The sequence below is a fragment of the Xenopus laevis genome, chromosome 9_10L, assembly GCF_017654675.1.
Source record: "Xenopus laevis strain J_2021 chromosome 9_10L, Xenopus_laevis_v10.1, whole genome shotgun sequence".
Classification (NCBI taxonomy): Eukaryota; Metazoa; Chordata; class Amphibia; order Anura; family Pipidae; genus Xenopus; species Xenopus laevis.
The window spans coordinates 110,358,139-110,411,977 of NC_054387.1; the positions used below are offsets into that span (position 1 = coordinate 110,358,139).

The following is a 53,839-nucleotide window of genomic DNA, read 5'->3' on the forward strand; positions in this document are numbered from 1 at the left end:
GTCCAGCGGAGTTCACGGCAGCCATCTTCTTCTCTTCGTTGATCTTCGGAATGAGACCAGCGTAGTGGCGCATGCGTAGTTGAAGCAATTTTCTGTTTCGTGACAACTGCGCATTCCAAGGATTACCGAAGTTGGTGCCTGCAAACTCTGCTGGACAGAATCTGCACAGAGGGGCAAATAAAGAATATGGGGCATTTGCCCCTAAATTGTTACATTTAGTTTATACATTTGTTATCTTTGTCCCTGCTGAGAAGAATCTCTGAGTTTCATTACAGGCAGCTGTTAGGATTGATACAATAGTTGCTAATACTCCAGAGATGCTGCTGAGAAATCTACAACTAATGGAGCAAATTGTAACAGCACAGAATCTGCACCTGAATTACTGAGCTGCCAGACTGAAACACCTGAATCAGGAACATTAAAGAGGTTGTTCACGTTTGAGCTAACTTGTATTATGATGTAGAGAGTGATATTCTGAGACAATTTGCAATTGGTTTAATTGTTTTTATTATCTGTGGTTTTTTGAGTTATTTGGCTTTTTATTCAGCAGCTTTCCAGTTTGTAGTTTCAGTAATCTAGTTGCTAGGATCCAAATTTCCAGAGAATCCATGCATTATTTTGAATAAGAGACTGAAATATGAATAGGAAAGGCCTGAGTAGAAAGATGAGTAATAAAAAGTAACAATAACAATACACTTGTAGCCTTACAGAGCATTTGTTTTATATGGGGTCAGTGACCCCCAATGAAAGCTGGAAAGAGTCAGAAAAAGGCAAATAATTCAAAAACTATACAAAATAAATAGTGAAGACCAAGTGAAAAGTAACTTCGAATTGGCCAATCTATAACATACTAAACGTTAAACCACTCCTTTAATAGAGTGGCATCCTATCCTCTTTTTTGGGTACATTTTCTTATGAAAAGTGTCTCCCAGTCACTGCTGATTCCTCATTCTTGTACCTAAGCTGAATTATTCTATGTGAAGGCAAGCCAAACCTTCCCTGTGGCTGAAGCGCCACACAATCCACTGTTTTTAAGGTGATCACCTTTAATCAATTACTTGCCATACATTTTATGTCTCCGGTTTCTTCTTTGAAGTATACTGTTTCACGTGTTGCCTGGCACCACACACAGTGCGGCATTATAAAGGGGCCTTTGGGGGTAAAGTGTTGATTTTCTTTTATAAAAAGCCACAAATGGTGAAGAAAACAGATTTCCAATAGACTTCCATGGTCTGCTGTAAAGATAACTAGAACTGTAGCCATAAAGCGTAATTGTCCTATCACAACACATTATCTATTCAATTACTTTCAGAAAACTGAACAAAGAGGCAGTGGGAGGGTTAAGACAAGTTTGGCTTAACTGTATTAGAACTTGAGTTGGTTTCAGGGGCATTTTCAGTTGAAAAGGTTGCCTCGGGCAAAGAGGCACCCATAGGGCGGAAGATTTTATGCGATTGAATTTTCTTAAAGTGGTGGTTCACCTTTAAGTTAACTTTTGGTATGTTATAGAATGGCCAATTCTAAGCAATTTTTCAGTTGGTCTTCATTATTTATTATACTTTTTGAATTATTTGCCTTTCACTTTTGACTCTTTCCAGCTTTCAAATGGGGGTAACTGCCCCATCTAAAAAAAACTGTAAGGCTACAAATGTAATTTACTACTTTTTATTACTCATATTTCTTTTCAGGCCCTTTCCTAGTTATATTACAGTCTCTTATTCAAATCAATGCATGGTTTGCTATGGTAATTTGGACCCTAGAAACCAGATTACTGAAATAACAAAATGGAGAGCTGCTAAAAAAAAAGTTAAATAAGACACAAACCGCATTTAATAAAAAATGAGAACCAATTGCACATTTTCTCAGAAACTACATCATACTAAAGTTAACTCAAAGGTGAACAACACCTTTAAGCTGGAAATTCAGCTCTACCAGTGCACACAGTTTATTTACCACCCCTCGGCTCACTTTGACGCTGAAAATTTAAGTGTGGGGGGGAGGTATCATCGATTCGGCCATTGCACAACAACAGAGGAGGCTGAAACACAGTGGCATAACTACCAGGGGAGCAGGGGGTGCAATTGGACCCCCTGGCAGATAGAACTCCATTGTAGCCACTGCAGCAGTGAAGAAAATCTGCATGGAGGGGGGTTGGGCTCTACAGCCTATGGGGCGCTTCGCCAATGAGGCGAGTTGAGGCTGTCGCCTCAGGCAATTTAACGCCAGCGTTTTGTTGCAGCGCGTCGGATCACACTGAAAACGTTCAAGTAGTGTAGTCCTACCCTAAATGAGAAAAACATTAAAATTATGAAACAGTGCCCTGAGTACAGTGTCGGACTGGGACACCAGGGGCCCACCCAAAAACTTTTAGTCCAGGGGCCCACTCTAAGATTATTTTCTTCCTCTCCTCACTCAACCTCTATTCACCTGGTCTTTTCTTTACATACTATAACCTATTATTCCACCTATTTAGCCTCTTTATTCTCATAGAAATAGGAAATCGCCTTGAAATAAGCCAAATGTTTAGAAGCGGGAGGGCCCACTGACACCTGGGCCCACCGGGAGTTTTCCTGGTATCCCAGTGGGCCAGTCCGACACTGCCTGCGCATGCCCCTCACCAGATGAGTAACAGCAACCTGATAAAAAGTGGGAATACATAACAGAATACATAACATACACACACACAAAATGTGGTTATTCAAACAGCCCTCACTATTAAATGCAAGTGCCTCTGTACAGCTCTTGCCATTCATAAAGCAGAATATTCATACATGATTGTTGCCTATGCCAACAGGTAGGGGATCCTATGCAGGATACTGAGTTCATGACAGGTACCCCACAAGTCAATCAGAATTAACCCCTTCCTGCTTCTCATTCCTAGACCAAGAACCTGAATATCTGACCCTGCTGTTTGCTCAGCACTACAGTTCATTTATTGAAGCAGCCTCCCTCCCCCACCCTCCAGAACACCCGGCTCTATGGCCAGCGTCAGTGACTGAGAATCTGTGAGTGACATCGCACTGTGAAAGCTGATTGGCTCTTGCCTGCCATGAGGCCACATACCCTCAATAGCAAACATGCATGGAGGAGAAGTAATGGAATGGAGTCTGACTGGACTGGGGGCTGATGAGAGCTACATTTGCACATAGAACCTGATCTTTATTTAAACCTTTTAATACCAAAATTCTGGCTGGGGTGAGGGGCCCCAGGGGGATGTGGGTGGCCCCTGAGGTGGGGAGCTGAACCCTGAAGCTACAACCTGATCAGGAGGTTCTCTATAGGTGCAAGTTAACTGCGCTCAATTCAGAATGGGAAGTAGGGTTGCCACCTTTTCTGGAAATAAATACCGGCCATCATGTATTTTTATGGTTTTTCCCTATTAATAACATTGTCACCAAGCAGCATTTTTACTGGCCAGGCCGGTAAAACACGGGCCAGATGGCAACCCTAGAAGCAGGAAGGACTAAGTGGCACCGAACACAACGATATGAAGGAATGTATTTTGACGCAATTACCTTTAATTAAAGGGGTTTACACACAACAGACTGGGAGGAATTTTGTGCGAACTGCGGTATTGGATGTAAATGAGCCTCTATATCTCTAGCCTAAGCAGAATTCTGATTGGTAGGTCTATATGCATGTAGAGCTACAGCTACAAATCATTAAACACAAAAGCTGAACTGGATGCCCTAAAGCTGTTGTAGTACTACAACTCCCACCATCACCTACAAGTCAGCATGTACATCTGCGCCAAATTACTCTCAGGCTGCTGCTCGGGAAAGAAAAAAGAGATCTTTCTCATAAATAGCCATGAAATAAAGTGATGTTTGTTTGTTACTCGAGAGCCACAAAGTGTCCGGCAATGAAAGAGTGCATTGAGTTGGTTTCAGCAGACGTTTGTTTTCCAGGTTTTCTATCAGACTGGAGAGGTGGAGGGGGGCGGAACTGTAGATGTCAGTAAGGGAGGCTTGGTTACTCCTACTTGTCTCTGCTCAGAAAACAAGCAGGCTGGCAGCACTGTGCCAAGTTAAGCAGCTTGCCATTGGTCATCGTTCTTCTGTCAGCCACTAGGAAGTGACCCAGTACTGGTAGGACCCACCCTGTGACTGCTGGGGAAGGAGGTGTTAGAGACATGGCAATGTCTACAGTCTGTGCATCCCTATCAGCATAATGCTTGTCACCGGCTCACCTGTCCTGTCCTGGAAACGACTGTAACCCCGCAAGGTAAGGCTCCTCTCTGTGGAGTTTAACCCATACACTAGACTTCCTTACCCACCACCTCATTTAGCTTCAAGCTGCCACTAAGTGGCTTTAATTAAGTACTAGAATAAATACTCTCCCTAATAAAGGCAGACCTGATGCCATGAGCTAAAAAAAATGGCTTACTGGAGAATGGGTGATGTTAAAGAGTCTCCATCATTCTGCCTAATGAAAGAAAATATTCGTAGCAATTTTTCAATATTCATTCATCAAAACTTTTCAGCGATTTTAAAGTAATTTGTAAATGTAACTGCTATCGAAAGCAGCCTCCGTCTGGTTGTTTATACAGTATCTTCTGCTCTGCTGGTTCTGACTCCTGAAACACTGTAGCAGGAGCCAGATTTTATAAAAGATACCTGGAAGAGAACTGAATAATGCTATGTTGCAGGACCAGAAGCCAAAACACTTCTTTCAATAGCAATTCCATTTACAAATAACCTTTAAAGCTGCTGAATTGAGGGTTTTTTTTTAAAAAAAAGTCAGCCTTTTCTTTTGCACTTTGCACACTCTTTGGTAAATGACCCCCTAATACGTGGTAAGATAAAAATAACACGGTCCATTAGCTGTATACATGAAAGTATAATAAATGGCTACTGAGCTATTAGTTGCACCGTCACATTCATAATTTATTAACAGGCCTGATTAAATAATGTATGATTTGTGTGTAATATATGGATATATCATGGCAGGAATAGTCTGAATACAGAATGCATGGACGCTATGTTTTATATAAGAAGCACTCTTGTGAAAAATGTATTTGTTTTCCACCAAAGGGTATGGCTAACACTGTGTGCACAACTCACCTATTTGGGGTGGGGTGTACTTGGGGAAACTGGAGGTGCAACTGGCTATGGTTGCGTAAATTTGGGCCGTGGTCAATATTCACCCAAAAAAGAGAGAGAAACTTTTGACGGCTCTGCAGGTATTCGATCTGTGATATTGCGAAACTTGTTAACCAGAAGGCTACAAAATGTTATTCAAGGTTCACACCCCTTTAAATATAATTATTGAGCAAATGTAAAATTGCCAGCCTTGGTCTGATCCTCCTTGTGTAACATTTTTTTTAAATATATGTTCAGAATGTATTTGCTTGATTTAAGCAGGACAGGCTTAGTTTGTTAGGATCTCCATATGTAGGGTTGCCACCTGGCCGGTATTTTATCGGCCTGGCCGGTAAAAATGGTCGCTGATCCCAATGTTATTAATAGGTAAAAAAGATAAATATATAGGAAGGTCGGTATTTTTTTCCAGAAAAGGTGGCAACCCTATCCATAACTGAAATTGCCTGCTTCTATGATTACCTTTCTGTCTTAGGTGGCCATATCCGCGTTTAGGTGGGCGATATCGTGCTGATTTGATCGTGGGCCCTAAGGCCTAATGATTGGATTAGAATGGAGGGACAGCATCAACAAACAGATGCGGCCGCAATCCGACGAGATTTTTTACCCTGGCCGACTTTCGGGCAGATATCAATCGGGGACGCCCGTTGGATGGCCCCACACACGGGCCAATAAGCTGCCGACTCAGTTGGTCGGCAGCTTTTATCGGCTCGTGTATGGGGGGCTTTAGGCTAATGCCAGATGAAGTGGATCTCACCCTGCAGAGAAACGTAGGCCAAGAATCTGCTCCTCTGCTGCTCGATGTGCTTGCGGCCAGATACATTGCCTCGGTTCAGGTGCGGGCAGATGTGGCAGATTTCAGTACCAAAACCCAAGAATTTGCATTTTCAGTGTCAAAATCCACTGTGTCTGCCTGTACCTGAGCCATGGTAATGTATCCGGGTTCAGGAACATCAGCAACGGAGGAACGGGTTCTCGGCCTGTGTTTATCTGCAAGCCGAGAACCACTACATCTGGCACTAACCTTAAAGGGGTTGTTCTCCGTGAAGTTACATAGTTGCATAGTTAGTTAAATCGGGTTGAAAAAAGACAAAGTCCATCAAGTCCAACCCCTCCAAATGAGAACCCAGAATCCATACACACACCCCTCCCTACTTTCACATAAATTCTATATACCCATACCTATATTAACTATAGAGCTTAGTATCACAATAGCCTTTGATATTATGTCTGTCCAAAAAATCATCCAAGCCATTCTTAAAGGCATTAACTGAATCAGCATCACAACATCACCCGGCAGTGCATTCCACAGCCTCACTGTCCTCAGTGTGAAGAACCCCCTACGTTGCTTCAAATGAAAGTTAACTTTTAGTATGTTATAGAATGGCTAATTCTAAGCAACTTCTCAATTGGCCTTCGTTTTTTTTTTATATCGTTTTTGAAATATTCTCCTCCTTCTTCTGGCTCTTTTCAGCTTTTACATTGGGGTCACAGACCCCATCTAAAAAACAAATGCTCTGTAAGGCTACACATTTTTGTTATTGTTACTTTTTATTACTCATCTTTCTATGCAGGCCTCTCCTATTCATATTCCAGTTTCCTATTCATATTCCAGTCTCCTATTCAAATCAACTCATGGTTTCTAGTGTACTCTGGACCCTAGCAACCAGATTGCTGAAACGGCAAACTGGAGAAAAAAAAAACAAATAATAAAAGATGAAAACCAATTGCGAATTGTCTCAGAAGTCAGTCCCTATATCATACTAAAAGTTCATTAAAAGGCGAAAAATCCCTCTACGCTGAGCATATATGTAAAGGTCCGCTTGTTTGATAAGATCACATATCAGATCTTTCCTGGTCATGTGGATGATGTGTTTGGTCCCCAGGCCAATGACCAGCTCATGGAGACCTTAGAAGTCCCATTGAGAAAGGATGGCACTGGACTATCCAACAGATTATTCTTACCTAATTCACAGCATGGTGTGCAATTTATGATTGTCTTATAAATATTTAGCCAATTTTCTATCGGGCAGGCTGTTAATTTGACCCCATATTATCATTAAGAGGGCTCAAGTCTTTAGCCCGTGGATGGACTAAAAGTGTGGACTGTGCAGTGCATCTTACCTTGGAGGATATAATGACCCTACATTCCAAAATAACTTTTTTTCCGTGTTGCAATGCATGGTAACATAAAACAGGTCATTATAAGGCCCAGACTGGATCATTAGCTCCCTCATTACCTGGAGTCAAAAAAAAAAATCCCTACAGTGCTTCCAACCATGTTGAGTAGTGTTTGTATATGAATGGACTCTTTGTGACCGAGCAGTGACTTTAATTAAAGGATAGTCTTGTTCCTTGTATCCTTGGAAGTACTGTGGAATCTACGTACGACTATTATGTATGATATCATATTTTTTGAATTCTTTTAAAATAAAATCAGTATGGAGATGGGAAAAAACACCATTAATAGATTAAAAAATAATTGTCAAAAATACCCATACAAAGATTTTGTGCCAAGACTGGAAGGATGAGGTCCCTGCCCACAAAGCTTACAATCTAAGTGGGTAGATAACTTACAGACACCAATTGGAAGAGCAATAATTGAATTAATTACAATTGTTGGGTCGTACTGTGATAATGCTCCAAGAGGGGATTTGAATGTAGTTTTATAGAGGCTGTGAGAAAGTTCCCAAGGAAGCAGCGGTAAAGAGATTTTGGGGTAATGGTCCCAAGACAGGAGATGTGGAAGTGGGGGAATGGTGGAGACACTACAGGAACATATTAAACTCAAGTGCAAAGATGTAATGAGGAGTGCATGTGTAAAGGGCTTTGGAAACTACCAGAAGAATATTGTAATTTACCCTTTACTTTATTGGGAGCCATTATAAAGATTGTTTACATTGGAACACAACTTCTTTCTTACTTTGACGCCCTTACCATTTCCAGTTCATTTACAAGCATTAACCGTCTGACCTACAAGTGGCGGGAAAAGAGAAAGTGGATGGGTGGAAGTTTTAATAAAGGTGTAGGACCTGTTATCCAGAATGCTCGGGATCTGGGGTTTCCTGGATAATAAGTCTTTTCAAAATTTGGATCGCCATACGTTAAATCTGCTACAAATTATTTAAACATTAGCTAAACCCAATAGGATTGTTTTGCCTCCAATAAGGATTAATTATATCTTAGCTGGGATCAAGTACAAGGTATAGATATGGGGTCTGTTATCCAGAATGCTTGGGACCTGGGGTATTACGGATACATTAAATGGATTGTTCACCTAACAAACACTTTTTCAGTGGAATTGTTTTCAGATTGTTCATCAGAAATAAATACTTTTTTCAATTACTTTACATCTTTTATTTTTTACCAGTTTTCCAAAGTCTAAGTTTAAAGTTGAATGTCCCTGTCTCTGGTGTTTGAGTCTGGCAGCTCAGTAATTCAGGCGCAGACTCTAAACTGTTAAAGATTTTTCAACATTTAGTTGATACATTTCTCAGCAGCATCTCTGGAGTATTAGTAACTATTGTATCAAGTCTAACAGCTGCCTGTAATGAAATTCAGGGATTCTACTCAGCAGGAACAAAGATAACAAATGTATCAACTAAATGTATAAATTTAGAACAGTTTACAGGGTCAGCGACCCCCCCTCCCATTTTACACTTCAATATTAGAATAACAGTCACAATCAATAATTAGAAAGTAATCAGGAGAAGTCTTTATTTTTGGTGAACTATCTGAAACCAACTGAACTGAAACAAGTGTTGGAAGTTGAACAATCACTTTAAGTCAAGTTAAATCAAGAAATATCCAGGAGGATGCAGCTAGGAGGCACTTAAAAATCTGAATCTACAATTCAGCTTTTCATTGGTTTCTGAATATAAATGAATCTGAATACAAACGAAAACAGTCGTTACCTGACTTGCTTACCTAACACTCGTGTGACTGTGTAAGAGCTACTGGAAAACTTTCTGAGTTGTATTTACTTACCCCCAGTGCATATGTAGAAAGTAGAAAACACACCCAAAGTTAAACAATGATACATGCAGTGAGAACAATACAGTAGCACAAATAACCATGTGACCCATTCCGGAACCTAAAGGCGGTGTGAATAACGGCCTGAGTACATAAAGGGCATTGTGGGAATTGGAGTCCTGGCAGGAGAAAAGCCGACTGCTGCTACATAGTTTAAATGGTACCTGTAGTCAGGACCAGTGGTGAAGAGATTGTTCTCTCTTATGAGCAGGGCCCTGTTATCCCATTTTTATTCAAAACCCTTGTTTATTAAATTATTTAACAATTTGTTGTTTATTAAATTATTGCTGGCACTGTATAAATATCCTTGGTGATGACAATGAAAAGAATAGAAAGGGACAGGCAGGTAACTGTTCTGTTTTTTAGTAGCAAGAACACTTGCTACTAAACTTTAAAATACATGAAGTATTACTTTTATATTGGAAATGAATGTCGATTTTTATTTCAGGTACAGGACCTGTTATCCAGAATGCTCAGGGCCTGAGGTTTTCCGGTTAAAGGAACTTCTGTAAGGATCTTCATACTAGAAAATCATATAAAATTAAATAAACCCAATAGGCTGGTTTTGCTTCCAATAAGGATTCATTATCACTTAATTTGGATCACTTACAAGGTATTGTTTTATTATTACAGAGAATAAGGAAATCATTAATCTGGGTTATTTGAATATAATAGAGTGTATGGGAGACAGCTTTTCTGTAACTCAAATTTTTCTGAAATCAGCTTTCTGGATTCCAGATCCCCATACCTTTATTATATTTTATTATCTATGTTCTAATGGACACTGTCCTGATTGTCTTTTAGGCCGACCATGGTAACCAAATAGCAGTTTCTATGTTAGGCCGGAGAACTAACAAAATGTAATAAAACAAGCTGCAAATTGGTTTAACATCTGGGGACCTGAAGTCAAAGAGCAGGTTGGGTCAGATATAAAGGCCAACAAGCTGGCAGCACTTATCGGTTCATGTATTGGAAGCAAAACCAGTCTATTTGGTTTATTTATTGGGGATTTTCTAGTAGACTTAAGGTATGAAGATCCAAATTATGGAAAGATCCCTTATTCCCCAGGTCCCGGGCATTTTAGATAACCGGTTCCATACCTGTAGTGTTAAAAGCCAGTCCAGGAGAAGGCTGGTGCTGGGGGTGTAGCCTTGGATTGATAATAAGAGGAGAGTGTCCTTAGCAGTGAGTGTGCCAGTGGTTGCTGGTGTTGACTGGGTAAACAGGAGCTCCTTGAAATGATTAGTACTGTAAGTGAATAAAAAATCAAATTTGTGAGGTTTTTTCTACCTTGATGTCTGGTAATTTATGAAAAAACCTAAATGTAAAAAACTCAAATACTTGAATTGATCAAGATATATGCTAAAAAACCTTGAATACCTCATAGTGATCGAGTTTTGAGCGAAACCCACCGAAAAAAACCCCCTCAAAAGTCATGAAGGCAAAAAACATCTTCAAATGGTTCAAATGGACCTCTGCCATAGACTTCTACATGACCTCGACAGGTTTTAGATGGTGTATTTTTGGATTCGATGTTTTAGCAGCTTGGGGCATAATAAATCTCGAAAAATGTTAGTTTTTTTTTTATTGCAAAAAATCGAGTTTTTAGTGAAACTACCCTCTAAAACTCAAATTTGTCGTGAAAACAAACTTCACAACACAAGATTCGTGGCTTTTGTCTCCCTTAATTGATCTGAAGCCCCAATATTATCTTCATACATAAATAAATAAATAGATAAATATATATAATACACAAGAGCCATGAATATCCTGTAAATTATATCCTTGTAAACGGTGCTTAGTGATGTCATCAGAGCTTAGTGATGTCATTTGTCACTCGACTCCCTGAAACTTGTGTATTATAATAAATAAAGTACACCCTGTTGCAAAATATAAGGATATTAGAAGTCACATGAACTGTTTATGGTGATATTACTCCTCAATAACTTATAATATCCTGATATTTTAGAGGGGGTACTTTATTCACTATATAAAAACATCTTGTTTACAGTCTGCTATACAAATTGACATTTAGCTTCACTATAAATTTAACTTCACTTTGAATGTGTTTTGTATAGGGGAATACTAACAGTGTTAAACGTCTGTTTCTGTACACAGTACAAAAATACCTAAAGAGTTACACCCGCTGTAGCGTTCCATTTATTTTTAAATGAAAATATTATTTCTATAATTTTTTGCATTTTTGAGGATGATGTAAAAATAACATTTGGGCCAGGTCTAGCAACCCACAACAACCTATCAGAAAAAGTTGTTCAGTAAATGCTACTTGCTGATTGGTTGGTAGGGGTAACGACACATCTATTCTGCTACCACTTTAATATGTTCTGGTGAATAGCATTGCTCATGATGTTGGCTCAATGCAATAAATTTTATTACATACAGGTATGAGATCTCAAATTAGGAACATTTGTAGTAGGTCACAAACACTTAAATATGCACAAATGTGCCAAACATTGGAAAACATTTCCCAGCGTGTGTCTGTTTCCGTTAGCCTCAATTGCAGATTGGTTGCTATTGACAATTGCACATTTACAACTTAGCAGCTTTGTTTGTAAATCGGCCCTGAAAGTCTGAATTTTTAAACGCAGCCCCTGGGAGGGCCATAGTCTTACTGATGGTGACGCAGAAACACTGGGAAAGTTTCCCTCATACCAACCAATCAGCAGTTGTAGCTTGTGTAGCAAGAATTATGGAAGCAAACATTTGTTTTCTCTGCTATGGACTGTTGCACTTTTCTTGGCTGCATCATTTCCAGGGTCCACATTTCAACTGGTGCAGTGAGTTCTATTGGGAGGCAGGTATCCATTGCATTTTAAGACTTTATGGGGCAGATTTATTAAAGTTGGAATTGTGTTTTCCACGAAAAATCCGAGTTTTCAATGTTATTTTGGAGTCAAAAATTTTTGGGTTAAAAAAACGTAAATGCCTCAAGATTTTTTATACCCCGTCCCTGGAAATAGCTCTGTAACGCTAATCTGGGCTAACTAGTCCACAGATAGTTAGGGGCAGATTTATCAAGGGTCGAATTTCGAAGTGTAAAATACTTTGAAATTCGACCATTGAATTAAAATACTTTGAATTCAAATATCGAAGTCGAAGTATTTTTCACCGAATTTGGCCATCAAACGATCGAAGTAAAATCGTTTGATCGAACGATTTTAGCGTACGATCGAACGATTTTACTTCGAAGTGTGAAGACTTAGAAAGTGGTTGTAGAAGGTCCCCATAGGCTAACATAGCACTTCAGCAGGTTTAATTTGGCAAAGTATTGAAGTCGAAGTTTTTTTAAAGAGACAGTACTTTGATTATCGAATGCTCGAATATTCAAACTATTTTACTTCGACTCGAATTCAAAGTTGTAGTATCCTATTCGATGGTCAAAGTATCCAAAAAATTACTTCGAATTTCAAATTTTTTTACTTCGAAAATTCCCTCAAATTCACTTCGACCCTTGATAAATCTGCCCCTTAATGTCCAGCAAAGATAGGAGCATGGGTAACATTTGGACTCTCTCTGCAGGATCCGGGCCTCGCTAAGTGGAAGGTATCCCTTTAAGGTGTAGTGCAACTACAACACCCAGACTACTGTGCATACAAAAATGATTGGGCGCCAGGAGGTTCTTATGATGCAAACAAAGAACTGTTTATTAGTCATAGACAATGTCCCCAGGTTTACTCACATCCAGTGGTTAGAGGAAAAAGACACAGGCACATCACATGCAGCTTTAAACAGGCTGACACTCCCTTAGGACAGACTTGGCAGGTACCCCACTTCACCTCTGCAACATATTCCAGTACAGGTCTCTGGATCAACCTCAGGGCAATCATCTCTCCTAATTCCCTCTCCGCTGGGATCCCTATACTACAGGCAATATGACCTGGGAGAGATACCTTCAATCTATCACTCCTATGTTGGAGCTCAGAACTGCTCTTATTTTAGCTCAACCCTGACTATATTACAACCTCTTGGCCAATAACACAGAGCAAAGGGTGGGGCCTTAAAGCCATAGGGGCAGATTAACCCCCTATGGGCCCCTACAGCTCGAACCCAAAAATACACCATCTAAAACCTGTCGAGGTCATGTAGGAGTCATGTAGAGGTCCCTTGAACCAATTTGAAGATGTTAATAGCCTTCATGATGTTCTAGTTTTTCTGAGGGTTTTTCTCAAAAAAATCAATCAATTCGAGCGATTCCAGTTTCGTTTCACCGAATACTCAAGATTAATTTGAGTTTCAATGTTGTTAACCCCAAACTCACTGATTCAGGTTTTTTTCCATTCAAGTTTTTAATTAAATAAGAAACCATTTGAGTTGTGACTTCATTCGAGGTCTAAAAAAGCTCACCTAGCTCTAAAATTCGACCTTTGATAAATAATCCCCTAGGTATGATGTAGACAGCAGTATTCCAAGACAATTTGCAATTTGTCTTCATTTTTCTCTCTGAGGCTTGGCATGTTAACAACAATCTTGTTGCCCACTCAGCCCTAGCAACCAGGTAGTGGTTTTTCAGATAGGAAGATGAATAGAAGAAATATAAGCAATACATATTAACAATGTCAATAAAATCGTTACTTCACAGTGGAACAGTTTTTTTGATTGCTGGGATCGATAAACCCCGACCACCAATCAGCACGGTGAACTGCAAGCTGGAAACTATTAATGCAAAGTAGTAAAAAATTAAAAAACCCATAAAAAATGATGGTAAAATGGTTTTGAAGAATGGCATATACTAAAAGATTACTTCCCCTCTGGCTAGAATCTCCAAGGAGTCACAATACAGACACAGACAGACAGTGACTTTATAGGGGCATATTTATCAACACTGGGCAAATTTGCCCACGGGCAGTTACCTATAGCAACCAATCAGTGATCAGCTTTTTAAAGCCAGTTGCAAATACAACAATCTGATTGGTTGCCATCAGTTACTGCCCATGGGCAAATTTGCCCAGTGTTGATAAATGACCCCCACTGTTTGGTACCATAGAAAGCAGCCTCTAGGGGGAACCGGGAATTAATTGTATTTTTGTTTTAACCACTCCCCGTCATTTTCTTTCCAGACCCTAGGATGCCAAGCACCGTGCTGTGGGCAACAGATATTTTCGGAAAAGTATACGCTTTGTCGACAGATGGGCAGCAATGGGTACCCTGCAAGAACGGGAATGTAGAATTCAAGAGAGTATCTGCAGTACAGTCGTGTTGCTGGGGGGTCGGCTGCAACCATCAGATCTATGTTTATGTCCATGCCAGTGACCTGCCCATCCGATATCAAGAAGAAACCTATGAGAATCAGGTATGCGCATTCACTAAACACATTTGTTGTGTTGATGGGATAGTGGCAGGATTTCATCACTGCCATCCTCATATTCATCCTAGTGATGGCACCTTTTTATTTTTTACCAATTGATTAACATTTAGGGTACACCAGCCCGAAAATAATAGTCGACAGCCTACCTGAGTGTGGATAATATGTTCCCAAGGCCTGAAATACCTTTATAATGAGCAGAGTTCCCTGCCATGGGTGACCCACTAACAAATAAATGGCATTTATTGCTAAGGGCTACAATACTTGGAGCAAAGTTTATGCCTGTTGTTAAGGGGCAGATTTATCAATGGTCGAAGTGAATTCGAGGGAATTTTCGAAGTTAAAAAAATTCGAAGTAATTTTTTTGGATACTTCGACCATCGAAGAGGATACTACGACTTTGAATTCGATTCGACGTAAAATCGCTCGAATATTCAACCATTCGATAATCGAAGTACTGTCTCTTTAAAAAAACTTGGACTTCAATACTTCGCCAAATTAAACCTGCCGAAGTGCTATGTTAGCCTATGGGGACCTTCTAGAGCATTTTTCTAAGTAAAGTCGTTCGATCGATCGCTGAAATCCTTCGAATCATTCGACCGCAGGATACCCAGATTCGATGAAAAAAAAAACTTCGACTTCGATATTCGAAGTTGAAGTATTTCAATTTGATGGTCGAATTTGGAAGTATTTTTAACTTCGAAATTCGACCCTTGATAAATCTGCCCCTACATGATCCTCTTGGCATCAATGCTGACTATAAAGCCTCAATAATGTACATCTTCACCTTACGTTATTACAGCGTTGGAATCCAGTGGATGGCTACTGTGAGAAACTTATGCCCAGCGACCGTTGGCAGTGGAGCGATGTCACAGGGTTACGGCACCAGCAACTGGACAGCTTTGTGCTCCCATCTCCTCACTGGGATTGGGAGTCCGATTGGTATGTGGATGAGAATATTGGTGGAGAGCCCACAGAAAAGGGGGTAAGTGGACTGCTGCAAAAAGGGCAGGGGTTCCTGGTAAAGGGACAGTGTTTGGATGGAACAGGGGCAGGACTTGGTGGATCAGGCAGGTGGGGTATGGGGACCCAAGATTCCTGACTTCTGGCTGCCTGCTTGAGTGCTATAGTGGACACAAGAAGCAACCTGACTTGTTTTAATGTAGGTCAATATCCCACTATAATCATCCTGCGCTAAACAATAACTGGCATAGAGCTCAAAGACTGAATGCTCACCAGCACATCATTTTGCTTCTGCAAGCTTCCAGCCCTCGTTTTAAGCCAAGTCATATTTACTGTCATCTCTTCTGCATGCAAGAAAGAAATGCATACGTAATGAGATGTAATTACAATGTCCCTTTCCTGTCCCAGACCATATAATACATATTACACATACTCACAAACAAGCATATACCGTGTTAAAGAACAAAACATACTTCAATATAAACTTAGAGCTAAGAATATATAAATAAAATACAAAGAAGAAAACTCATTTTCCAGCTTCCACGCCTTCATTTTGACACAAGGGTATGTCTTTTTTTTATACCATTTATTTGGGCAATCACAACCTTATCAAAAAACTATAAAGTGCAAATATTTGTGCCTAGTTGCACCTAATATAAGGTACCTTTTATTGTGCCTATATAACCACAATTGACATTATTTACTATTACCATCTCTATGTTGTGCAATAAAGTGCATGTCTATTATCTCCTTCTCACAACCAATCAATAAAGTGCATATATTGTGCATAACCCATAATATGTGTAATATAAACAAACCCATCCATAACCATCCCCCCTTTACCTTCTGCTCCCATGCACAACCCATTTATATCTAGTCCATGAGGGACAGGATTAAAAGAAAAAGCCTGAAACATTGAATTTCTATAAAAGACCGGACAATTTAAAAAATACAAATTTAAAAAATCAATTATCAGCTCTTTAGTTTTTTCAACATTAAGGGGGTTATTTATCAAAGTCTGATTTTGGCTCAACATTTTCTGCTACAAACTGTGATCAAATCCGCTCAGGTTTTTTACGCTTATTTATTATTACATTTGCCTGAAAATTTGCTTTGCTGGAAAATTCAGATTTTCACTCGAAAACTCCGATTTCTTATGCTTTTTTGCCCGAAAACCCAGCGCAAATCAAAAAATCATTGGGATAGCAGTATTATTACATTTTCCTGAAAATTTGTTTTGCTGGAAAAAAATCCGATTTTCACAATTTTTTTTGGATTTTTCACCCGAAAACTCTGCATTTTTTGCCTGAAAACTTCAGGGTATTGCACGAACCCAGCGCAAATCAAAAAATCATTGGAACTTCTCCCATTGACTTATATGCAACCTTGACAGGTCTGAGATTTTCTAATTTGGACTTTTCCATCATCAGGGTTTAATAAATTCCGAAAAGATATAATTATAATCCCAACTAAGATATAATTAATCCTTATTGATAGCAAAAGCAGCCTATTGTGTTTATTTGATGTTAACATGATTTTCTAGTAGACTAGTAGACTTAAGGTATGAAGATCCGATTATGGAAAGATCCCTTATCTTGAAACCCCCAGGTCCCGAGCATTCTAGATAACAGGTCCCATACCTGTACACCAAATTTCAAGCTGATTTACCATGCAGGTCTCCAGCCCTCATTTACCATATAGGTCTCCTCTTGCAACCCGGGGTAAAATAAAAGTGACCCTGTCCAAATAGCAGTGTTTTATGGAAGCGTCATACACCCTTTAATGTAAATGTTCTTAAAAAGGGAGACTATGGGGCCGATTCACTAACTTCGAGTGAAGGATTCGAAGTTAAAAAACGTCGAATTTCGAAGTTTTTTTTGGGCTACTTCGACCATCGAATGGGCTACTTTGACTACGACTACGACTTTGAATCGAAGGATTCGTAGTAAAAATCGTTCAACTATTCGACCATTCGATAGTCGAAGTACTGTCTCTTTAAAAAAAACTTCGACCCCTTAGTTCGCCATCTAAAAGCTACCGAAGTCAATGTTAGCCTATGGGGAAGGTCCCCATAGGCTTGGCTAACTTTTTTTGATCGAAGGATATTCCTTCGATAGTTGGATTTAAATCCTTCGAATCGTTCGATTCAAAGGATTTAATCGTTTGATCGAAGGAATAATCGTTCGATCGTACTATCTGCACTAAATCCTTCGACTTCGATATTCGAAGTCGAAGGATTTTAATTCCTAGTCGAATATCGAGGGTTAATTAACCTTTGATATTCGACCCTTAGTGAATCGGCCCCTTTATGTTGGCTGCCCATATATATATATATATATATATATATATATATATGTGTTTGACTATATATATATATATATATATATATATATATATATATATATATATATATATATATATATATATATATATATATATATATATAATACCTTGCTAAATTTCAAGCTAAAGAAATGCAAAAGACGTTTACTATGTGCTACATTATTATAGTTCTCTTCTAACCTCAATACAGTGAGTGTCCACTGTTACAAACATCTAATATTTATTTTGTCTTTTGCTTATAGCTTAGCACTTCCCATTTAAGTTAATAATAACTGGGTTGCTAGTTCACTGGACAGTCCCCTCTTTGCACATTCTTGTTTCCCTTTGGTTGAACATCCTCTTTCACAGGTCTCGTAGTTTTTATATGATCGGTTTGGACAAGGAATGGCAACACATTTTCTTTTTTTTAACTGGCGCCTTCCCATACAGATATCCTTGCTGCCTTCTATCACCATGAACTATTTGTGATCTTGATGAAGGTTTCAGTGTGTGATGTAACTCCAATGGCATCTCCAAATTATAACAAATAGGATATAGTTTACAGGTTATTATTGGTTTGTTGTGTACTATATAAAAAAATAAAAATATATATGAAATATATGAAATGAAATATATTTTAAATAGGGGAATATTTTAATGTTCAATCTTTCAACATTAATATCAGAAAGGATGAACTTACAATATGTATTGTATATCTTGAAATAAAAGGCGCATGTAAGTGTACCATATAAGACATCTGAATAAATACACTATGGTTAGTGACATAACAATATATATAAGTGCTGAATACACTGAAAATCTCATGCAAGACAAGTACCAGTATGGGATCCGATTTTTGCATTCGGAGTTTAGTAAATATCCCCTAAGAGACAAGTTGTCAGTACACGTATGGGATCTGTTATCCCAAAACCCGTTATCAAGAAAGCTCCGAATTTCGGAAAGTTCGTCTCCCATAGAATCCATTTTAAACAAATAATCCAAATCTTTAAAAACAATTTCCTTTTTCTCTGTAATAATAAAACAGTAGCTTAAACTTGATCCAAACTAAATTTATTGTTTACTTGATTTTCTAGTAGACTTAAGGTATGAAGATCCTAATTATGGAAAGATCTTTTATCTAGAAAACCTCCCAGGTCCCGAGCATTCTGGATAACAGGTCCCATACTTGTACAACAAATTTCCAGCTGATTTACCATTCGGAAACCTGTTAGCCAGAAAACTCTGGATTACGGATGGCCCATCTCCCGTAGACTCCATTTTATCCAAGCAATCCACATTTTTATTAAACAATATCCTTTTTCTCTGTAATAATAAAACAGTGCCTTACACTTGATCCCAACTAAGATATAATTAATCCTTATTGGAAGCAAAACCAGCCTATTGGATTTATTTCATGTTTACATGATTTTTTTAGTAGACTTAAAGTATGAAGATCCGAAAAACCTCAGTTCCTGAGCATTCTGGATAGTGGATTCCATACCTGTAATGTGTCAGGATCTGATTATGTATCAAGAGAAAGATCCGACACATCCGGCCCAGTGTTTAAGCACTTAGGAGATACTGATCATCTTTGCCATTTTCTCATCAAACTAACAAACTTTTTTCTTTGTTTTCAGGGCTGGAGCTATGCTATAGATTTCCCTGCGACATACACCAAGGATAAAAAGTGGAACTCCTGCGTGCGCCGGCGGAGGTGGATCCGATACAGGAAATACAAATCCAGAAACACCTGGGCTAAGGTGAGAATTACAACTTGTGTTCTTGGGTTGAAGGGAACTGGACTGCCATTCCCAATAATGTGCTGCTTGGCCTTGCAACTGTCATTAGGGAACAGACTCTTGCGCCAATGCTGGGCTATACAAAGTACAACAGAGCTAGCGAGAACCTATCCACTTACACAAATGGAGCCACTGTTGGTTTTCTATACAAATACAAATAAAATTCTTTCCACGCTGGACTTATACAGGTATTGCATCTGTTATCCAGAATGCTCGGGACCTGGGGCTTTCTGGATAATGGATCTTATGGACTTCATACCTTAAGTCTACTAGAAAATCATTTAAACATTAAATAAACCCAATAGGATTGTTTTGCTTTCCAATAAGGATTAATTATATCTTAGTTGGGATCAAGTACGAGGTACTGTTATTACTACAGAGAAAAAGGAAATATTTTTTTAAAATTTGGATTATTTGGATAAAATGAAGTTTATGGGAAGATGGCCTTTCTGTAATTCGGAGCTTTCTGGATAACGGGTTTCCGGATAACGGATCCTATACCTGTACTTGTTTTTAGATATTTATTGTTATGTTTATATGTCACTGAGGACACCTTCTTCAACACAGTACCAAACAGCATAAATGCATAAGCTATATAGAATAAATGCCTGTCCATAAATTACCCCCCCCCTGCAGGGCAGTTCCCTTGAACCCTCTACCCAGTATGTTTAAGCATTACATACAAACATTCCATAATAACAAAAATAACAACTAAATATACTATAAATGCTAATAATTAAAGAACCATTTAAATGACAGGAGCGGTTATAGGTTCAAGGGAGCCCTGTACTTACCATTTGCACCCAGTGATTTACACTCCCCTGCTTATGTATTCTGTAAGATAGGGGATGTTTCAGAGGATAAGTTCCACTTACCTGATGTCCCGCTATATACATTAGTAGTTCAACTTTGGCTCCCGCACACCCTTTGCTAATTAATGAAACGATACTTGGTGCACAGGCCCGGACTGGCAATCTGTGGGTTCTGGCAAATGCCAGACAGGCTGCTATAAGGTCCCATAGAGAGTCAGTATTTAGTGGGCTGGTGGGGGCTGTTTGGGCCTCTGTGTGGGCTGATTGGGCCTCTGTGTACCTGAAATGCCAGGGCCTATTTTAATTCTCAGTCCGGACCTGCTGGAGCACAAAGGTAGAGGATCGGCCGCCTCACGCCTCTCATGCTTGAGAAAGGGGCGTGACCCCGAAACGTTGCATTTCGCAATAAACACGCAAGGCAGTTTGCTTGCATTTATCCTGTGTGCCTTGGGATTCTTTCGGCTATATACATTGCCACTATTACTGGAAATGAGCTCTAACATTTTCTTGGAAGACATAAGAGCTGGTTCTGCACTCCAAAGTATTAAAAGTCAAGGCAGTTTACCATATAGGTGCTTAAGGGCCTATGCCTAGAATGCCAGCTTCAGGTGGGTGGCCATCAGATATCTATATTCTAAATTAAAAAAAATCTCCTAGACACTTCAAAATCTGGCTGTAGGGTAGGGGGATCCCTGGGGGAGATTCACTAAGTGCCAAACTTGTGCTAGCGTCTGCTTCACTCACATCACAACAAATTTAAATTTGCCAGGTCAACGCTAATTCACTAAAATCCTAAATTGCGTCCAGGGCGCTGAACGCTGGTGAGGTAGTGCTAGTGTTACTGCGGCAAGCAAAGCGAAGTAGCGATAGCGTTGGCATATTTGCATACGGCGGGAAGTTTATGTACAATGGGCGTATATGTTGCAGCAAATACATCACACTACACAAACCCGGGAAACCTTAAAAAAATTTTATTGCCCTACACATGATCCCAGTGTATAGTTTTTTGTTTAAAATATTTTATTTGATTTTCATATTAAACAAATGAAATCAAAATGACAACAAATGTTATGCAGATGAAGAAAATATGTTGCAAAGGAGACAATGGCATGATAGTATCAAAACTATATCATTCATGAAAAATAACAAAAAACGAACTAAAAATTAACTAAGCCAGTGGATGCACAAGTAATAAAAGAAAGAAAAAGCCCATTTATCATCTGGAGTGTCAGATAGGTCATCTAACTATTGAAGAAAGCGCATTATTTGATCGCCAGTATTGGAGTTACAGATTTCAAAATAAGGAGACCAAACCAGCCTAAAAGAATCTTTGGAAATACTTCCTTTAGTTTTAGTTATTACCAGTGTATAGTTTATGTGCCTTATGTAAGGAAATGTAGGGGAGAAGCCGGGTACCCCAGAAAAAATTTATGATCTTTTGTAGCCTATCACCCTGAAAAATGAAAAGTCGCCAGCGTTTTTGGGACAATTTTTTGAGGAAGTCCTATCTACTCTATTGCACTTTGCCTGGTCTGAGGTGGCGAAGGCAAGTCTGATGCAAGAGGTAACATTCAGTAAAATACGCATTTTGGTGAATTTGCGTAGTTACTTCTCTTCGCCTGAGCGCAACTTCGCCAGGCTTAAGGGAGTGAATTACCACTAGCGTCTATCTCCTTTGCTAGCAAAGTTACGCCGGCGCCCGTTAGAATCGGCGAAGTAACAAAATGACGTCACGCTGGCGAATTTTTCGCTAACGTTAGTCACTTCGCCCTTTAGTAAATCTGCCCCCAAGTGGCAGCAATTGGTTCTTGCACAGTAGAGCAGATCACAGGCTGAGGTCCAGGGCCTAGGGGGGGCACCAGACCTAAATACAACCCTATCATTAGGCAGCATGTAACACTCCAGTTTTGTTTTTGTTTTTTTTGTACACTAGATTCCGTCACATGAGGATGACAAGAAGTTACCAGATCCTTTCAATGACATTACAGTTGGAGGCTGGGAAATCACAGATGAGCCTGTGGGACGCCTGTCAGTCTGGGCAGCTTCTTTACAGGGAAAGGTGGGAGCACATTCCATACAATATATCTTATAGCTTGCTCTGCTTGGCTTTGCAGATTTTGTAATCTATGGATTTCTGTAATTTCATCTAGAATGGTTAGAAGTGTACCCCCATATTTATTTACCTAGGGCTTGTCCCTGTTCAGTATATATACAGTAGTGAGGCAATGGTACATTGATCATTATACATATTACATAATAGGGTTCATTTGCGAACACAAACTGCAGGTGGAAGCAAAAATGCAAACACCCAAATACACAAAGGTGTATTTGGATGTCAATACACACTTAACTGTTCACAAAATTACTGTCAGTGTTTGCTTTGCTGAATGGGGTGCATGCTGACACAAAGGAACCCTGGGATTAACATCTAACTTTGAAAAGGATTTACTTGCAGGCTGTGTGAGTGTTTTGAACCAACACCTTTTGAATCACAGGCTAATACTTGTGATTGAATTTTAAGGATCAGATCCTTCTTGCTTGGCTTCTGAGATATAAGTCAAATCAGGCAGCCCTTTAGTTTGTTGCAAGGCAGAAATAGCAGGCACGACAAACCAACTTCCCCATGAAATTTAATTTCCTTGAATGAAATTGCTTTTTGGAATTGGCTGTTTTGAACTTTACATATTACTGTATGTGACCATAATGTGCTTAGATGTAGGCTAGCTCCCTCCTTTATGTAAATGCTAGCATTAAAGCTGTTATTGTTGCAAGATTTGCAAATAACCCAACCTGTTTATGTAAAAATAAATACAACTTTGCCTTTTTGTATTCATGAAAGAATAAAGCAGAATCTCATGGGCAGGTACATTGCTGTGGTTGAACCTGAGCATTTCCTTTACTGCAATCTAAGTTATAAAGAAGATGTAGCAAGTTCTACATTGATATATTAGAGCAGGTTGTTGTTGAGCTGCGTCACTTGATACTATCTCACATTTTTGTAAGGTTTGGTACCGAGAGGATGTCTGCCATAACAACCCTGAGGGTTCATCCTGGACTGAAGTAGAAACCCCTAGTGAGGTCATACAGATCAGCTGTGGTCCCAATGATCTGCTGTGGGCTTCGCTTTGGGAAGGCCAAGCCATGGCGAGAGAAGGTATCAACAGGAATAACCCAAAGGGTAAGTACTTGAAAGCCTCCGTTCACTTGTTATACAGTGTAACCACACCATGGAACAGCACATGCTATATTACGCATAGGTGTTTATGGTGAACAACAGAGAGATAAATATCTGGTTCCCCTTCTTGCATTGTCTAAACTTTTATAGACAACTGAAAAAAACTAGAAAAAAGGAAGAAGGCTGAAACCTGATGGTGGTCAGTTTCATTTTATGAAATTATATTATCCCTAGAGGTTTACCCTTTCACAAACAGAATTCTCACCATCTGAGGTTCCTGATTCTGAGTCAAGTATTGAAGGACTAAGTAGGCCCCATTCAGATTATGCTTAGGAAAGGGCTGCCTTTTTTTCGCAACCTGAAACTGCTCTAAATTTGAGCTAAATAAGGATTATTTCTCTTTTGTCGCAAATTTCTTTTGCATAAATACCTGCCCATGGTCAGAATGAGGATTTATTGGGACAAAATATCCCTCTCACACTTCTGATTTGCACACAAATGAATCCAATACTGGATTTCCGGAGGCGATTGTGGATTTTGAGGACTTGCTTAATTAAACACAGCAGGCTGAGTCCATAATCAAACTGAAGAGTAAATTTATACTGCCCAAAAAGATCTGGCAGCTGCAAGTTTAGTTATAATGGTGCAAAGATACTATTGGCTCCCAGAAGACAAATATATATTGTCTTCTGCTCTCTTTGAATGGCTCCATTCTCCTGCTGTGGGAGTGAGACTTGAGGTTTAAATACGGGAAAGATACTTCATCGCCTTGACAAAGCTTTTTGTGAGAGAGTAAAACGCGTCAGACATCATGCAGATATGCTCTTCTACATAAAACACAGTAAATGGAAAGGTTCTACTTGTCCTGTTTGTTTGGGTTACAATTTAACCCAATATTTGTATACATTGTTTTGCTGTATTTTGGACTTAAGCAATAAATTAGGAGACTTTTGTCCTGAATATCTGTTCACCCTATAAATTTAAATACATAGAATAACACTTAACTGTTTCTCAGGAAGTTCATGGACCATCGTTGAAGCACCAACTCCTGAGAATGGCATAATGCACGTGTCTGTTGGAGTGAACGTGGTATGGGCCGTGACCAAGGATCGTAAGGTAAAAGCACTCACTGAATGGTTCTATCTAATACCTAAATCTCTTCTGCTTTCTGGCCTTACTCTGTCCCAACCAGTATCTATCCTTATTCCCCTTCCTCTATCGCATCATATATCTATCCTTATTTAACTGCCTCTGTCACTTATTATGCTCTTCTTCTATCCTATCCAATGTTTACCCTCATTCCCATTTCTTAATCTCATCCTACATCTATCCTTATTTTACTTCCTCTACCCATTGTTATTCCCCTTTAGATATCCCATCCTATGTCCATCTTTATTCTCCTCATTCCCATACTGTGCCCAAACTACAACAAAGTATCTTGTAACTCAAACATCACTTATAAAAACAAAAATTTATTTTTTCACGCCATTAAAAAAATGCATAAAGATTGCACTCTTTGCTCACCCTTTGCCATCTTTATACTTCTTTGTCTCGCTCATTGGAAACCTTATACCCTTTCTTTTGTCATTGGTATAACCTTTCAGTGGTCCCACCTGTGTTATCTTTATACATTTGTTTTGTGTCCCACTCTGCACCGATTTTATATCCCTTTCTAGGTCCCATATGCCATTTTTACACCTCATTTGTGTGTTCTGTTCTTGACCCTTACACTTTATCTTTTACTCTCTCTAGCTTTAGCTCTTTCAATTTCCATTTGGTGCCCAACCTCATACCTCTTCAATATACAGATATACTGACAGTTACTTAACAAAACAAATAGGAAGCAAGCTCGGCAGCACATATATTGTAAATGTAATGTCAGAACTGATATGATACAGGCGGAATAGACAGATTAAGGCATACATGAATATAACAGAGCAAAACGTTTTAGAGCAGGGAACAGGCAGATATGGAAGAAAAGATGAAAAAGAAAAACAAGTATTAGAATAAATGAGCTAAGAATGTTGCCACTTATTTTCTATCCTTTAAGGTATGGTTTAGGCGCGGAGTAAACTCCCATAACCCTTGCGGCACTGGCTGGATAGAGATGGTGGGAGAAATGGCAATGGTGGATGTTGGGCTAAATGACCAAGTAAGTAATGTCATGTATGATTTTACAATTATTTTCTTATTTTCTGTTACTTTCCTCAAACCAGTGATGTACATCTCACTAATATTACAGCTGTCTTGTGTCAGTAAATCAAAAAATCTTCTTAAAAGCGTTCTCTTAGAATTAATGGAAGGAATTAAGTTTAGGAAAAATGATACTGTAAAATGCTGGGGAAATAACTTTTTAACTATACATTTCTAAAATTAGACAGAAACTTTGTTCTACACAGAAACTAAACCAGTATGTGTGTGTGCAGAATATTCTGTTCATTTACGCAAGAAGGAACCATTTTGCCTTCGTCAGCTGAGACATTATATTGTACTTATGAGGCTTCTATCAGAGGCACCTATTCTCAGCCAAACCCAAGGGCCAGTTAAGATGGCATTTTCTCTCATAGCTACTCCTTAAAACCCAACATAATGTCCAGGGATTAAATGTATTCGCTGACCTAGGATATTGGAGCGATTGCACAATAACACAATGAGAGTATCCTTTATCTATATCTGGAAGTAAGAAAGTAAGGGTTCTTGAATTAATGTTGGAGCTTGAACACTAAAACACTGGTGAAGAACACTGGTAGATAAAAGCACAATTTTATTTTGAAAAAGAGGAATATCATAACCGCTTCCATCTATGTTGAATGATCCTACAGCATTTCACTGCCTGAAATACTGGGATTTTCTCTTGGCACAAGTGAGTTGGCCAGTGCCTGTCCATAAACGCTACACCAGAAATATACTCACAACTTTGCCTTACCTTGTTTTAAGAGTATAAGGAGTGTGGGAAGGTGGCCTATGTAAATTCTATCATGGAAGGCATAACCTGTGTTATACTTTGGTTACAGGTGTTCGGAGTTGGATATGAAGATCGGGCCGTTTATTTTCGTCAGGGGGTCACGCCTAGCGAGCTAAGCGGGAAAGCTTGGAAAGCCATAGTGGTACCCAGGGGAAATGAGAGGTCCAACTCAGAAAGTCCAACTAGCCTTCTCAGGTACTGAACTGCTTCCACCAACGTCTTACTAGCCGTTTCATTATGCTGTCCTCCCTAGTATATCATGCAATTGGTCTTCTCTTTTTCACTAATTATGATACATTCACTATATGCAGCTTTCAGTAATTCCACGCCACAACCCTGACCCATAGCAACCAAAGAGCAGTTAGAACTGATCATTTAACTGTGGTAAACCTTAATGAAAGCAAAATACATACTAAAGATTGGTTTCACCTTCAATTTAGTTTTGCCATTACAAGAAGAGCTCAATACCTAATCCAAGAAATTTAATAAATGAACTCAAAGGTGTAGCCACATCTATTTGAACCTTGTGAGCAGTTACCTGAACCTGCGCAAATTTGTCTTCACTGTAAGATAATTTTCTGTCATCTGTGTTTGGTTAATTTAGCGCGGGCTGTTTTTTCGGAGATGAAGTTAAGGAGCCTTCAGATTCACCCACCCATTCTGACCTAGAAAGTTCTTCAGAACCCGAGCAGACTGTCGTGCAGGAGAACTCTTCTGAGTCTTCTGAACCAGCCGATGTAGGTTCCAGTCAGCAAGAGAAGCCCAAGGAGGAGGAATTAAGTGCAGTTTTAGAGCTCGACTGCCAACGAAAATCAGACTCCAGCCCCTCCAATAACACCAGTGAAGACTCTGCCCTCCCAGAGGACCCTGTGCCAAAGGCTGGAGCACCTAAATGGACAAGCATTGACTTGTTGGAAGCACGTATTAATCCAGCCAGAGCTTCAGGTGATATGACTGGCTTGTCTCATCTTGGAATATTCACTCCAGGAGAAGAAGAACCCTTTGTGTGTGATACACATCCTTTGTGGACTTGGGTGTCTGGGGGTGGCTGCCTTGTTGAGTCCCATACACCTCTGAAATGGTTTACGCTACAGACAGGTAATTTTATGTATAGTGTTGTTTAAATTAAGTGGCACCAAATATTACTTCTATCTGTATTTCTTTTTAAACATATGATTGGGGGGTATGATTTATTCATCTACATCAGATTATTTTAGATAAACTACAACAGCACAACCTCATAATTATTAGGCATTAAGTCCCTCCTCCTTTTTCTCAAGTTGCCATTAATCTACATGTGAAACATTTGATTAAAGTTGTACTGACATTCTTTGGGTCAAGTGCAACAGCAGGACTTAGGGACGGACTTTTACAGTTTATACCTTTTCCAGGTTCTTATTTTATGATATTTTTTTTTGAAGACTTAAGTATGGAGATCCAAATTGCAGAATTATCCCATAACCTGAAAACCCCTGGTCTGAGCATTCTGGATATTAGGTCCTATACCTGTATATACTTATTAATATTTACACTGCTGAATAGACCTAGACTATTAGTATAGGCGTAATTGGGTACTTTGGAGGCAAATTTTTGGGATTTCTAAAAATGTAGTACATAAAATACACACAAAAACACCCATTACACTAAAGGAGTCTATCCACGAAATATGCTGGGGGTGCGTTAGTAATACAGGGTAGATTTGCCGCATGTAGTAACCCATAGCAACCAATCAAAATAATTAAAGTAAAACTTTGGTTGCTGTTATTGATGGGTGAATCAATTTGCCAGGCGAATTCTAGGCGAATTTCCACGTTTCGCTCCTGTTGAATAAATTCGCAAAACTGCTGTGAAAAATCTGCCGTGGCGTAATTGACGCACATCAAAATAATTTTGACACCCATTGACTTCAATGTGTTTCACAAACTTTTCGCTGGAAATGGGACAATTTTCGCCCATCACTAGTTGCTGTTGCTTGCTGTTCAGGATTCTTAATATTTATTAACTACAAACAAGAGTGCTAGTTCAGCAAGTTAAAAGAAGACATGATATTTTGGTTATTTACCATCCAACGCTCTCTTGTCTCTGTTACTATTTCAGGTTTATCTGCTTCCATGCAGTCACTAAGCTTGTCCATCACTCCAGCCCACACTGCAGCCTGGAGAAAGCAGATATTTGACCAGCTCAGCGAGCGATCCAAAAGAGAACTTGACAGTTTCCGGCACTATGAGCAAGCGGTAGAACAGGTACACTGGCTGCCCCTCCTTTATCTTGGGTCTGGGTTCAGTTTTGGAACCCTGGCAGTAAAACATCCCAAGGACACAAGTAAATGCCAGGCCTCCCATGCATCAGTGGGGTCTAATTTTCACCTTGAATTGTGCACAGTTCATCAAAGCTTTCTCATACCTTTATTTGTAATTTTACTTTCATTTATACCCTCTTGCTTTCTTATTTGTTCATCTAACTTCCAGTCAGTATGGGTTAAGACCGGAGCTCTGCAGTGGTACCGGGACTGGAAACCAAACAAGTGGATTGATGTCCGTGTGGCTCTTGAACAGCTCACAGGCACAGATGGCTCCCGGGACAGCATTCTCTTTGTATATTACACTCACGGGGAGGAGAAGAAGGTGAGCACAAGGGAAGGTGGACCTTCTACTGCATTTTCTAAGCCACTGTGACTCCCCTACTGCACTTTTTCTAAGCAACAGAGCTGCTGGCTCTACAGAAGGGAATGGTCTAAACCCCCTACTACAGCAGTCCCCAACCTTTTTTGCACAACGGACCAGTTTCAAGCAAGACAATTTTTACGAGGCCCGGGGGGTTATGTAGATGTGTTGGTGCAGTGTCGGACTGGGATGCCAGGGGCCCACCAGAAAACCTTAGACAGTGGGCCCACTTTCCAAACTGTTATTCCACCTCTCCTCTCTTAACCTCTTTATTCTTCTAGTCTTTTATCTCTACTTACTATATTTTTCCATTATTAAGCATTTTCCCCCTAAAGGAATAGGTAAGGATCAGGAAAAAGGCTAAATGGTTAGAAGCAAGAGGGCCCACTGACAACTGGGCCCACCGGGAGTTTTCCTGGTGTCCCGGTGGGCCAGTCCGACACTGTGTGGGTGCATTTCAGGCTTCCCAAAAATCTGTCCAAACAGTATTTTGGTCCTTAATGCGATTATTAGAAAGCTTCCTGGGCTATGCACAGCTGCTGTCATGGTGCATCGGGGAGCTGGGATTGCAGGTAATGAGGCCCTTTTTCATTGTTTTTGCAGTTATTCAGATTGCAGCTGGGACCAGAGGCAACCCAGTTCAACACAGTCCGTGGCCCGGTGGTTGGGGACCCCTGCCCTACTAGATATGCTGATGAGAATGTACCTTTACACTGATGCCAGCATTAAACCCACTTAATCACCCACCAATCCCTTGATCTGCTTTGATATTGTTGGGCCCTGGACTCTTGGCAGGGTATAGAAACAAACATTAAACTAGATGTTAAAAATAGCTACAAATCAGCAATGAAGCCTAATTAGCCTTCATTTATTCTTGTTTATTGTTTTGCCTTCTTCTTCTGACTCTTTACAGATTTTCAATCGGGTTCACTGACTCCATCTAAATAAAAACAAATGCTCTGTAAGGCTACACATTTATTGTTATTGCTATTTTTTATGACTCATCTTTCTATTCAGGCCTCTCCTAATCATATTCCAGTCTCCTATTCAAATAATTGCTTGGTTGCTAGCGTAATTTGGACCCTAGATACCAGATTGCTGAAATTGCAAAATGGAGAGCTGCTGAATAAAAAGCCAAATAACTCAGAAACCATAAATAATAATAAATGGTTGCAAATTGTCTCAGAATATCACTCTCTACATCATACTAACAGTTAACTCAAAGGTGAGCAACCCCTTTTTAATCCATTTGAGATTCTGCTGTGGAAATCTATTCCGAGCAGAAAGACATCATGGTGATGACAGAATGCGGCCACTGAGTGATTATTATTCTCATCACTAGGCGGCAGTGTTCTATAACTTATCTAAACTGCTGCTAAAATACCAGGCTTTATAAATGAAATTCTGCATTTGTTTTTTTAATTTATGTAATATTGAACAACACTCTGGTTCTCATTTCAGTACATACATATATTTCTGAACGAAGTGACCATCTTAGTGCCTGTTGCAAATGAAGCAAAACACTCCTTTGCCATCTACACTCCAGAAAAGACGAAACAAAGATGGCCGATACGACTGGCCGCCGCCACTGACCAGGAAATGCACGACTGGGTAAGGAAATGATAGGAGGAGAATATTTATAGTATTATAATTATATATCATCACACCTTACACTTCTCTCTTATGTAACTGTTTTTAATTGCAGCTTGTGCTATTAAGTATGTCCTGCTACGAGAGCAGAAAGATACAGGGCCCACCGTCCAGTCAAGCTATCTGGTCTGTTACCTGTAAAGGAGACATCTTTGTCAGTGAGCCCACAGCAGATCTCGAATCTATGGTGAATGCCAGGTCATGTGACCAGATGTAAGTACTTCCGTATGGAATCTGTTCCCATCATATCCAATTCTCACATATCCCAGTCCTGTTATAGGGGTTGCTCACCTTTGAGTCAAAGTTTAGTATGATATAGAAAGGGATATTCTGAGACAATTTGCCATTGGTTTTCATTTTTTATTATTTGTGATTTTTTTTTTAGTTATTTTGCCTTTCATTCAAGGATAAGTAAACCTTTAAAACAAGTGAATGTAAAATTGATGAGAGTGCTATTCTAAGCACTTTTGTAATTAACATTCATTATTTATTTTGTTTTAATTCCAAGATGTTAAGGGATACATTTGCTTATACATATACTCAACAGCGCCACCTGCTGGCCAGTTTCTGACCAGTCTGACCACCAAGTAGTCAAGGAAGTTGCCAGGAGAAAGAAAGAGACTGCTCTGATGTTCTTCTGCTTAGGAAAGATTTGAGAAAGATTTCTATTTTTTTTTGCTAAGCAGAAGAACATCAGAGCAGCCTCTTTCTTTCTCCTGACAATTTCCTTGACTAATTGTTAGTCAGACTGGTCAGAAACTGGCCAGCAGGTGGCGCTGTTGTAACAAAATGTATTCATATTAACAATACATGTATCCCTTAATATCTTGGAATTAAAAGAAAATAAATAATGAATGTAAATTACAACGGTCCTAAGAATAGCATCCTCATCAGTTTTACATTCACTTATTTTAAAGGGTTACTTATCCTTTCAGCAGGAATAAGAGACTGGAAGATGAATAGGAGAGGGCCTGAATAGAAAGATAAGTAATAAAAAGTAGCAATAACAATACATTTGTAGCCTTGTAGTAGTTGTGGTTTAGATGGGGTTTAGATGGGGCCATTTGAAAGCTGGAAAGCGTCAAAAGACAAATAATTTAAAAATAAAACGGTATAAAATAAATAATAAAGACCAATTTAAAAGTTGCTTAGAATTAGTCATTCTATAACGTACTAAAAGGTGAACCACCCCTTTAATGGCATAACTTGGATTGCCTTTGTTAGATCTTTTAACTTAATAAGTCAAGTATGACAATTTAGGATATTTTTCCTATTTGAATCATACAGCAATTTTTAACAATCTCAATCTTAACATCTCACCTTCCTCCATTATCATTTGTCCCTTGAAGTTCCCTTGCTCCTTGGCTTCAAGACCAGATTTTCGACAAATGTTGTAAAGTTCTGCGGGACTTTCTTTGATCACACTGCCATCCACACAGTGACAACCTATTTTGCAATGGGATACTAGGAAATGCTTTCATAAGAGGAGAAACGACTTTCTCCAAAAGAAGATTTACCAAAAAAAAAAACCAAATACAAAGATATTTGAATTCCAAAATGAAGCCTATACATATTTTATACTGTACAATTAAAGAGAGTCTCGTCTCGATTTCGAAAATTCTATTAAGAAAATGAAAACCTGGCTAAACATAAGAGGCACAATGGCAGTGGGGGGGGGCAGGAGGGAATTCACCTAAATGTTTGTAAAGGAAACTATCAAAATGTCTTATTTGTGCTAATTCACAGACCAATTTCTCATCATTTTTCCACCTCTCCTTACATTCTTAAAAAAAAATTGTTAAAAATTGGATGTGGCTAGTTTTGTGTCCTTTGTATCCTAAATTATCCAGAATGCTCGGGACTTGGAGTTTTCTGGATAATGGGTCATTCGGTAAAAATGGATCTTCCTACTAAAAAGTCATTTAAATATTAAATAAACCCAACAGGATGGACTCCAATAAGGATTAATATATATATATAAGCTGGGATCAAGTACAAGCTACTGTTTTATTATTAAAGAGATAAAGGAAAGAGTCTATGGGAGATGGTCTTTCCATAATTTGGAGCTCTCTGGATAATGGGTTTCCGGATTACGGATCCCATCCCATGACCTTTTTAAGAATTCCTTAAAAAAATATCAGTACACGACTGGTATCAATTGCAGATCTGAAGCATTTACAGTAGCAGCGATAGTGTGAAACAAAAGGCAAAGTATATACCATAGGCCTAAATTATATAGTGTTAGCCTTCTGGCAGACCCATTAGAATGTTTACTGGCTGCACATCTGCATTGTCTCCAAAGCCATTTTCCTCTTTCGCTACGGAATTTACCATGTGTGACAAATAGTCTCTCAGTTAGGCAAAGCATTTAAGCAAATGACTCCTCTGGAACATCATTAAGACCAGGTTCAGGCTGGGCCGGCGGGACACTGGAAAAAACCTGTTGGGCCCTGACTCTCATAGGCCTTTCCGACCCAGACTGGTTTCCAGCCCGAAGCCTTGTGCAGTGCTTGCTCCCTGAACTCCTGCCCAGCCCCAATTGCGGCCGTGAGAAAAGGAATGTATGCATGGGGTCGCAGCTGGGGCAGGGGCCCAGGGGGTTGTGTACAGGTGCCCTGGGGGGTTTGCAGCTGAGGTCCTGGGGGGTGCGGGGGCCCCTGGCCCAGTCCAACGCTGGTTAAAGGGCATGTAAAGGAAAAAAAATAAAATCCCATTTTTACTTTCTTAAATGAAAAAGAAACCTATCTCCAATATACTTTAATTAAAAAATGTGAACTGTTTTTATAAGAAACCTGACTGTATGCAGTGAAATTCTCCCTTCATTTACTGCTGTGGATAGGAATTGTCAGACATTCCCTAACTGCTGAGCAGGGAAACAATCATACTTATGAACAGCAGGGGGAGCCCCCGCCTTACTTCCCAGCCATGCAGAACTCAAGCAGCTTTGTTTATGACGATCCCTAAGCAGCCCAGACCACACTGAGCATGTGCACAGTCTTAGTCTTGCAAAGATGTTTAACAAAGTTACAAGATGGTGACCCCCTGTAGCCAAATTTAAAAGCATAAATTATTTGTTCGATTAGGCTTGGGGTTCAGTAAGTTCATGTTTATATTTAGTATACAAAATACAGCATTTCTAGCCTTATTCTATTTTAGACTTTACATGCCCTTTAAGACCCGATAAATAAAACTGCAAGAGTCTTTGGCTTGTCAGAGAGCACCAACCCCCCATACCCTCTCCCTTTGTGAGAACAGACGCTGACTGAGAATTCCACAGTGCTGTTTGTTGCTGTGTTTAAGAAAAATCACATTTCAGCCCAAAAATCACATATGCCATTATTTCAGGTTTTGGCGTCAGATTGGGGGACACCTCCGGATGGTGGAGAGCAGCAGCAGTGGAGTTGTGTGGGGAGTCGGCTATGACCATGTGGCATGGGTTTATACTGGCGGTTATGGAGGGGGTTTCTTTCCAGGTAACAACTGTCTGTTATGCAAATAAATGTGTATTTTATACCCTTAATGCAGTGGTTTCCGAGCTGTGAGATCCCCTAATGTGGGAATGGGGGTCACTTAGTCTGAAGGCAAATTTAAAAGTACAAGTGTATTTGCTGTGACTTTGCTGTTGCCACTACAATATTTTCATATATTTGTTTTTTTTTAGTTATTTAGCTTTTTGTTCAGTAGCTCTCCAGTTTGCAAGAGTCCAGTTGCTAGAGTCCAAATGAACCTAGCAACCATGCACTGATTTCAATAAGAGATGGAAAATGAATAGTAGAGGGTCGGAATAGAAAGATGAGTAAGTGGTCGTAACATTAAATGGGGAGTCTTGCAGAACATTTGTTTTTAGATGGGGTTAAGGATCCCCATTTGAATGCTGGAAACAGATAAAGGCAAATAATTTAAAAACTCTAAGAAAGAAAAACTGAAGGTCAATCGAAAAGTTGCTTAGAATTAGCCATTCTATAACATAATAAAAGTCCCCTTAAAGTTGAACCACCCCTTTTAATAAGCACCAACTCTGATGTAATTTCTTTTTCGTCCCAAGGTATTGCTAGTAGCACAGACAACATACTTCCGCAGACTGACACAAAATGTGTATACATCTATGAGAATCAGAGGTGGAATCCCATCACTGGATACAGCAGCACGTAAGTGAGCTTGATATATACAGTATATAACTAGTATATGGATTATCCCGATGTATCTGCTGATGCTCCCTATCTACAAAGACCGTGGTGTATTGGGAGACGAGGAAACAAAGAGGGGTCTCTTCACATCTTGCTTCTCCAATGGTTTTGGCTTTCAGCTCCAAGAACAGAACAGTAGAAAAGAGAGCATACTTTATATGGCTACAATGTCTGTCTATAGAGTATCAGCCAGTGTATGGCCACCTTTAATCTCTATGTGATGTACTGGAAACCAATAAAAGCCCCTGACTTTCTTCACAGAGGCCTGCCAACAGACAGATACATGTGGAGTGATGCTTCTGGCTTACAGGAGTGTACAAAGACCAACACAAAGCCTCCATCACCACAATGGACATGGGTAAGATTTGTATAGCAGTCTAAAGAGTTATGGTAGTTTAAATCAGATTTATATTCTTTTATTTATGGAGGACACAGGCACCAAAGGTTTAAGTCTCCCTCCTGGAAGGCAAAAACGTTCAATAACATTACAGAACTGACAGGACTCTCTACCCAGACTATGCCACTATGACGAGGGCTTTCAGTCCTCTGTTGTTTTAATTCCTCCTGTGAGTTGGACAACACTTCCTTCTTGGGGTTTTCTTTTATTTTAATTTTTTTTTTCATTTGCAGTTATCCTTATTCCTGAGGCAATGTCCATAGATCAGGGGACGGAGGGTGCTAGATCCTGCAGTCGTCCCAACAGTATTTTTCTATCCTGCCTAATAGACATCTGTCTGCTTTTTGGCAAAGTATTGCTTTGGTAGGTTATCCAAGTATAAGGGAAGGAAGAGGAACTCCAGCAGTATTACTGCAAACAACTTTTTATTCCAGGCATTGGTAAACACAACATGTTTCGGGTTCAATACCCTCAATATCAATATCAAGTTAGTGACTTGATAAAGGGTATTGAACCCGAAACATGTTGTGTTTACCACTGCCTGGAATAAAAAGTTGTTTGCAGTAATACTGCTGGAGTTCCTCTTCCTTCCCTTATACTTGGATCATTTGCAGCAGTTGCAGCACAGAGCAACTATTAAGGAATTGGACGCATACCATTAGGAAAAGCTGTGCTAACCACCATTCCCCTCTTCTATTTTGCTGTTGTTGGGGGGGGGGGACTTATGTACATACTGAGTTGGCAGCCTTTGTTGGGCCGTGTATGGACAACTTAATTTTTGTGCAAATGATAAAAGATGCGTTAGGCAGAGCAGAAAAAAAAAACCAATGAAATACAAAGAGTGACTCTTTCCTGTATTATTTCTACAGTTTCAACTTTGGTTTTATTCTAGGCTGTGTTGATTTGGCTTTAGGAAGACAGTATACTATTAAAGGAACAGTAACACCAAAAATTTTTGCTTCAGAAACGTTAAAATAGTTTTTATAAACAAGCTGCTGTGTAGCCATGGGGGCAGTCATTCAAAGCTGAAAAAGGAGAAAAGGCACAGGATACACAGCAGATAACAAATAAGCTCTGTAGTATACAATGGGATTCTTCAGAACTTATCTGTTACCTACTGTGTATCCTGTGCTTGAATGGCTGTCCCCATAGCTTCACAAGCCAAACTTCAAGTCTTACAATGCAAATATCTAGTTCACATAAGAGGTTGCTGGAAACAAATCCCACCATTCCATGGCAGTCATTGTTGTAGGCTGATAAAATCAGGTTGGTTGTAGATATTCCATGCCTGAAGAATAGTGATGGGGGCGAATCTGTCCTGTTTTGCTTCGCCGAAAAATTAATGAAGCGGGGAAAAAAGTTCACAAAAAACTTCAAAAAATTTGCCAAACACATTGAAGTCAATGGGCCTCAAAATTATTTTAATGCGCAACAATTTTTATATGCGAGACTATTTTGTCCAAATGCATTAAAGTCTATGGGAGACGCCTTCTTGTATTTCAGAGGTTACTGAATAAAGAGTTTCCTTAGAACTGATCCCATATCTGTATATCATTTTTAAAAATATGGATTGTTTGGATAAATTGGAGCCTATGGGAGGCTTTTTCCATAAATCAGAGCGTTCCGGATAACAGATCCCATACCTGTACTTGACCTCAGATGTACAGCAGACTGTTTTAAGTAGATTTTGAAACAAATGCTCTAGAGTCTTTATCAGTAGTGATGGGTGAATTTATTCGCCAGGCATGGATTCGTGGCGAAAAAAAATAATTGACAAAATTGTCACGTGCATAAACATTGTCTTGCATCGAAATTATTCAGACGTCCATTGACTTTAATGCATTTGGACAAAATTAGTCACGCATATAAAAAATTGTCGCTCGCATCAAAATTGTTGCGCATTAAAATAATTTTGACGCCCATTGACTTCAATGTGTTTCGCTAATTTTTTCGACGTTTTTTGTGAATTTTTTCGCCGCTTCATGAATTTTTCGGCGAATCAAAACAGATTCACCCCCATCACTATTCTTCAGGCATGGAATATCTACAACCAACCTGATTTTATCAGCCTACAACAACGCCTGCCATGGAATGGTGGGATTTGTTTCCAGCAACCTCTTATGTGAACTAGATATTTGCATTGTAAGACTTGAAGTTTGGCTTGTGAGCCTGTGCTGGTGTGATCAGAGGCAGAGGGTGTTTACCTGTATATATATTCTGTTGCAAAGGGACATTATCTCGTTAAATAGTCATAAATTAAAAGAACAGTAACACCAAAAAATGAAAGGAATGGCAATATAATGTACTGTTGCCCTATAAATAATCCAAATTTTATATAAATAATCCAAATTTTTTAAAATGATTTCCCTTTTCTCTGTAATAATAAAACAGTTTTCGGTACTTGATCCAAACTAAGATATAATTAATCCTTATTGGAAGCAATACCAGCCTAAAACATTTACATGATTTTCTAGTAGACTTAGAGTACGAAGATCCAGATTATGGATAACAGGTCCCATACCTGTACATGAAATTTCTGGTCTAATTGCAAGATTAAGCTGTTGCAATGTGTTTAATAATGGTTTCTCCCTGAATAAGCAAGGTTAGTTCCTTTTTGGAGCATCTAAATGTGACATGCTTGAGCCAGTTGAATGAGATGTATGTCATTTTGCTCTGGTTCTCTGATTTCAGGTGTCAGACTGGTATATAGACTTTAATGTACCTGGTGGAACCGACAGAGAAGGATGGCAGTTTGCTGCTGATTTTCCTGCGTAAGTACCAAAACCCCTCACTTTCAACAGTTCAGGGTGGCATGGAAGGTTTCATACTCCATAGCTTTGGCACATGGGGCATTTTCTGATATTTTAGTCTCGGCTACCTAGAACTGTCTTTGAGAAGAGGCCATTAGCTTTGGCATGTTTCAGCCCAGGTAAGTGCTTAAGTTCAGAGTGCAGGCCTCTAGATATAAAGGAGATCATGGTTTCCACCATAACTATGGAAAAGGTCTTATTTGGAAAGGACAGTGTCACACAGCCGAATTTTAATATATTTTTCCAGACTGGTGCAAAGCGGTGGCATCTCCCCATGTATGAGAAAGAAGGGGGCGCTCTTGCACTCCTGCCTAAGGGATTTGTATATGCCCCCGGTCCATGCAGTCTGTGTCCTAGTCAGAATCAAATTGAAGATGGCAGCACTGCTAAACTGAGCACCATCCTGCTACCCATTATATATAACCACAAAGTTGGCCAACACAGATAAGCAACACAGAAGCTTTTAAAATTGAGACAGCCTCTGTCTCAAAAGGTGTCTGTATCCCTTTAAACTCTTGTTACTGGAGTGGATAAACCCTAGCCCAGGGGTTAAACTGTAGCCTAATAAGCCTTTAGAACCTGAAAGTCATTGGAGGGAACAAGGCATCTATTGAGATTGGCACAAAAAGGACTAGAACAACAGTGCTGGGTCAACATAAGTGAAACAATAGAGTGCAGGTATATGCTGTACTTGCGGGGTCAGCGTGCAAAGACACAGTGTGTATTTTTTTATTTCAGATCCTATCATGGGTACAAGACCATTAAAGACTTTGTTCGCAGGAGACGCTGGGCTAGGTAAATACTAGTGGCTCTATTAGAATATATGCACCTGGTCCGGTTATGAAATGTAATTTAACAACATTAACCTACAAAAAAGAATACATCAGTGATCCCCAAGCAGTGTCTCACGTGCAACATGTTGCTCCCCAACCCCTTGGATGTTGCTCCCAGTGGCTTCAAAGCAGGTGCTTATATTTGAATTCCAGGCTTGGAGGCAAGTTTTTATTGCATAAAAACCAGATGTACTGCCAAACAGAGCCTCATGTAGGCTGCTGGTCCACATAGGGGCTGCCAATAGCCAATCACAACACTAACCAGTAAGTGAGATGTAACTATAATATAAGAGAAACAGAAATAAGGATAGAGAATGGAGCAAGCTTTTTGACTTCCCACATTGAAATATAACTCCATCTTATTTGCCGATCTTATTTGTAAATAGATAGAACTAATATTTATCGAAATACACCTGCTAAGCAGAGTGAAATGCAGTGAGAACAATGTGACTTCATACTATGTCTTGACAAGGTGCCAAATACCAAAAAGTGGTCACCAATGAGCTTATTGTAATAGTGCATATTGGGATTTGTTTAACCAGAGCCTGCCTTACATTATATTTTGGCTAATGAACACATTCTCCTTTGTGTCAGAAAATGCCGCATTGTGACAAGCGGGCCTTGGCTGGAAGTCCCTCCTATCTGCCTGTGGGACATCTCCATATCACCGAGCAGTGGAAGTCACAACAGCGAAGCGATAGCTCTGTGGGCGATAAGCAACAAGGGGGATGTACTATGTCGACTCGGCGTCACAAAGCAGAGTCCAAGTGTAAGCCAATATTTAAACTCTTAACAAATGAATGCCAGAAGGGTTTGCATAGCATTTCTTGCTGTATCAGGAGTAGTAGAACTTTGCATATTATACATTTTAAGCACTTGCATAGGAATTAATTGCAAACACTGTTTTTGCCCATAGCTACAAATGATTCACCTGCTGCAATGATTTCTGCTCTGTTTCTTGTATACAGACACCCCTGTCTCACAGCCATGGTTTATAATAGAGCTTTAGAGGATGTAAGCGACAAAAGGCTCGCAAAAGTGACTATTCTTATATCTAGATATTCTAATATCTAGAAATTAAAGGGGATGCAAAACCAGCTGTAATGCCGTCCCACAGTGCCCCTTATTTTCCTATTGAAGATGCCGAAAACTGTAATTATAGATGCAAGAAAATTTACCAATGAGAATTCTGCTAATCAAAAATGTAATTATAAATGCAAAAGAACTGACCAATGAGAATGCTGGTTCCCAGCACTGTCAAGCATCTTTCTGTTATCTTACAAATAAGGATTATTATGTATTTTTTTTTTCTTAATTTTATTACACTGGAATTAAACATGGGGCATAAGCACAGACTTCCCCAAAATATATGTTATCTTAATCTAAAAAACCCAACAGCCCAACCATCCCTAGGGGAGACAGATCAATGGTATGACCCCTGAGGGCTCTGGGTTCTTCCTTCCTCAAGGAGATTATATTTTATATATTATAATATATTATAAATTCTTTGCTTACAATATAGTAGCACGTCTGTTAATTCCAATCACCGCCCTATAAACATTTTAGAGATGGAAAATCATATAAATACCCTCAGGAGATTTTAAGTAACATTTCATAGAATGGTAGTAACCAATCCACCACATTGCACATGGTTCCCTACTAGGGTTGGCACCTTTTCTGGAAAAAAAATACCGGCCTTCCTATATATTTATCTTTTTTTCCTATTAATAACATTGGGAACAGCCATCATTTTTACCGGCCAGGTGGCAACCCTATTCCCTACATGTATATTATGTCTAAATGTAAATGGTTTCATCTTTTCAAATAACCGGCCTTCTGAGTGCTGTTCAGCAAATTGTTCTTTTTCAGGCCTTTTAGCATTCTGTGTCCCACCAACATAGGAAGGAATTTTCATATAGCAGCCAAATGTAATAAATTAGAGTATGATATATTCATGTAGAGCACCATGGCATATGTTATTACAGTGTGCTAATAACATGTAATATGTTGGCACATGGTGAGCCAAATGTATGTTCCATCCAACAGTTTCACTCTGGTGGGAATCACTTTCCCAGATCCTGATAATGATCCTGCCTTCCTGTAGGACCGCTCTCCTATGGGTCTCTTAGTGATGCAAACAAGCTCCAGCACAGAAGAAGCAAAAGCTGTGCCTGAACCAAGCAATGCTATAAAATCTGAGACAGGTCTTACGGGGGAATGTAATAAAAGTCGGTAACGGAAAAACTATTCGCAATGTGAAAAGTTATGCCTTTGCGCGAACAAATTTTCCCGTGCGCAAATTTAATATAGCTTTTGCGAACCCAGAAACTGTTTAGCGACCACTTCCGACAGTGGAAGACCGTTTACAAATTTTATAGTTTGCGCCAATGCCCAGTCAATGTAATAAAACTTCTTACTGAAAAAGTCGCTCCAAAAGATTGCTCCAAAAGATTACGACACCTTCAAGCGCTTCTTAAGAGCGCGCAATTAGAATTCGCAATGCGCCGTTAAAATTGGCAATGTAATAACCGTTTAAAGAACAATATTACATTGCGAGATGTGGATTTTTATTCTTATTGGTGCGAATTTTTTTGCTCTCTGCGACTTTTATTACATTCCCCTGTTAAAGTCAACACTACTCTGGACACCAATGGGGGAATGTAATTAAAGTCGCAAAGAGAGAAACAATTCCCACCAATAGGAATAAAAATGCACAACTCGCAATGTAATATTGTTCCTTAAACTGTTATTGCATTCTTAAGAAGTGCTTGAAGGTGTCGTAATCTTTTGGAACAAACATAACTTTTACAGTAAGAAGTTTTATGAGATTTACTGTGCAAACTATAACATTCGAAAAGGGTCTTCCTCTGTTTGAAGTGGACGCTAAACAGTTTCCGAGTTTGCAAAAGCTAAATTAAATTCACGCAAAGCAAAATTTGTTCACATTGAAGGTGTTGTAATCTTTTGGAACAAACATAACTTTTTCAGTAAGAAGTTTTATTTCATGTGCTGTGCATTGGCGCAAACTATAAAATTCGCAAACGGTCTTCCATTGTTGGAAGTGGTCGCCAAACAGTTTCCGGGTTCGCAAAAGCTATATTAAATTCGCGCAAAGGCATAACTGTTCTCATTGTGAATAGTTTTTCTGTTATTACATTGCCCCGCAAGTACTTTTTGTGTTCTGTCCTGTTGTTCTTAGTCATGTCTTGGCCAATAAGAACCAGGCAACACCAATCGAAAACCATTAAAAAAGGTTTGCCAATAGAAGTCCTATTTGTGGCTTTGCCATTATGTAACATGGCTACAAAGCTGAAGTTGCAAAGTTTACATTACTGTTCAAATTTGTTTGGTCTTCACTCAATACTGAACCCCCTTAGGTTTCAGCTCTTGCTTGAACTCAGATAAGGTGCCCTCAACCCCAGCACTGCAATCAGTTATGTAAGTTTATGTTATGTCATTCTCTGTTTCAGGGTTCCTCTTGGCTCCATGTTGGCACAGATCAGCCATTTATTTCAATCTCTGTTGGAGGATGCCTTCAGGTGTGGGCAATTGCAAGAGACGGGTCTGCCTTCTACCGAGGCTCAGTGTCACCTGCCCAGCCTGCCGGTAAATCTTCTGATTATCTCGGGGTGCTTATGCCAGCGAGCTTGCCTCTGAACATTTTATTTTATGTGATTGTATCTGTCAGACGAACACTATAGTTTTGACATTTTTCTGAGTATATTTAGCATGTCACATGGCAGCACGTTGGGTTGAATTTGTACTATCCTTTTATGCATGATATGTTTTAGACTACCCTATTGGTGCAGAACGGTCACGTGCAGTAACCATATCAACAATTTGAGTGATATGAACTGTATGAACTTAATTTTACATGTGTGGACCCAAATGATTGTGTTTAATGCTCTTACCAGGAATGGCTGCTTAGAATAGAACAGTAAGGTTCCTATATGTTCATTGTTTATTATCTACTATATGGGAACTGCAGGTCTGTTATTTCTGAAAGCTGGAATCTGGTCATCCATATTTGTGGTCATATTTGTCCCTGGTGCCACTTTATCCATCATAAAAATGATAAGCTTTATTGCAGTTTGCACCTTGTGAGTGTGAGATACCCACAGTGAGATGGGCAGAGCCGCACCCAGTGAGAGGGGCAGAAACGCACCCAGTAAGATGTGCAGAGACGCACACATACAGTGAGAGGGGCAGAGACGTTCCCAGCGAGAGGGGCAGAGACATACCCAGTGAGAGGGTCAGAGACTCATCCAGTGAGAAGGACAGAAACATACCCAGTGAGAGGGGCAGAGACTCATCCAGTGAAAGGGGCATTTTCATGTAAAAATAACTTGGGACAAAACAGTGTGGGCGGGTCTTTCCTTGCCACTATTGGGGTTACTAAGTGCAGATCATGCCAGTCTCGGACATAATATACCCTCTTTATCACGCCTTTATCTTCCTTAAGTGGAAAAAAGAATCTGCGTATGGGAAAGGTTATCGTCTCTTGTATAAACAGTCAAGTATTTTGCAGATTTGCATTTATACATGTCAAAGGGAACTGCTGTACTTCCTCAGAAGAGCCAGTTGTTTCATTACTAGCGTCTGCAGTACAGGAGGAAAGAAATATGGCAGCACTCTCTCGCACCCAGTGAGAGGGGCAGAGACGAACAGTGAGAGGGGCAGAGACGAACAGTGAGAGGGGCAGAGACGTAGCCAGTGCAAGGGGCAGAGAAGAACCCAGCGAGAGGGGCAGAGATGCACCCAGAGAGAGGGGCAGAGATGCACCCAGTGAGTGGGGCTGAGACGCACCCAGTGAGTGGGGCTGAGACGCACCCAGTGAGAGGGGCTGAGACGCACCCAGTGAGAGGGGCTGAGACGCACCCAGTGAGAGGGGCAGAGATGCGCCCAGAGAGAGGGGCAGAGCCGCGCCCAGAGAGAGGGGCAGAGCCGCGCCCAGTGAGAGGGGCAGAGCCGCGCCCAGTGAGAGGGGCAGAGCCGCACCCAGTGAGAGGGGCAGAGCCGCACCCAGTGAGAGGGGCAGAGCCGCACCCAGTGAGAGGGGCAGAGCCGCACCCAGTGAGAGGGGCAGAGCTGCACCCAGTGAGAAGGGCAGAGATTCACACACACACAGTGTGTGGCAGGGGTGAGACCAAGGACTGAGGCAGAAACAGACACAGTGAGAGATGCAGAGACAGACACAGTGAAGGGGCAGAGACAGACACAGTGAAAGGCAGTGTCGGAACTGGGACACCAGGGACCCACCAAAAAACCTTAGACCAGGGGCCCACCAAAAGTTTTTAGACCAGGGGCCCACCCTCAGTACTATTTTCTTCCTCTCCTCACTTAACCTCTATTCTACTAGTCTCTTTTGTTTACATACTGTAATCTATTATTCCATCTCTTTAGCCACTTTGTTCTCATAGAAATAGGAAATGGCCATGAAATAGGCCAAAGGTTTAGCAGCATGAGGGCCACCTGACACCTGGGCCCACCGGGAGTTTTCCTGGTATCCCTGTGGGCCAGTCCGACACTGGTGAAAGGGGCAGAGACAGACACAGTGAGAGGGACAGAGACAGACCCAGTGAGAGTGACAGTGATGTGAACTTCAGCAGAACAAATGCATCTCAATAGAGTAGACTCATGAGAGTGGCACAGACCTGCACACAAAGTGACTGTGACAAATTGGCACGCCCAAAAGGAAGAAGCAGAAGTGAAATGAATACTGAGATAAAAGAATGATCAGTTCCAGAAGTTCTGCCACAGATGATGGGAACAGAGAGAGCTGAAATGTCATGTACACAGGAATACCATATTTATTCTTTGTATTGCGGATGCCCCGGGCTCTTTTCTCTGTCACGTGAGCACCGGCGCTGTTCATGGTTAAGAAATAAGTAAATAGCAGGCTGGTATCAGAGGTGACCTTCTAACAGTTTTAATAGGAAAGCAAATATGTGTATTTGACAACAGTAAACAGCCACAGAAGGATATTCTACTGACACTTGGAAATTAATAATCTTCATGTAAAAATAACTTAGGACAAAACAGTGTGGGCGGGTCTTTCCTTGCCACTATTGGGGTTACTAAGTGCAGATCATGCCAGTCTCGGACATAATATACCCTCTTTATCACGCCTTTATCTTCCTTAAGTGGAACAAGGAATCTGCGTATGGTAAAGGTTATCGTCTCTTGTATAAACAGTCAAGTATTTTGCAGATTTGCATTTATACATGTCAAAGGGAACTGCTGTACTTCCTCAGAAGAGCCAGTTGTTTCATTACTTGCGTCTGTAGTGCAGGAGGAAAGCAATATGGCAGCTCTCTTAGAATCAAATCATATACATGGGGAATTATAGCTTGCAAAGTATATATTGACAATGATAAATAAAGCTCTGTGTTCCTATTGAAAGGTGAATATACTGGTGTAGATAGGGATCAGCAGTTTGGGCAGTTACAATGTTAATGTTGAATTAACGGCCTATATGGGTGTAGCTTTTACAGACTATTTTGTGGTCCAATCCGATATCATTTGCCTTCCGTTGCATGAGTATGCTGCAACGGCAGACCTGGACATTATAGGGTTAACTGCTTTATTACTGGACTTTTAGAGACAGGTTGCATTGAGTCTTCTCTCAGCTGGTGTAAAGATTAAAGCTAGTGATACTGACACTAAAAAAAATCTTTTTAAAATATCAATCTACATGAAAAGTTACCTATAGCTCATGTTGATCGTTTTTCGCTAATAGTTCTACTTTTGTAAGTAATTGTTACTTGAAGTTCCTAAACCCGACTGTCCCATCTCAGCCTTTCAGTTAGAGGTTCTAAACGGACTCCTGCTGCACAAATATGGCAGCCTCCTCATAGACAAACATAAGAAAGGTAATGTAAAAGCATCAGGCAAATACTTTTATGGCAAAATTCTAAATAGCATTCAAAGACAATGTTATGATAGATAATAAAAAAGGTTTTTTTCTGATGTACAGTATCCAGTAGTAGTACTCCCTCAGCAGGTATGAGGCCCTTGCAGTGGTGCCTTTATGGGATACAGATATATGCCGGTTCCCTTTAGTCCCTACACGGGCGAGATATGCCTAGAGTACTAACCTTCTGTCCTCTGTGGAGCCTCAGGCTGCTCTGCTAACTACCTTCAGTCTATCCCTTAGTCTCAGACAAACTATTACAGGAGCTAAACCTCACAATATTTAGTCCTCACTGACATCACTGAGGTTGTCACCTAAGCTAAAGGGCTTCTACTTTACTCAGGGTCTATTTACCTCAAGATGGGCACCATCCACCCTTTTATTTAGCAAGTGGTATCCAAAGAGACTAAAGTCTAGGGAACACACCTGCCATTAGACCATAAGAAACCCCCATCAGAGGATGCCTAACCACTTCCCATCTATAGTTAGTTAACCCTAACTAGGGATATCCCAAGCAAGTGAAGGAAAACTCCCTTCTATCTTATACAACTATTGATAATATATTTATTATTATTGTATTATCATCGCCTACTGCCCCATCATTAACTGTTTACCTGTATATATACAAACAAGATGTAATTATGACAAAAAAATTATTATGTTTGACTTGGAATTTTGCAAGAAAAGTGTCAAATCTGCTTAGGACCCACAAGCACCACACTGCAAAATCATACAGACAGCTTAATGAATTGACGCCTTATGAAAGTGAAGCCAGTGTGTGTTGTGTGAATGTAACAAGGACATCAGATTGCAAGCTTCACTGGGGCAGGAATTGATGGGAATGAACAGCCTCTGCAAAGTTGTACTTGCCAATATATATATATATATATATATATATATATATATATATATATATATATATATATATATATATATATACACAATGACAGTACTGCATTTAATTTTCTAGGTGACTGCTGGTATCACATCCCCTCTCCTAACAAGCAAAAGCTCCAGCAGGTCTCGGTTGGACATACGTCAGTGTTTGTTGTGGATGAAAATGGTAAGTGAATAAGACCATCTTTTGAATTTTGTTTGTCAAATCCCCACTTTGCAATTGGAGCCACTTCTTTTTGTTGTATGTTTGTCCATACGGACACATGTGGCCAGGGCAGCCATCAGGGGGGGGACAGGGGGGAGAGTTGTAGGGGGCCCCGAGGGTAAGGGGGGCCCCAGCCACGCCACACTTACTTGATTAGCCGGGCCCCCCATCTTTCTGAGAGCTGCTGACTTTGGGAAGGCATGGACGTTTAAGGGGCCCTGGCCACCAATTTTCTTATAATGTGGGGGGGGGGCCCTGGCCACAAATGCTTTTTATGGGGGGCCCTGACCACCAATATCTATTTATTTTTTATTAACATGTGGGAACCCTAGCCACCAATATTTTTTTTGTTTTTCTACTGTTTGGTGGGAAGGGCGGACCTGTAAGTGGGGCTTGCGGTGGGCGCAGCCCAGGGGGCCCAGGAAATTTTGTAGTACGGGGCCCTGCGATTTCTGATGGTGGTCCTGCATGTGGCAGGGGTATATGCACTTAGGAGGAAGGATGCCCTGTAAGTTATTTTAAAGGAAAAGGCACATTCATTAGGCACCCCTCCATTGACTGCAATCCTCTTCTGTAAATAGCGTGCCAACCTGGAGTATTTTCCCTCTGAGTGTGGTTCCACCATCTTTTCTACTTTCCCAAGCATCCCTTATGGTTATCCAGGAGCAGTATAGGAACATTTCAAATGAAACTGTGGTGTCAGGAGCAAATATTGGCTGACCGTTAGCCATTTCTGTTCTCAGGAAACCTGTGGTTGCGCCATGGAATTACCCCTACCTACCCTCAAGGAACAACGTGGGAACATATGTCCAATAATATCCGTAAGGTATCTGTGGGGCCCTTTGACCAGGTAAATACAATGTGAAGAGAACTTACAGTAATGTCATATTTCAAGTCAGATCGCATGAGCAATAGGAGCATGAATGACTGCTAATTTTACTGTTTATTAAGACAGTTGGGGCTGCTGGGTATTCTAGAATCTAGATCAACGATTCACATTCTGACACTAAACATAACATTTAATCCTCTTTTGCACAATTAGATTTTAATTTATACTGACACAGACCTGACACTGTTCTATGCAGATGGCGTCTCTGTATTCTCTGGAATGTCAAGGCCCTTGTGCATTTGGGACACACCAAATAGAAATGTCCGATCTGCCCCACTATCTTTGAACTGCATCTGGCAACAAATGTATATTCATTAATGCATCGTTATTATACTCGCAAATGCATTCTAATTAGTGACATATATAGTAACATAGTAAGTTAGGTTGAAAAAAGTCACACGTCCATCAAGTTCAACCTTTTAACTTTTTTTTAACCTGCCTAACTGTCAGTTGATCCAGAGGAAGGCAAAAAAAAAAAACCCATCTGAAGCCTCTCCAATTTGCCTCAGAGGGGGAAAAATTCCTTCCTGACTCCAAAATGGCAATCGGACCAGTCCCTGGATGAACTTGTACTATGAGCTATCTCCCATAACCCTGTATTCCCTCACTTGCTAAACACCATCCAACCCCTTCTTAAAGCTATCTAATGTATCCGCCTGTACCACTGATTCAGGGAGAGAAATCCACATCTTCACAGCTCTCACTGTAAAAAAAACCCTTCCGAATATTTAGAAGGATCCATGCAACTAGTAGAGATATCAATAGAACAATGCAATACAAGATCGATGTGCCTGTAGGTGTGCAAGAGAATATGATAATTCATTCTATAACAGGTGCAAAATACTAATGCTTCAGTTCTAATAACCCATAGCAACCAATCAGGTAATTGAGCTCATTCTGCATATCAGTACAGGCTACCTGCTTGTTTGGTTGCTATATAATAGGTTAGTGTGTGGATGATATAACACTGTCATACAGCAGCCTAGAGCATTTTGCCATTGAACACACTTGCTTTTTTTTGTGAAATTGTAGGTCTGGGTGATCGCAGACAAAGTTCAAGGGAGCCACAGTCTGAGCTGTGGAACAGTCTGTCATCGCTTGGGGGTGCAGCCAATGCAGCTAAAGGGGCATTCATGGGACTATGGAATAGGGGTAAGCCTATTGCCTTTTACTCGTGTTAACCATCTGTGCTATGTTGCTAAATATGAGAAGCCAGCTTATTTACTTTATCCTCATCTTTCCAATTCCGTAGATGTCTCCCCCAAATTCCTAATCCCCAAAACATTTAAAAGAGCAACAACTCAGCTGATGTCAGGAGCACTGCAATGATGAGGTGCCTCAAAGGGTTAACTTTTAGTATGTTATTGAATGGTGAATTCGAAGCAACTTTTCAATTGGTCATCATTTTTATTTTTTTATAGTTATTTAATTATTTGCCGCCTTCTTCTGAATCTTTCCAGCTTTCAAATATGGGTCCCTGACCCCATTTAAAATCACATGCTCTGTAAAGCTACCAATGTAAAGTTGTTGCTACTTTTTATTACTCCTCTTTCTATTCAGGCCCTCTCCGAATTGATATTCCAGTCTCTTATTCAAATCAGTGCATGGTTGCTATGGTAATCTGGGCCCTAGCAACCACATTTCTAACTGGAGAACTGCTGAATAAAAAGTTAAATAACTCAAAAACAACAAATAAGAAAAAATTAAAACGGACTGCAAATTGTCTCAGAATTTCACTCTCGACATCATATTTAAAGTTAACCCTTTAAAAGGGTTTATTCATCTTGCAATATTCTTTACGTTTCAGATAGTTCCCCATAAAAAAACAATACATTTACTTTTTTCAATTACTTTTCAATTGTTAAACATTTTTACAAAAACCCTACTAGTCCCACCCTTCTACTTCCTGCTGCCTCCTTTTCCAGGCTGTGCAGGGGAGCCGGCGACACACAGTACAATGCACTGAAGGACAGGAACCAATCAGCTAGGCTGACCTGATGGGGAACTGAAGCCTGTCTTTTCTTGTGTGACTGCAGGGCTGTGATTGGCTGTCCCCCTCCTACTGTTATTTTGGCAGGGACCGTTAGGAAATGCCCACCCCTCAATTGAAACACAGACATGGCCCAGAGAACATCTATAGCTCAAATAAAGGGGCCATTTTTGAAGACAATATTAATTTACACCCAAAAGTAAAACCAGCACCATATAGTATACATAATTGCCTACAAAATTAGGGGGTTTTCATTTATCCTATATGTCTCCTTTAACCAGCCTAAAGTTTCAGCTTGTCAATAGCAGCAATGATCCAGGACTTCAAACTTGTCACAGGGGGTCACCATCTTGGAAAGTGTCTGTGACACTCACATGCTCAGTGGGCTCTGAGCAGCTGTTGAGAAGCTAAGCTTAGGGGTCGTAGCAAATTATCAAGCAGAAAATGAGGTTGGCCTGTAATATAAGCTGATGCTACAGGACTGAATCCTGATGCTAGATGCACTGGTTTCTGTGCTGCCATGTAGTAATTATCTGTATTAATTACTAATCAGACTTATATTGTGACATTTCTATTCTATGTGTACTGTATATTGTGAGTGGGTCCCTAAGCTCAGTAAGTGACAGCAGCACAGAGCATGTGCAGTGAATCAGCAGAAAAGAAGATGAGGAGCTACTGGGGCATCTTTGGAGACACAGATCTTTACTGGTAAACAGCTGTGGTTGCCTTGGGCTGTTACAGAAGCCCAAAACATAATGTACAACATTTCTAGCTACTTCTTTAGTTATGCTTTAGTTCTCATTTAAAGGTGACATATACCATAACATTTCAGAATGGCCTAAAATATGTTTTGGTTTTTTTTACCATGAAATAGAAGTATCTATGATGAAAGAAAAAAAATAATTATTTGATTATAGTAGTCTATGGGAGACCTCCTAACTGTAATCTGGAGATTTCTGGATAATGGGTTTCCAGATAATGGACCCCATACCTGTATAAAATCACACAGTATGTATGCATTTCTGAGCAATGTCCGTCTGTTATCGCCAGTGTCTTCCATAGCCAAAGCATTGCTCATGTTGGGAAGCTGTGAATTAAAGCTTGAGAATTTACCTGCAAACTCAGTGCATAGAGAGAGTTTATTAAACCTTCTTCTGTTGCAGGGAGGTTGGGAGCACCTTACTGTAAGAGGAAACAGGGCAGATGTGGGTAAAACCCTGCGACCGGAAGAAAATGCGTCTCACAAACCAGATCCACAGGAAGAAAATGGAGAGTCGGCCTTCTCCTCGCACATAGCAAACTGCTGACTCCCGGCAATGCAAGTCAGTCTCTGAACTGGCCTTTTGGGAAATGGACATTACCGGTGGTACAATCCTACAGCATCGCTTTGTGAATTTATTGCTTGGAAAACGGATAACTTATTTATTTAGCATGTTGTGGGAAGTGTTTAGCTTTCAAAGTGGTAAACTGTGAAATCATCCCTAGCCATTTTATCTCCGTTTAGCTTCCGTTATAGGCTTTTAGCTAATATATAGTGACCTTCAATAGTATAATCAGTAGCATTAAAATGTATTATGCACAGTACAACAGACAGAACTTTTCCAGCACACTGTCCCATCCCTATAAAACTTAGAAGTCTGGTACAGGAGATGTTGAAGGGCCTTGAGTTGTCCAAGGCTGAATTGTGAAACAGTCAAGATATTCATAACATGGGCCTCTAATAGGTCAGTTTGGACCTTATTGATGAAATTGGCAGCATTGGCCTCAGAGTTTTGACTTGATGTTTGTTTAGATATCAGGTACAGGGCAGGAATAATTGTTAGGGTTGGGTTCCAAAAAACTCCTGAATGGTCTTGCCCCATTATTGTTTTTAAACCTTTAAAAATGCCCCATGGAACTGATATGACGTTAGACATTTGTAGGCAAATATAAGGCATACTGTGACCTAAATCAATGAAGTTTTCCTTCATTGACAATTAAACGTTTTAATTTTTAGGGAATTACTGTGTTTCTATTTTCACATAAATAATAAATCCGCGATCAGGATTGTCAGTGCCAGATTAATGATATAATGCATGTCCAACTGGAAGCCCATAGACTACCTGTAGCCCACCCAGATATCTTGTTATGGCACTGGTCTGCCCGTGGGCTCCACAGTCTTCTTTGTATATCATAATATAAATATAATCTGTCTCTTGAACATCACTGATTATATTGAAAAATTACTTGAGGAAGACTACATTTTTAAGTAATACAAGCACAGCCACCATATCTCAGAACTCTACAATGTTACTGTCGCTAGTGCTACTACAAAACAGCAGTTTAGCCTGTATCCAAAGCAAAATACTAGGTTCACTTTACAGAGTAGTGCCATGCTCTTCAATACATTGCTAACAGGTCACATGGTGTTGCTCCACAGTATGGTGGCTCAACGGGTTGCACTGTTGCCTTGCAGCACTGGGATCTTGAGTTTGATTCCAGCCACTGCATTTGTATGTTCTCCCAAGTACACCGTTATACTTACGAATATGAATAATGTATAATCTCTGAAAATCACTGGGACTGAGTGGCGCCATATAAAACCCAGGAAATTAAACAATAAAAGAGTAAATGTGCCTTGAGATTCCAGTAAAGTGAGATGCAAATACTGCCATCAACATTCTCCTGGCATTGAACTGCTTGTATTGCGCTGTAAGCACAACCCATAATAACCCTTGTGTACAATACAGGCTTCAACGCCAAGCCAAATTGACTGGACCAGGCACTGTACTGTTCCTGAAGCACAGACATTAAAGGCATGTTAGCCTCGATTAAAAATTGTGCTTCTCCAGCCCATCAACATTTTTAGATATCTGATGGCTTTTCTGGAGCTCAAAGTTGCCAAGATCTTTTACTCCACTTTACGCAAGTATTTTCAAGAGTTCCTGAGAATTCTTGAGATAGTTTCCATCAACGTCTAAGGCAGTGATCCCCAACCATTGGATTGTGACCAACATGTTGGTCACCAACCCTTTTTATGATGCTCCCAGTGGCCTCAAAGCAGGTGTTTATTTTTGAATTCCAGGTTTGGAGGCAAATTTTGGTCACATAAAAACCATGTGTACTGCCAAACAGAACCTCCATAGGCTGCCAGTCCACATAGGGTCTACCAAATAGCCAATCAAAGCACTAATTTGCACCACCCAGGAAGATTTTTCATGTGCGCGTTGCTCCCCAACTCTTTTTACATCTGAATGTTGCTTATAGGTAAAAAAGGTTGGGGTCCCCCAGGTCTAAGGGATCTTTGCACAATGCCAGAAACTTTTCATCAGGTATTTTTTTACACTTGAGAAAATTCAAGTGTCAAAGGATAAATATGAGAATGAACAAATACAAGAGACAGTAGGGCACATGGATTATTTAGACTGACACAAGGCCTTTTCTATCGCAAGCTGGAATTTAGAGTAAGAGAAGGAAACTACCTTATAGAAAGAAGGGAAATCCCTTCAACTGGAATATTATCCTTTGTTCATCTTTTTAATTATATTCTCTAGACAAATACAAAACCAACATCCAAAAATAGTGTATCTTTTAGCTAATCATTATTACCAGAGGTTAATGGGGATTGCTGTTGAACCTGGCTTAAAGGTTTAACCTTAAGTGATGGGCGAATAAATTCGCCAGGAGCAAACTCACGGCGAACTTCTGCATTTCGTTGGCAGCGAATAAATTAGCAAACTGCTAAAATTCGTCAGCGTCTAAAAATTTTGGACGCACATCGTAAAAGTGTCTTGCGTCAAATTCGGTGCGCGTCGCCATTATTCGGACGCCCATTGACTTTAACACTGGCGTCAAAATTGATTCGGGTATCAAAATTCATGTTTTTTCACGGTTTCGCTGAAAAATTAGACAATTTCCCGCAAAATTTGCGAAACA

The 53,839-nt window shown here is 40.0% G+C and overlaps 1 protein-coding gene across 1 annotated transcript; it reads left to right on the top strand.

Annotated features, from left to right (window-relative positions):
* The first annotated feature begins 3,937 nt into the window (after positions 1-3,937).
* Positions 3,938-52,277, top strand: tecpr1.L (tectonin beta-propeller repeat containing 1 L homeolog). Its single transcript, XM_041577509.1, has 25 exons — positions 3,938-4,224; positions 14,210-14,442; positions 15,257-15,439; positions 19,377-19,499; positions 22,284-22,409; positions 23,354-23,528; positions 24,541-24,641; positions 25,576-25,677; positions 26,540-26,685; positions 27,095-27,588; positions 28,588-28,733; positions 28,959-29,114; positions 30,615-30,764; positions 30,859-31,016; positions 34,149-34,276; positions 34,849-34,951; positions 35,252-35,348; positions 38,079-38,158; positions 38,936-38,992; positions 39,625-39,799; positions 42,501-42,636; positions 46,914-47,006; positions 47,789-47,895; positions 48,967-49,086; positions 51,088-52,277. Exons 2-25 carry the CDS (start codon positions 14,218-14,220, stop codon positions 51,229-51,231), a joined length of 3,525 nt encoding a protein of 1,174 aa, XP_041433443.1. The 5' UTR covers positions 3,938-4,224; positions 14,210-14,217; the 3' UTR covers positions 51,232-52,277.
* The last annotated feature ends 1,562 nt before the right edge of the window (positions 52,278-53,839 follow it).

Excerpts from the sequence above, each read along its gene's own strand:
- tecpr1.L (XM_041577509.1), top strand. The coding sequence starts at position 14,218 with ATGCCAAGCACCGTGCTGTGGGCAACAGATATTTTCGGAAAAGTATAC. Across the intron at positions 23,529-24,540 it reads CAACAGGAATAACCCAAAGG|GAAGTTCATGGACCATCGTT; the intron begins GTAAGTACTTGA and ends ACTGTTTCTCAG. Across the intron at positions 47,896-48,966 it reads CTGTGGGGCCCTTTGACCAG|GTCTGGGTGATCGCAGACAA; the intron begins GTAAATACAATG and ends GTGAAATTGTAG.